The 72,089-nt window shown below is 44.0% G+C and overlaps 2 protein-coding genes and 1 long non-coding RNA gene across 6 annotated transcripts; 2 read left to right on the forward strand and 1 right to left on the reverse strand.

The window, feature by feature from the left end:
• Positions 1 to 23,005: 23,005 nt before the first annotated feature.
• LOC115119251 (uncharacterized) lies at positions 23,006 to 42,935 on the forward strand. Of its 3 annotated transcripts, none has more exons than XM_029648010.2 (10): positions 23,008 to 23,487; positions 23,754 to 24,083; positions 24,201 to 24,479; positions 24,709 to 24,759; positions 25,138 to 25,194; positions 38,028 to 38,126; positions 38,244 to 38,272; positions 38,398 to 38,445; positions 38,582 to 38,653; positions 38,849 to 42,935. In XM_029648010.2, the coding sequence occupies exons 1-10, from the start codon at positions 23,427 to 23,429 to the stop codon at positions 38,960 to 38,962; spliced, it is 1,140 nt and encodes a 379-aa protein (XP_029503870.1). In that variant the 5' UTR covers positions 23,008 to 23,426; the 3' UTR covers positions 38,963 to 42,935. The 3 variants fall into 3 exon arrangements, with proteins under 3 accessions (XP_029503872.1, XP_029503870.1, XP_029503871.1); XM_029648011.2 differs by having other exon boundaries at positions 23,754 to 24,050; XM_029648012.2 differs by lacking the exon at positions 24,709 to 24,759 and having other exon boundaries at positions 23,006 to 23,487.
• Positions 42,936 to 51,742: 8,807 nt separating this feature from the next.
• LOC115119249 (alpha-1,6-mannosyl-glycoprotein 2-beta-N-acetylglucosaminyltransferase-like) lies at positions 51,743 to 56,942 on the reverse strand. Of its 2 annotated transcripts, none has more exons than XM_029648009.2 (3): positions 56,752 to 56,942; positions 53,641 to 53,962; positions 51,743 to 53,272 (listed from the first exon to the last, which is right to left on the reverse strand). In XM_029648009.2, exons 2-3 carry the CDS (start codon positions 53,665 to 53,667, stop codon positions 51,902 to 51,904), a joined length of 1,398 nt encoding a protein of 465 aa, XP_029503869.1. In that variant the 5' UTR covers positions 53,668 to 53,962; positions 56,752 to 56,942; the 3' UTR covers positions 51,743 to 51,901. The 2 variants fall into 2 exon arrangements, with proteins under 2 accessions (XP_029503869.1, XP_029503867.1); XM_029648007.2 differs by having other exon boundaries at positions 53,611 to 53,962.
• Positions 56,943 to 64,888: 7,946 nt separating this feature from the next.
• On the forward strand, positions 64,889 to 65,776 carry LOC115119248 (uncharacterized). The gene is made up of 2 exons (XR_010465470.1): positions 64,889 to 65,228; positions 65,735 to 65,776. It is a non-coding gene; the product is annotated as an uncharacterized LOC115119248 (long non-coding RNA).
• The last annotated feature ends 6,313 nt before the right edge of the window (positions 65,777 to 72,089 follow it).

Below are 72,089 nucleotides of genomic sequence, written 5' to 3' on the forward strand. Positions count from 1 at the left end.
CCCTACAGCTCCTTCGGTTACTGTCCCTACAGCTCCTTCGGTTACTGTCCCTACAGCTCCTTCGGTCACTGTCCCTACAGCTCCTTCGGTTACTCTCCCTACAGCTCCTTCGGTCACTGTCCCTACAACTCCTTCGGTCACTGTCCCTACAGCTCCTTCGGTCACTGTCCCTACAGCTCCTTCGGTTACTGTCCCTACAGCTCCTTCGGTCACCGTCCCTACAGCTCCTTCGGTCACTGTCCCTACAGCTCCTTCAGTTACTGTCCCTACAGCTCCTTCGGTTACTGTCCCTACAGCTCCTTGAGTTTCTGTCCCTACAGCTCATTCAGTTACTGTCCCTACAGCTCCTTCAGTTACTGACCCTACAGCTCCTCAGTTACTGTCCCTACAGCTCCTTCTGTCACTTTCCCTACAGCTCCTTCGGTCACTGTCCCTACAGCTCCTTCGGTCACTGTCCCTACAGCTCCTTCGGTCACTGTCCCTACAACTCCTTCGGTCACTGTCCCTACAGCTCCTTCGGTCACTGTCCCTACAGCTCCTTCGGTTACTTTCCTACAGCTCCTTCGGTTACTGTCCCTACAGCTCCTTCGGTCACTGTCCCTACAGCTCCTTCGGTTACTGTCCCTACAGCTCCTTCGGTCACTGTCCCTACAACTCCTTCGGTCACTGTCCCTACAGCTCCTTTGGTCACTGTCCCTACAGCTCCTTCGGTTATTGTCCCTACAGCTCCTTCAGTTACTGTCCCTACAGCTCCATCTGTCACTGTCCCTACAGCTCCTTCTGTCACTGTCCCTCCAGCTCCTTCAGTTAATGTCCCGACAGCTCCTTCAGTTACTGTCCCTATAGCTCCTTCAGTTACTATCCCTACAGCTCCTTCAGTTACTGTCCCTATAGCTCCTTCAGTTACTATCCCTACAGCTCCTCAGTTACTGTCCCTACAGCTCCTCAGTTACTGTCCCTACAGCTCCTTCAGTTACTGTCCCTACAGCTCCTTCTGTTACTGTCCCTACAGCTCCTTCTGTTACTGTCCCTACAGCTCCTTCTGTTACTGTCCCTACAGCTCCTTCGGTCACTGTCCCTACAGCTCCTTCGGTCACTGTCCCTACAGCTCCTTCGGTCACTGTCCCTACAACTCCTTCGGTCACTGTCCCTACAGCTCCTTCGGTCACTGTCCCTACAGCTCCTTCGGTTACTGTCCCTACAGCTCCTTCGGTTACTGTCCCTACAGCTCCTTCGGTCACTGTCCCTACAGCTCCTTCGGTCACTGTCCCTACAGCTCCTTCGGTTACTGTCCCTACAGCTCCTTCGGTTACTGTCCCTACAGCTCCTTCGGTCACTGTCCCTACAGCTCCTTCGGTTACTGTCCCTACAGCTCCTTCGGTCACTGTCCCTACAACTCCTTCGGTCACTGTCCCTACAGCTCCTTCGGTCACTGTCCCTACAGCTCCTTCGGTTACTGTCCCTACAGCTCCTTCGGTTACTGTCCCTACAGCTCCATCTGTCACTGTCCCTACAGCTCCTTCTGTCACTGTCCCTACAGCTCCTTCGGTTACTGTCCCTACAGTTCCTTCAGTTACTGTCCCGACAGCTCCTTCAGTTACTGTCCCTATAGCTCCTTCAGTTACTATCCCTACAGCTCCTTCAGTTACTGTCCCTATAGCTCCTTCTGTTACTGTCCCTACAGCTCCTTCTGTTACTGTCCCTACAGCTCCTTCTGTTACCGTCCCTACAGCTCCTTCTGTTACCGTCCCTACAGCTCCTTCTGTCACTGTCCCTACAGCTCCTTCAGTTACTGTCCCTACAGCTCCTTCAGTTACTGTCCCTACAGCTCCTTCAGTTACTGTCCCGGCAGCTCCTTCAGTTACTGTCCCTACAGCTCCTTCTGTTACTGTCCCTACAACTCCTTCTGTTACTGTCCCTACAGCTCCTTCAGTTACTGTCCCTACAGCTCCTTCAGTTACTTTCCCTACAGCTCCTTCAGTTACCGTCCCTACAGCTCCTTCTGTTACTGTCCCTACAGCTCTTTCTGTTACTGTCCCTACAGCTCCTTCAGTTACTGTCCCTACAGCTCCTTCAGTTACTGTCCCGACAGCTCCTTCAGTTACTGTCCCTACAGCTCCTTCTGTTACTGTCCCTACAGCTCCTTCTGTTACTGTCCCTACAGCTCCTTCTGTTACTGTCCCTACAGCACCTTCAGGTACTGTCCCTACAGCTCCTTCAGTTACTGTCCCTACAGCTCCTTCTGTCACTGTCCCTACAGCTCCTTCAGTTACTGTCCCTACAGCTCCTTCAGTTACTGTCCCTACAGCTCCTTCAGTTACTGTCCTGGCAGCTCCTTCAGTTACTGTCCCTACAGCTCCTTCTGTTACTGTCCCTACAGCTCCTTCTGTTACTGTCCCTACAGCTCCTTCAGTTACTGTCCCTACAGCTCCTTCAGTTACTTTCCCTACAGCTCCTTCAGTTACTGTCCCTTCAGCTCCTTCTGTTACTGTCCCTACAGCTCCTTCTGTTACTGTCCTTACAGCTCCTTCAGTTACTGTCCCTACAGCTCCTTCAGTTACTGTCCCTACAGCTCCTTCTGTCACTGTCCTTACAGCTCCTTCAGTTACTGTCCCTACAGCGACTGCTGTGAGAATAACTATTGCTCGGAATTTGTCTCCTGCTCTCCTATTGTCTTCGTGGTTTACTGATAGTTCTACGACTGAACCTTTCAGGTACCCCCTACCTGTTTCTCAGTTTATCCCTTGGTCTCTAGCTACCAACATCTCCAATGACCTCCTGTGTTCTGCTACAGTGGGTACCTGCGGATAATACATCCCTGTGCTCAAGTTAGGTACACATCTCTCATCCCAAGGCCGACCTACCCCCCACCCATTTGTAAACACTCTTGTTACAGTGTAGACTTTGGGTCCCAATGGTTGATAAGCAGCCACCTTCTGACACTTTCCGTTTACTGTGGGTCGGCCCTAATCTACTGGGAGGTATGTCAAGTGTTTACTAGCTGTCAGAAATGTGGGAGAGATTAGTGGCGTCGGAAGAGTTTCCAACCGTACAAAACTCTGAGTCACATGTTTCTTAATCACACTCTGCAGGAGATGTGATGCTATTATCACAGCAAACTTCCCTTCTGGCGATGTGGCCTCCTGTATACAGGGATCTGTAGCTAGTCCTTCTGGCGATGTCGCCTCCTCTATACAGGGATCTGTAGCTAGTCCTTCTGGTGATGTGGCCTCCTGTATACAGGGATCAGTTGCTATTCTTTCAAGTGTTATGCCTTCTGTGACAAACTCATTTCTGAAAGTTGACAACACTTTCTCTGCTAATTTCACCATGATCTGGGTATGTGTAACGTTCACTTCCTCTTCATAATAGTCCCTATATTGTACACAACTAGCCGTTGTCGTGGAAATTTCCTGTATTACCAAATCATGAGAGAGCAAACCACACACAAGTCAGAGTTATCATAAAGTCCATCTTTAATTATATGAGCTTCACCACAACCCTGTGACTCTCAGATCAATTCCTTGTCTATAAATTAATTATCTGAGAGTGTCAACATAATGGCAACAGATCCTTTATAGCAAAGACACACCCATCTAAACTCACATGACAAATAACAGATCTTAGGAACATTACACAAAGAACCTTTTACCAGAAAAAACGAGTATCCTACAGCCAGACAGCATTAGCTATAAATTATCCTTCAGTTTGCCCTCTTAGACAAAGTTCCTATCTCGTTCTTGGTACCATTTAGGACCAAAACATTACCTTATCCAATGGCATATATCAATTGTCAATTTCTAGATACTCCCATAAAAAATACAACCCCTCCTGGACAAGCTTACAGAGAGGAGTGACTGGCACACACATTGTAACTGGTTCCCCATTAATCACACCATCCCTTCACATGGTTTAGGAATAGTTACAGACACATTCACAGATAAGACTAACCCGACCTCTCCCCTCTCTGGGCCCAAGTAACTTTCCCACATAAGCATACTAAAAAAAACACTAAAAAAACATCTTATTTATCAATGTTACCTAAAGAGTTCTGACAATGCTACCACACCGTCCTCCCTTTCGTAAGAGCTATTTCCTGTACCAATATACATAGAGGAGTGGTATCGTTCCCCAGAGACTCTAGTACCCACTTCCTTAACTTACTACCCACACAAACTTCCGCCCCAGTCATTAAATTCTGCTCTCCCAATTCCCTGTAACATTAATGCTTTGGTTTTTGGGACCCCATAGAATGCACTGATATCGGTCCTACCAGAATCTGCAACTAAAACTCTGTAGGACTGACCCTTAACCCCTCCATCATACCATCTACATTGATGTATGTCTGTCTCTGTCACTAGTTCAGGCCCTAAATGAGTCTGTAAGTATGCTTTCATCTGCTCATATGCATCGTCTTCCCCCTGTCACTTGACAGAAAGAATAGTCCGGTTCCCATATTCCCCCCTTATGATATTGTCCAGAGTATAATTACCCCAACAAGCTATCTTTCCCCAGGTTCGTGGTCTACTGGTGTCCAAAACATTCCCTGGCCACTTCACTCCCTTAGTTGCTGTAGTAAAGGACATTACTGGTGAATACAACCTCCTTTTATGAGATAGATACTTCCCCCACACTATCCTTTGCTGCTCCATTGTCACCAATGGTTGTGTCCACGCTACCAACCGATCTGGAACCCTGGCACATGACGTCTATCTGTGGCAACAGATAAAATCTAGATTTGTTTTGTAAACTCTCAGTATTATTACATTCCTTCCACACTCCTGTCTGTAATAAAACCACACCTTGTTTAGAACAACCAACGTCCAATGTGCTAGTTCTGTTATCAAGTGGCTCCATCCATATCACTATATCATCATGATCAGTGACCTGTCTAGTAGTCGTAGCGTTAGTATCGGCTTTACCCCAATGCATTCTTGTGTCTTAATATTGGCAACCCATTCTATGTTAATAGTCAATCTATCATCTTTACATGGTTCATTAACCATCAGAGCAACCAACACTAAAATGTTGATGATTCAAATCGCTCCCAGACCCACCCCAACTGCTAGTCTGCAGTGGACTCTTTCTCTCTCTCTCTTTAACTCCGCTTCAGCTATCATGGTGACTTCTAGCTCACCCATTATGCTGCGGGATCTCGCTTCACGTGAGAAGTGTGAACCCACCGAGGAGAGGCTGTGGTCTTCACCGCTGCGGGTGCAGTTAGTAGTGCGGTGTGTGGTCCCGACCAACGCCGCCCCAACACCTGCGCCTGGTGGATTTTGATGTACACTCGATCTCCAGGAGTCAGCCCGTGCTCTTGATTATCCCCTGGTGCCTGCTCCTCATGTGCTGCTTTCACCTGGGAATATACACACTTCAATGCATGGGTCATTTTCTGACAATATGACAACATAGATTCTCCCATTATTGCCAAATCACTCATTTGTGACATGTAAATAATAGCCCCTAGAACCCTCATCGGTCTGCCAGTCACCACTTCGTGTGGCGTGAGTCCAGTAGTGGCGTTAGTTGACACTCTGATTGACATCAGTACACCGGGTAAATTCATAACCCAGTCTTTCCTAAAGTCTTGGCCAATTTGTCATTAATCGAACGATTCTGACGCTCCGATTCTGCCGCTTGCGGTCTATATGGACAATGAAAAGCATGGGAGAATCCCAAAGCCTTACATACCGCTTGTAGCACTTTAGAAGTGAAATGCTTTCCTTGATCAGAATCTAATGTCCGAAATAAGCCCAATCTCGGTATCACCTCCACCAACAAAGTTTGTGCTACAAGGTTTGCTGATTCTGTGGATTCTTGAAAATCTGTCCACCACCACCAATGCATGGGTCTTCTCCCTGCTTCGAGGGAGTGGCCCTATGAAGTCAATCTGCAATGATGTGAATGGTCCTTCCGGCATGGGGTTGCTTTCGGGCAGGAGTAGGCATTGTTGGTGTAATATTATGTTGGGCACATATCACACACCTTTTAACCCAGACCCAAAATGTTCCTTACACCCCCATTTCCCACCATGTCGTCTTGAACTGAGAGTACATGTTCACAGCCGATTGATGACTTGGTCCATGATACATTTTAGAAAGAGTAACATGTATCCCACTTGGCGCCACTGGCCTTCCAGTGGTAGGGTTATACCATAACCCTTCACTGTCTACTTTCTTGTTAGTTTGCTGCTGTAGATCTATTAGACTCACAATCCCAGCCTTTGTATTCACAATATTTACATATGGTTCTCTAACACTTTCTCTCACCAAGACAGCCGCTTTAGCCATTTTGTCTGTTCTACGATTACCTATTTTATCTTTGCGACTAATATGAGCTTCACATTTCACCACTAATTTATTGGGCAACTGACATGGTTCTAATAATGCCTCTACATCTAGTCCATTTTTAATTGGTGTTCCTGTCGCTGTTAACATGCCCCGTTGTGACCACAATGTACCGAAATCATGAACTACTCCAAATGCATACCGACAATCCGTGTGTATTGTTACATTCTCCCCTTCCGACAACCTACACCTCAGCCAGTGCATGTATCTCTGCCCCATGGGCAGACACCGAGTGCATGTATCTCCGCCCCCTGGGCTGACACCGAGGCTGACATTGGGCCAGCCTTGACTACTCCTCTGTCGCCACACACAGCGTAACCTGTAACTCTCTTCCCTGCTGTGGTCATGTAACTAGAGCCATCTGTATACGATACTTGTCCCGATTCTAATGCTGTCTCTTGCAAGTCAGGACTAAGTTTTGGAGTAATCTGATCTGGGTTACATGTATGCGATTCACCTTCCCAGGTAACGGCATTAACGACGCAGGATTCAAAGCACCGATCTTATGAAATTGTAGATTTGACCCATTTATCATTAACTCCCATTTTGTCCATCTCGCACTAGTACCATGTTGTACTTTCATGCTGTTCACTATGGTTGCTACTGAGTGTGGAACATACAAATCTTCTTTTTGACCCATTGTAATGGAAGCCGTGTTATGCAACACCATTTCAGTCGTCTGTACCCCCCTAAGGCACGGTGACATTCCTTTTGCGAGTCTAGCAATTTCCTCCAGTACATTACTGGTCTCTCTCTACCCCCATGATTTTGCGTAACCACCGCGCTACAATGTCCTTCTTGTTCATGAAGAAAACTTTTAAAAGGTCATTTTAGGTTTGGCAATCCCAATGCTGGCGCTTGACACAATTGCTTCTTTAACTCGACAAACGCTTCCTCACACTCTTGATTCCACTCAATCGACTCATGGGGACCCTTCCCCCCTTTCGTCAACTCTGTAAGTGGCTCAGCAATTTCAGAGAATAACGGAATAAAATGTCTAACATAATTGAAAACTCCTAACGTTTTCCTGAGTGTGCAAGGAGTGTTTGGCCGTGCCAAAGAATGCATGGTTTCTACCCGATCCCGGGTAATGTGTTTCGTTCCCTTAGAAATCGACACCCCCAAATAGGTTACCTCTTTCTTTGCAAGTTGTGCTTTCTCGTAAGATACTTTAAGATACTCCAAATAGTCAACCAATGTGGTGAGGTCTCGCTTATGAGTTTCTTCGTCTTTTGACGCTAATAACAAATCATCCACGTATTGTACCAACACAGGACCTTCAAATGTACACCCTTTTAACGATTGTTTCAATGCAGAATGATACCAAGTGGGACTATTTGTAAATCCCATTGGTACTCTAGCCCACGTAAATTGCTCCCCCTGGCAAGGGAACCCGAACCAGTGTCGTGACTCCTCAGCCACCGAAACAGACCAAAATAGTCTGAGGGAATAGATGCCAGTAGGTCTGCCAAACCTGCTAACACTGGTGTGATTTTCACTACATCTTTGTTTATGCCACAGAAATCCAAAGTAATACGCCATTTTAGTCCTTTTTTTTACTGGGTATAAAGGGCTGTTGCATCGAGCCGCCGATCATTATGCCACGTTCAAGTAATATTGGAAGGTCCTCCTCCACCGATTTCTCAGCCTCTGGTTTAATAGGGTATTGCTTCATTGGTGGCGGTGGTTCTCCCTCAACCACAACAGGCTTGCAACCTTTGAATTGCCCACAATCTAATACGTATTTTCCCACAATGGATGGTCCTGAAAAAACAATTGGTCGGCTTCACCGTTCTTACTGCCAATTGTAATTTGTTACCTTTCAGAATCCATTCCACCGGCATCTCTCAGAAATGATCCAACCCCAAAATCGGTTCTATTCCCGTAGCCATGTAAAATGATCCTGGTATTGTCACTGATCCTAGGTTTAATGACATAGGTAATATCTGTATCACCATAGATTGTGCCCCTGTTACCCCGCTGAACGTGAAACTTTTCAGTTGAAAATTCAGCCAATTTTTCATTGTATGGAATTAGTGATATTGGAGCGCCTGTATCTATTAGAAAGTTGTGTGAGACGTGATCTACGTCTCTGTTCACATAAAAACTGTCATCTCTATGAACCACTATTAATCGACCGGAGGCCATGCACTGCTACGCAAAATGTTCCTGTCTTGCTGCTTTTAAGAGGGCTTGCTACTGCTCTTTTGACAAAGATGCAAATGCTTTACAGCCGCATTTCCTCCCAAAGTAGCAGATTCCAGTACCACCCTACAATCCCTGAGAGGCCGTTGGTAAAATTTTATAAATGCAGAGTCAGGCGCAGTTCTGAGTAACTGATTGAATAATCCAAGATTGTCACCACTGAAGTCGTGACAATCACTTTTCCAATGACCCTCAACACCACAACTAAAACAGGCCTCTGTTGATTTTCTTCCATTCCGTTTCCCTCCCTGTCCCTTTGTCTTATTTGGGCCATTGTAACTACTGTTTGTGACTTTCACTGTGGCAGCATTAACTTCTTGGTGACATGGATGAATAAGGAGCCCAGAGTAAACTGCCTGCTACTCTGTCCCAGATGATAATATATGCATATTATTAGTAGTATTGGATAGAAAACACTATGAAGTCTCTAAAACTGTTTGAATGATGTCTGTGAGTATAACAGAACTCACATGGCAGATGACAACCTGAGACAAATCCAACCAGGAAGTGGGAAATCTGAGGCGTGTAGTTTTTTTTAAACTCAGCCCCTATTGTAGATATAGTGGGATATTGGTTATGTTGCACTTCCTAAGGCTTCCACTAGATGTCAACCGTCTTTAGAAACTGGTTTGAGGATAATAGAGCTGTTTGAGTCAGTGGTCAACAACGACAAGACGGCCTACAGGGAGGAGGTCAGGGCCCTCGGAGTGTGGTGTCAGGAAAGTAACCTCACACTCAACGTCAACAAAACTAAGGAGATGATTGTGGACTTCAGGAAACAGCAGAGGGAGCAGCCCCCTATCCACATCGACGGGACAGTAGTGGAGAGGGTAGTAAGTTTTAAGTTCCTCGGTGTACACATCACGGACAAACTGAATTGGTCCACCCACACAGACAGCGTTGTGAAGAAGGTGCAGCAGCGCCTCTTCAACCTCAGGAGGCTAAAGAAATCCCGCTTGTCACCAAAAGCACTCACAAACTTCTACAGATGCACCGCCTGGTACGGCAACTGTTCCGCCCACAACCGTAAGGCTCTCCAGAGGGTAGTGAGGTCTGCACAACGCATCACCGGAGGCAAACTACCTGCCCTCTAGGACACCTACACCACCCGATGTCACAGGAAGGCCATAAAGATCATCAAGGACAACAACCACCCAAGACACTGCCTGTTCACCCCGCTATCATCCAGAAGGCAAGGTCAGTACAGGTACATCAAGGCCGGGACCGAGAGACTGAAAAACAGCTTCTATCTCAAGACCATCAGACTGTTAAACACCCACCACTAACATTGAGTGGCTGCTGCCAATATATTGATGGAAATTGATGTAAAAAAATGTATCACTAGCCACTTTAAACAATGCCACTTAATATAATGTTTACATACCCTACATTACTAATCTCATATGTATATGTATATACTGTACTCTCATCTACTGCATCTTGCCATCTTTATGTAATACATATATCACTAGCCACTTTAAACTATGCCACTTTTATGTTTACATACCCTACATTACTCATCTCATATGTATATACTGTACTCGATACCATCTACTGCATCTTGCCTATGCCGTTCTGTACCATCACTCATTCCTATATCTTTATGTACATATTCTTTATCCCTTTACACTTGTGTGTATAAGGTAGTAATTGTGTAATTGTTAGGTAAGATTACTTGGTTATTACTGCATTGTTGTAACTAGAAGCACAAGAATTTCGCTACACTCGCATTAACATCTGCTAACCATGTGTATGTGACAAATACAATTTGATTTGATTTGGTCTGGCAGAGTGCCTTGCGCTCATGACGCGCGGTCACGAGAGAGTTAGCTCTCGTTCCATTGCTTTTCTACAGACAAAGGAATTATGTTAAAAACATCCTAAAGATTGATTCTGTACTTAGTTTGGCATGTATGTATCTACGCCCTGTAATATAACTTTTTGAACTTTTCGTCCGACGTTCGGCTGGACCTGAACACGCGTTTGGATTTGTTTACCAAACACCAAGAGACGGTATTTGGACATAAATTATGGACATTATCGAACAAATCCAACATTTATGGTGGAACTGGGATTCCTGGGAGTGCATTCTGAAGAAGATCATCAAAGGTAAGTGAATGTTTATAATGCTTTTTCTGACAAATGTTGACTACCCAATATGGCGGATATCTTTTTGGCTGCTTTGTTGTCTGAACGCTGTACTCAGATTATTGTATGGTTTGCTTTTTCCGTAAAGTATTTTTGAAATCTGACACAGCGGTTGCATTAAGGAGAAGAATATCTAAAAAAAAATGTGATTAGTATTTCTGTAACTTGATGTGGCTCTCTGCAAAATCAATGCATGTTTTAGAACTACTGAACGTAACGCGCCAATGTAAAATTGGATTTTTTTGATATAAATATGTACTTTAGCGAACAAAACATACATGTATTGTGTAACATGAAGTCCTATGAGTGTCATCTGATGAAGATCATCAAAGTATAGTGATTAATTTGATCTATATTTGTGCTTTTTGTGACTCCTCTCTTTGGCTGGAAAAATGGCTGGATTTTTCTGTGACTTGGTGGTGACCGACGTAATCGTTTGTGGTGCTTTCGCTGTAAAGCATTTTTGAAATCAGACACTGGCTGGATTAAGGAGAATTTCATCTTTAAAATGGTGTAAGACACTTGTATGCTTGAGGAATTTTAATTATGAGATATTTGTTGTTTTGAATTTGGCACCCTGCACTTTCACTGGCTGTTGGAGAGGTTAGGTGACAGTATAGTAGATGGAGCTGGGGTCAGCAGGGTTTTCTGTCTCTCTCCCTCTGGTAGTAGAGGGCTTAACTGAGGAATATGTCACTGCATCCCCTGGACCCACACAACAAGTAAAGGCTTTAAACCCTGTATAAGAGGGAGAGTCATACCATTACAATATGTTCAGTATAGCTTCACTTAGATCAACTCTCTGAGGAGGATTTTGAGTGAAGTGGTCATGTAACGGTTTTCTTCCTCTTCTGACGAGGAGTAGAAAGGATCGGACCAATGCGTAGCGTGGTAAGTGTTCATGTTATTTTATTGGAACAGAAACACTAAACAAAATACCAAAGAGAGTGAAACGAAAACGAAACAGTCCTTTAAGGTGCAGCAACACAAAACAACTACCCACAACCCATAGTGGGAAAACAGGCTGCCTAAATATGGTTCTCAATTAGAGACAACGATTGACAGCTGCCTCTGATTGGGGACCATACCAGGCCAAACACATAGAAATCTAACACACAGAACAAAACATAGAATGCCCACCCCAAATCACACCCTGACCAAACTAAAATAGAGACATAAAAAAAGAACTAAGGTCGGGACGTGACAGGTCAATGGAGGTACAGGTGACTCTGTCAGCAGGTTGACTCAACAAGGGTCAACATTATTTTTCAACAGGGGTGGAGTGGTTTACTGCATTCAGACTTTGCATAAATGAGTAACAATGGTACTCAATTAACAGAAATATAGTGGAGTCTTAGTTATTTTACAACAACAACATTATTAAACACTGTTTAACCACAGTGCATCAATGACTCATTTTTGTCAGTTGGCACTTGATTCTCTGAAAATAACTGAATAATTGATACAATGGAACAACTGTCCATGTGTATTACTGTGTTAGTATTGCACTCCATTAAACTCAAAGGAAAATGATGAATGTCAGTATGTGCATGTTCTCCTTCTGTCAGTATGTGCATGTTCTCCTTCTGCATACTATAAAAACAACACACATCGGCTCCCACAGCCACTCCTACAGTCACAGGAAGGTTCTGGTTAAGTGGAGAACCTGAAAGGACCAGGAAGAGGATGGGGGTCTGGTTTATTGGAGGAGAACCAGCCAGGACTAGAGAGAGGATGGGGTCTGGTTTAGTGGAGGACCTGACAGGAACAGAGAGAGGATGCAGAGTGTTTACTCACATTGTTTAGCAGAAAAGACAATGTTTCCTAGACAAGCAGAAATTCACATAGGAAGAGAGAAGTGTGCTGTGGACCAAATCAATTTGTATTGGTCATATACACATGTTTAGCAGATGTTACTGAGGTTGTAGTGAAATGCTGTGGTCAATTCTCCACCACAGAAAAGTTAAACACATTGTCATGAATGTACAGTTCCTTCAGAAAGTTTCGTTACATTTGGATTTTTCCACGTTTTGTTGTGTTACAGCCTGAATTCAAATGGATACAATATTTTTTTTTCTCAACCATCTACACACAATACCCCATAATGACAAAGTGATAACGTGTTTTATGATTTTTTTTCAAATTGATTAAAAATACATAAATCTCTCATTTACGTAAGTATTCACACACCTGAGGCAATAGTTTATAGAAACACCGATGGTGGTGATTACAGCATTGAGTGGTCTTGGGTATGTCTGTATCAGCTTTGAGTGGTCTTGGGTATGTCTGTATCAGCTTTGAGTGGTCTTGGGTATGTCTGCATCAGCTTTGAGTGGTCTTGGGTATGTCTGTATCAGCTTTGAGTGGTCTTGGGTATGTCTGTATCAGCTTTGAGTGGTCTTGGGTATGTCTGTATCAGCTTTGAGTGGTCTTGGGTATGCCTGCATATTTTCTCAAAGCTCTGTTAAGTTACATGGGGAGTTGCAGTAAACAGCACAGATTTTCAATGTGATTCAAGTCTGGGTCAGGCCAAATAGTAACATTTTTGTTTCATCAGACCACAGAATATTTTTCCTTATGTTCTGATTCATTCTCGTATCTTTTTTCAAACTCCAGGCTTGCTGTCATGTGCCTTTTTCTAAGGAGTGGCTTCCGACTGGCCACTTACTCCATAATGCACAGACTGGTGAAGTGTTGTAGAGACTGTTGTCTTTCTGGAAGGTTCTCCCATCTCAGTCAAGGAACTCTATATTTCTGTCAGAGTGGTCATTGGGTATTGGTCACCTCCCTGACCAAGGTCCTTCTTGCCCGGTTGCTCAGTTTGGTCTGACGGTTGCTCTAGGCAGAGTCTGGGTAGTTCCATATTTTTTTCAGTTTACCAATTATTGAGACCACTGTGCACTTGGAAACTTTTAACACTCTAGAAATGTTTTTATTCTGTTCTTCAGATGCAGGATATGCCTCATTACAATTATATCTCAGAGATCTACAGACAGTTCCTTAGACTTCATGGTATAGTTCCTGTTCTGATATGAACTGTCAATAGAGGACCTTATATAGACAGGTGTGTTTCTTTCTAAATCATGTCCAAACAATTGAATTGGTCACAGGAGGACTCCAATCAAGCTGTTGCGACATCAAGGATGATCAAAGGAAATTAGATGCACCTGAGCTCAATTTGGAATGTCATATCTAAGGGGTGTGAATACTCATGTGAATGAGACGTTTCTGTTTTTCATTTAACATGCACCAGTTAAAATAAAATAAAAATGGTTTTTCACATCGTCATTATTGTGTGTAGATGGTTGAGAATTAATATTTTTTTTAATCCATTTTGAATTCAGGCTGTAACCAAACAAAATTTGGTAAATAAATAAATCAAATGAACTTTTATTGGTCACATACACATGGTTAGCAGATGTTAATGCGAGTGTAGCGAAATGCTTGTGCTTCTAGTTCCGACCATGCAGTAATATCTAACGAGTAATCTAACAATTTCACAACAACTACCTTATACACACAAGTGTAAAGGAATTATTAAGGATATGTACATATAAATATATGGATGAGCAATGACCGATCTGCATAGGCAAGATGCAGTAGATGGTATAGAGTACAGTATATACATATGAGATGGGTAATGTAGGGTATGTAAACATGATATAAAGTTGCATTGTTTAAGTGACTAGTGATACATTTATTACATCCAATTATTAATTATTAAAGTGGCTAGACATTGGGTCTGTCATCCCCTTCTGGATGATAGCGGGGTGAACAGGCAGTGGCTGAGGTGGTTGTTGTCCTTGATGATCTTTTTGGCCTTCCTGTGACATCGGGTGGTGTAGGTGTCCTGGAGGGCAGGTAGTATTGTGAAGGCACTGCAGAAATACATGCTCTGTGTGTTGACCAAGGTAATACATCTGACTTTGGCCCAATGCTGTACCACTCATATAATCTACCATAGAACTGAAATAGTATATTAAACAATACTAGAATAAGGTGGGGAAGATGGTCCTGCAGTTGAGGCCTTCCTCCCTGGATAGTAATAGAAAACATACAAGATTAGCAGAGGTGAGTCCAGCATGACAGACCAGTACACATCATATTTACTAACTCACTCTGTAAAGTTAAGGAGTGAAAAGCCTGTAAAGTTTTCCTCCACTGTAATCTCTAAAAGACGTGTCTCTCTAGACAATAGTTCCTATAAATATGTATGGGGCTGTTTTGACGTTACCAGTCTTAGGCTGCTGATGAGTACTGATGGTTGTCCTGACAGGAATCAGAATAGTTCCATCAGAACTGTCTGAAAAACATAAATTCAAGTGTCTTGACTTCAGTTTGGCAAAATGTCACAACCCAGTCTGAAGCCATTAGAGGGACCAGCCCTGACCCAACATTTAGGAAACACTATTTTACAGGAACAGTACTCATTTCTATGTATCCAGACAGTACATGGAAGATGTACTATGTCTGCAGTACACACATCATACAGATGGGAGTGTTTTATTTAACCTGGGACCATGAAGGGGAAATTAATGAAGGTCTTCACTGCTCCCTCATTGTCAGTCAACTGACACCTCCACGTCCTGTTGTTGTCCTCCCTCTGTAGTGTCACAGTCAGAGTGATGTCACAGCCAGACGTCTGTGTGATCTGATGTTTGGAGTTTCTCTGCAGCCAGGGCCGGCCCCCTCATTAGGCAGGATTAGGTGTCCACCTATGTTGGCAGAATGACGAGGGAGGATTTTCTGAGCTAAACTGACCCAGACGCACCAACAACAACAACACATAAAACCTCACATAATTCTGCCCCAAAACAACAACATTTTATCTCAACCAGTGACTTATGGGTATTTTAGGTGAGCACTGATGACACACTGTGATAAGCGGTGTCCTCTTTGGTAAAGGCAGGGGCGCAAAATATGTTGCTTGTCCATTCCCAGCATGCCCCTCCAGTGTGTTGTTGGAGAGACAGAACGCTGCGGCACTCGACCAACTTTCAGTCCCAAAAAATGATTGAACATCAATCATGTAGCAGATATAACATATGGTAGAAAGAGAGTAGGTGGCCTTTTCTGTAACTTACAGACTGGAGACTAAATGTATGACAATATAATGAGATGGACACTTTTTACATCATACAAGTTTCTCTGATCAAAAAGCCTAAACTAAATGTCACCCAATCAAGTAAAAAATGAGCTGACTTGTTAACAGATAACATATCCTAACAACAGGACAGGTCAAAGTTAAATGGACAATATGGAATTGACAATCAGGTTACTGACATCTGCTGAACAGAAGTTTCACCTCATGGGCTAAAATGTCATGATCAGTGGTTTCAAGTTTGTATCCGTCAATGTTTGACGAGCTGATTATTGTAAAAAATAAAATATTTCTGCATTTTCCGCTGTGTAAACACATTGCAAACGGCTCAGGATAACTCCTGATAAATTTGGGTAGCTGATATTCAGGGGTTAAATAGACTAAATGATTAGTCACAGGAATCAGGACTAATAAAGCCAATGCAACGGCCTGTTTGTACAAACGGTGTGTCTACCTCATGGAAGAGCATTCATAACATTCCATTGTGGGCGGACACAGTAGAGTACACCCCAGTAAGCACGGACTGGCGCTGATGTTTCTTGGAAGTCTTTTTTTGGTGTTTTACAAATGGTAGGCCTACCAAATACTGACGCTCACCACCTGCCTCAATCTGCATCATCCAGTCACTGCCAGCTCAGACTAACATCTTGGTTAATACCTGGGGAACATGTTCTAGTTCTGTCAAATGTGAGCAGAGAGCACCTTAATGTTACTGGTCTGTCAGGCTTCACTGGTGTTGAAGAGGAGACTGAAAAAGAGAAATATCTTAATGTACTGCTTATATTGCATATTACCGTAAAAACTATACTTTTGTGCAGTGAAATTTAAGCTCTGATTGATGACTTGTTCTTGGGTACTACTAGCTAGGTCAGCTGGTGTGTGAGTCTAATATGAATAATAATGGTATGAAAGTTAGTAATAAATTAGTAAATGACATGCTTGTTCTGTCCCTTTTAGAGAAAGATTGCAGACAGAGTTGACGTATTCTCAGGGACAAGATTCAGAGAGAAAAGAGGGCAGAGAAGGACAAGAAGAGAAGTGGGGCAGCAGTCTCAAATAGTGTTTCATGGACATCTTAGGTTTTTCAGGACCACTGGTCAGGGCGCGTGACACCACTTCGAATGTCCCATTCACAGCTGAAAGAGAGAGCCAGGGAGAGTCAGAGAGAAAAGGAGAGAGACCAACAAGAGGTAGATGAGGAAATGGGAGAAGGAGCCAGATAGGAGGTAGAAGGACCAACTGATGAAGTAGAAGAAGAGTTAGGAGAGAGATTACAATGAAAATTAAGAATGGAGGACACAGGAGGAGGATAGATATGATATGAAGAGAGGAATGGAGACAGGAAGGACCAGGCTCAAGATAACCAGGTATTCACACCTAGAGCTCCATACGGAGCCTCACCTGTTGTCCCACCTGTAGTCCCACCTGTAGTCCCACCCGTAGTCCCACCTAGAGTCACACTGTCACGTTCTGACTTTAGTTCTGTTATTATATCTTTGTTTTAGTATGGTCAGGACGTGAGTTGGGTGGGTTGTCTATGTTCGTTTTTCCATAATTTGGGATTTCTGTGTTCGGCCTAGTATGGTTATCAATCAGAGGCAGCTGTCAATCGTTGTCCCTGATTGAGAATCATACTTAGGTAGCCTGGTTTCACTTTTGAGTTGTGGGTGTTTATATTCTGTCTTTGTGTGTGTCGCCAGACAGGACTGTTTCGGTTTTCGTTCATTCACTTTATTGTTTTGTATGTCAGTGTTCATTTTGAGTTCTTAAAGATTACATCATGAACACTTATCACCCTGCGCATTGGTCCTCCGATCCTTCTCGCTACTCCTCCTCAGAAGAGGAGGACGAGATCCGTTACACACACCTGTAGTCCCACCTGTAGTCCCACCTGTAGTTCCACCTGTAGTCCCACCTGTAGTCCCACCTGTAGTCTAACCAGTAGTCCCACCTGTAGTCCCACCTGTAGTCTAACCAGTAGTCCCACCTGTAGTCCCACCTGTAGTCGTCCCTGTAGTCCCACCTGTAGTCCCATCTGTAGTCTAACCTGTAGTCCCACCTGTAGTCGTACCTGTAGTCCCACCTGTAGTCTAACCAGTAGTCCCACCTGTAGTCCCACCTGTAGTCCTACCTGTAGTCCCACCTGCAGTCCCACCCGTAGTCCCAGCTGTAGTCCCACCTGTAGTCGTACCTGTAGTCCCACCTGTAGTCATACCTGTAGTCCCACCTGTAGTCGTACCTGTAGTCCCACCTGTAGTCCCACCTGTAGTCTAACCAGTAGTCCCACCTGTAGTCCCACCTGTAGTCTTACCTGTAGTCCCACCTGTAGTCTTACCTGTAGTCTAACCAGTAGTCTCACCTGTAGTCCCACCTGTAGTCTTACCTGTAGTCCCACCTGTAGTCTTACCTGTAGTCCCACCTGTAGTCCCACCTGTAGTCTTACCTGTAGTCCCATCAGTCGTCCCACCTGAAGTCCCACCTGTAGTCGTACCCTTAGTCTAACCAGTAGTCCCACCTGTAGTCTAACCAGTCGTCCCACCTTTAGTCATACCTGTTGTCTAACCAGTAGTCTTACCTGTAGTCCCACCAGTAGTCCCACCAGTAGTCCCACCTGTAGTCCCACCTGTAGTCCCACCCAGAGTCACACACAGGGTTTTACTACACACTCGCCCACATAGGGGAAACCAGCCATGATGAGTCTGTTCCAGCCAGACTATTATCTGCCCTGAATGAGGACGCAGGACCACCAGCCGAGTACCGGGATTTCACAAAAACTATTGTCCCCATATTAAACAGGCTGTATCCCCTGCTGAAGAAAAGCTCCACCATCTGCTATTCAAAGTGGAATTCAATTGTACATTTTTTTAAACTCAAGTACTGTATTCATACCCCTTGACCAAGTGTTGAATGTTATTCATGTTTATTTCTTGTTTGTTCCTCTGAAAATGAACTTTACATTTCTTTTTCAAGTGTTTTTTCATAGAAGTGAGAATACTGGAGAAGAGAAGAAGACAAGGAGACGATGCTGAGTCTTCATTCAGGACAGTAGTCTATAGACACACATCAACACTCTGCTCTACTCTAATCTATTATGCTGTACTCTCCTATCTACTCTACTCTCCTATCTCCTCTGTTATCCTGTCCTCTCTTCTCTCCTCTCTCTTCTACTCTGCCCTCTACACTTCTCAACTCTCCCCTCTCATCTACTCTCATCTCCTCTCCTCTCTCTACAATCCTTAACCCTCTCCTCTCCTCTCCTCTCCTCTCTCTCCTCTCCTCTCCTCTCCTCTCCTCTCCTCTCCTCTCCTCTCCTCTCCTCTCCTCTCCTCTACTCTCTCCTCTACTGTCCTCCGCTCTACTCTCCTCTACTCTCCTGTAGTCTCCTCTCCTCTTCTCTCCTGTCTCCCCTCCTCTCCTCTCTCCTCTATTCTCCTTTCTTCTCTCTTCTGCTCTCCATTCCTCTCTCTTCTCTCCTATACTCCCTTCACCTCTCTGCTCTCCTCTCCTATGTCCTCTTCGCTCTCCTCTCCTCTCTCCTCTCCTCTCCTCTCCTCTCCTCTCCTCCTCTCCTCTCCTCTACTCTACTCTACTCTGCTCTCCCCTCTACACTCCTCTTTTCTCCTCTACTCTATTCTCCTCTCTCCTCTGCCCTCTCCTCTCCTCTCTCCTGTACTCAGTTCTACTCTCCTCTCTCTTTTACACTGCTCTCCTCGCTCATCTCCTTTCTCCTATCCTATCTCCTCTCCTCACTCCTCTCCCCTCTCTCCTCTACTCTCCCCTCTCCACGACTCTGCTCTACTCTCTCCAGTACTCTCCTCTCATATAACAAGCTCTCCTCTCTCCTCCTCTTTCCTCTCCACTCCTCTGCTATACACTCCTCTCTCATCAACTCTGCTCTCCTATCCCATCCTCTCCTCTCTCCTCTACTCTGCTTTCTCCTCTACACTCCTCTCCTCTACTATAATCTCCACTCTCCTGTACTCTCTCCTCTAATCTTCGCTCTCCTCTGCTCTCCTCTCTCATCTCTTCTCTACTCTTCTCTCTCCCCTCCTCTACTCTCTCAGCTACCCTCCTCTTCTCTCCAATCCTCTCTCATCCTAGTCTCTATTCTCCTCTCTCCTCTCCTCTCCTCTCTCCTTTACTCTGTTATACTCTCCTCTATCCTATACTCTCCTCTCTCCACTATTCTCCTCTCTCCTCTGCTCCCCTCTCTCCTCTGCTCTCCTCTCTCCTCTACTCTCCTCTCTCCTCTACATTCCTCTCTGCTCTGCCCTCATCTCTCCTCTACTCTCATCTCCTCTACTCTCTTTTACTCTGCTCTCCTCTCTCTCCTCTACTCTCTCCTGTACTCACCTCTCATCTTCTCTACTCTCCTCTCCTCTCTCCTCTCTTATCCTCTCCTCTCTCCTTCTCTCATTATCTATTCCTCTCTCTGCTCAGCAACAGAAAAACAGTGGTCTGAGCTGAAATAACCGCTGAAAGAAGGACCAGTTGCAGACATAGACATACTTATTATTCTGTTTATGTACATCATTAACTGCAGTTACATTCACATTTATAACAATGGAAATATTTACATACACATCAAACTCAACAGCCAAAAGCAGGTTGTAACTAGAAGGAGTACAGCTATTGATGGAAGTGACTTTTCTCAGCAGGTTTGGAGATAATTTAAGATAACCCTAACCCCTTTCCCAAACGTATCCTAATTCTCCTAACCTGCTATGTACGTTCTCCTAACCTGCTACGAGAAATGTATTTCCATCCATAGCTGTATACCATCAAGTAAAAACCCCAAAACAGTGTCTCTATGTCAACTCCCATAGAAACAGTACAGTCCACTGTTCCCATGGTATCTTTGTGTTGTTTTCTACTTCTTTTGAAGGTGTGAAATGATCAGATGTGTTATTTTTAGGGTGAGATAATATTCTGTGGTAAAATGAAAAGACAACCCATCACTATGACTTATTTTACTCTCTCTGCTCAGTCTCAGAAAAACAGAAGTGGTCTGAGCTGAAATAACCACTGAAAGAAGGACCAGTTGCAGATATAGACATTAATATTCATTATTCTGTGTACATCTACATCATTGGTTGTAGTTACATTCACCTCTCTAACATTTGAAATTCACTCATCTGTCCTTTTTTAATACTGATTCTTTACAAACACAGTTATGTGCTGCTTCAATAAGCTGGTAAGAGGAATATACCCTGGTATTACAGGAACATGATTGGATGTCCACTTCAGTCCTTGACAGGTTTAGAACATATTGGTACATATACAGAAACATAATATGTGATGTCATACACAAACAGGTAGAATCTTCCTTAATATACGGACAGTGGGTCATCAAAAGTCACGCAACAAATAGACACACCACCAAATCAATAAATATTCATATTAAATGTCTTGGAGATGGAGATGGAGAAAACCATTTGCATAGTTTGAGAGCTCTTGTCAAGAATGATCTGTGGTGTCTGGTAGTACAGCTTGTTACTCAGATCATACTGTTGCTGTGTAAGGGTTAGAAACTGTTAATGTAATTTAAATATACCAATGTGTTTTCATTAATTGAATTCACATAATCTATTTTATGAGAATTTGTAAGATTCTTGTTTGCATAAAATAGACGGAGACCAGTCTTATCAATAATAGGTAACATGATTTATTCTCGGAGCGCGCTGCCTAGTTACCACCAGCAAAAGATGAAATACAATAACATGACGTCATTTCATTGCTCCTAAAATGAATCCCCTCCTCCCGACCTAGATTCAAATGAGGTTAAAAGTTCATTCTAACTCACTAACACACTCACAGGTCACACAACATAACTGAATTAACTTTTGACCCCTCAACATTATCAATCACCACTTAGCTGACAGTTCTAATTAACAGAAGACCTAGGAATGCACTCACAGCCTTATATAAAACACCCCAGAGCTCAGTTTCGTCGGTTCAACTATAGGTTAACTACCTTGTCTGCTTACTTAATCCACAACCCATTAGTTTCTGTCTAGTTGGAATGGTGTTCATTAACTTTAGTTACTCCTTGTCCATGTCACACAATCCCTTCTTATGAACTCATATTGTTAATCAGATATAATAAAACAGAGTATAAGTTTACTTAGTTACAGTTCCATTTAAAATGATTTGTTCAGTCATTTAATCATAATTTTCCTAACAGAAACTTGTTCAGAGGACTGGTGGTTGTGCAGGAGCACTTTGAAGGCCTTGGGAGGGAGTTGTAGGAAGTGCCAATGATGAGGCAGCAGCATCTCTGAATGACTTCCAATCCTGGAGAGACAAGAGACTTGATTACACTGATATGTCATGTTGACATGTTGACTATGTCACTTGACTATGTCATTTGATTTATTTGGATTAGGTTTGCCTGGTTGTCCTCGTCTCATCGTACTCTAGCGACTCCTGTGGCGAGCCGGGAGCAATGCAGGCTGACACGGTCACCATGTGTACAGTGTTTCCTCCGACACATTGGTGAACATTGTGTCAAGAAGAAGTGTGGCTTGGCAGGGTCGTGTTTCGTAGGACGCATAGAAAGAAGGAAAGAAAGCATCAGAGAATGAATCTACTACTGAAAGCATATGCTATAGCTACAGTAGCTAGCACTGCATTGTATAATATGTGGTGAGTAGGGGACTCAAAGAGAGAGAAGAACAATAGTTGAACAGTTTAGAACAAATTCATTTCTTTAAAATGAAGGAGAAGCAAGAGAGAGAAAGAGCTATATGTAGTTGTATGTTTGAGTAGGCAAGTTTAGCACTTCTTAAACACCTGTCTCAAACAGAGAGGGATGCTATGTTAGCTAGCTGGCTATGGCTGTACAACACTGGAACTCTTCCAAGGCAAGGTAAGCTTTTGATTGTATTAACTTATTGCCACCGGGGCCAGCTTGCTAACTGTACACTCTACTGCATTATTGTAGAGTGTTTATTAACACGTTAGTTCTAGTAGCTATGTTGACTGACCTTAGCCAATATGGTGAAAATGATGTAGGTTGTGTGTAGCGGTTAGCGGTTATGATATGAAGGTTTGGCTTGGAAAGGTTTAGTCACCTAGACACAGACAGCTGAGGTGTTTTGCACTGGATCCCACAAGCAAAGGAAAAAGGTGAGAGGAGGAGAGTGTAGATGCGAGAAGGAATTAACAATATTTATTTTGTTAATTTGCATGTGATCAGGGGTTTATTCATTCTAGTATCATGTAGTAGCCTAAACTTATCAATGTTACACTGAGCTGGGTGACTGGAATATTAATCAATCATCCAATTAAACGGCACCGACCACCACTTGAATATGACCACATTAATGCCAAATCCCTGCATCACTAATACAGGCTCTCATACATGTGTAGAAGGCCTTCAACTGCTGGTGAGCTGGAGGATTCTCACCAAGGTGTCAGAAACTAGATTAAAACCATGACCACTATGAGGAAGTGATGCTATAGTGGTGAATAGAGATGCTGCTGTATGGTGAGAAACTCATAGTGCTGAGACACTCTGACAGAGGAAAGAGACAGAGAAATATACACACACAGAGACAGAGAGAGACAGAGAGAGACAGAGAGAGAGAGAGAGAGAGAGAGAGAGAGAGAGAGAGAGGATCATGGCTGACATCTATCAATCATTTTTGGGATTGCTTGTGACCGTTTTGTACCTACTAACAGGTAAGACAGAGGAGAGAGAGTAAGAATATGTCATTAGAGATCATAAAACACATTAATTTCACACGGCCAAACTAGTTCAGTTTACATTTTACTAATATTATGATGACATTTCTGTTGTGTATCTGTTTACTCTTATCTTCACTATTGTATAATAGACAGTATATTACACTATTATTCACACTGAAGAATATCAATAAGAATACATATGAAATATAATGTCATCTGTATTACCAGTTAATAATTATCTGATGTCATACTCCTTCCAGGTGTCAGTGGAGAAACTCTCTCTATGTTCTCCAGAGTGGGAGATAATGTCAGTCTGCCGTGTAACAATGTGGTTTATCCAGACTGTTCCTCAACCACATGGATCTATAACAGAGCTGGATCTACTCGTACTATTCAAGAGGTCAGATTGGGGAAGATCGAAGTTGACCAGACAGAGAGAGCAGACAGACTGAGATTAGGGATTAACTGTTTTCTACATGTTAGTGATGTCAGAGCTGAGGATGTTGGACTCTACACCTGTCGACAGTTCCTTACAGAGAATGGACCACAACATGAAGGTGATGCTCAGGTTGAATTGTCTGTTCTAACTAGTGAGTATTACTGTTTAAATCAGAGTGTAAATTTCACTGTGTATAAGTGTGGTGTTAATAATCATATGTAATGTGAAAACAACCAACAAATACTGTATACCTTTTTCTCTTTCTCAGTCTCCTCTACCACAGCAGTGACAGATCTGAAGCCTAATGTAAATATGACATTACGGTGTTCTCTGCTCACCGATACGCAACATGGAACCTGCTGGTCAGGATTTAGTCTCAGCTGGGTCCCTAAATCAGGTACTAATGCCCAGGACACACAGGATTCTTCCTGTGACATCACTCTGACTGTGACACTCCAGAAGAAGGACAACAACAGGAAGTGGACGTGCACACTGACTGAAAAGGGAAACATGAAGATCTCCATTGACTTCACCTCCACATTCTCAGGTATGTGTTATTGTTATGTTCCTATAATCTGAATAAGTTCACAAGATCTGTGATGATATTAAAGTTGAATATCAAACCTGATTCTTTATCCTGATATTAGTGATATTAGTGATTGATGATGGATTTGATTTGAATCCTACTGCTGTCTGATGATGATGGTGGTGATGATGATGATGATGATGGGTTATTTAATCAACTAAAAGAGGATGTTCATCTCCTACTGAATTAGATATTGAAGAAAGGACCACTGATAGTGATGATGTCATCTCTACTGTCCCAGGTAAAATATTATCCCATCTGTATGATGTCTGGATACATAGAACTGGGTATTGTGTTCTCCTTGCTGTGTCAGGGTTTGAGACTGGGTCCAGAAAGATTATATGTTTTTCAGACAGTTCTGGTGTAACTTCTCTAATTCCCATCAAGACAACTAGCAGTACTCCACAACAGTATAAGACTGGTCATGTAAAAACAGCCCCAAACATATTTATAGGAAGTACTGCTTGTGCTCTAGAGATTGGAGAAAGATTTAACAGATTGAGTAGAGAGAACTCTACAGGCAACAGAGTGAGTCACTGGATGTGGAACCATTCTGTACTGTGATGTCACCATTATTCACCAATGAAAAGTGGTCACTCTGTTTTCAACTACTATCCAGGAAGTACAGCCTCTACTACAAGACCAGCCTTGTCAACCACCTCCCCATCTTCTGCTGGTATTGTATTTAATACTATTTCCCTTCTCAGTTGTATTGTAGATTGTATGAGTGGTACAGCATGGGGCCAAAGTCAGATGTATTACCTTGGTCAACACAAAGCATTTACAGTATGTGTATATGCAGTCTAACTTGTGTTTTGATCTTCACATTTGCTGTGGTGCATTTCACACTTCTCTGTTCCCATATGAATCCCTGCTTGTCTATGTAACTCTGACATCCCACGCCAGTGCTAAACTTTAATGACATTAAAGTAAACTCCTGGTATCAGTGATGAGTGAACAATGATGTCTGATGATGAAGAGTTATTTAAAAGAGGATGTTTTTCTCCTCCTGAACTAGATATTAAAGGGCACAGAAGATGGTGGTGACGTCACCTTCAACGCCTCAGGAAAAATGTAATCAGAAATAGTACATCTTCCATGTGCCATCTAGATACATAAATGAGTACTGTTCCTGTTTTTTTATGTATTATTTTGACCTTTAGTTAATCAGGTAAGCCAGTTGAGAACAAGTTCTCATTTACAACTGCTACCTGGCCAAGGTAAAGCAAAGCAGTGTGACACAAACAATGGGATAAACAAACAAAGGCAATAACACAATAGAAACATCTATATACAGTGTGTGCAAATGTAGTAAGATTAGGGAGGTAAGGCAATAAATATAACAATATGAGGATGAGGTGGTTGAATGGCCTATTTACAGATGGGCTGTGTACAGGTGCAATGATCTGTGAGTTGCTCTGACAACTGGTGCTTAAAGTTAGTGAGGGAGATATGAGTCTCCAGCTTGAGTGATTTTTGCAATTCGTTCCAGTCATTGGCAGCAGAGAACTGGAAGGAAAGGCAACCAAAGGAATTGGAATTGGGTGTGACCAGTGAAATATACCTGCTGGAGTGCATGCTACGGGTGGGTGCTCCTATGGTGACCAGTGAGCTCCGATAAGGCGGGGCTTTACCAAGCAAAGCCTTATAAATGACCTGGAGCCAGTGGGTTTGGCAATGAATATAAAGCGAGGGCCAGCCAATGAGAGCATACAGGTCGCAGTGGTGGGTAGTATATGGGGCTTTGGTGAGAAAAAAGATGGCACTGTGATAGATTGCGTCCAATATGCTGAGAAGAGTGTTTGAGGCTATTTTGTAAATGACATCACCAAAGTCAAGGATCAGTAGGATAGTCAGTTTTACGAGGGTATGTTTGGCAGCATGAGTGAAGGATGCTGTGTTGCAAAGTAAGAAGCAGATTCTAGATGTAATTTTGGATTGGAGTCTGGAAGGATAGTTTACAGTCTATCCAGACACCGAGGTATTTGTAGTTGTCCACATATTCTAAGTCAGAACCGTCCAGAGCAGTGATGCTGGACGGGTGGGCAGGTGTGGGCAGCGATTGATTGAAGAGCATGCATTTAGTTTTACTTGCATTTAAGAGCAGTTGGAGGCCATGGAAGGAGAGTTGTATGGCATTGAAGCTTGTCTGGAGGTTAGTTAGCACAGTGTCCAAAGAAGGGCCTGAAGTATACAGAATGGTGTCGTCTGCGTAGAGGTGGATCAGAGAATCCCCAGCATCAAGAGCAACATCATTGATGTATACATAGAAAAGAGTCGGCCTGAGAATTGAACCCTGCGGCACCCCCATAGAGACTGCCAGAGGTCCGGACAACAGGCCCGCCTTTTTGACACACTGAACTCTGTCTAAGAAGTAGTTGGTAAACCAGGCGTGGCAGTCATTTGAGAAACCAAGGCTGCTGACTCTGCCGATAAGAATGTGGCGAATAACAGAGTCGAAATCCTTGGCCAGGTTGATGAATACGTTTGCACAGTATTGTCTTTTATCGATGGCGATTATTATATAGTTTAGGAACCTGAGCGTGGCTGAGGTGCACCCATGACCAGCTCGGAAACCAGATTGCATAGCGGAGAAGGTACGGTGTGATTCGAAATGGTCGGTGATCTGTTTGTTAACTTGACTTTCAAAGACCTTAGAAAGGCAGGGTGGGATAGATTTAGGTCTGTAACAGTTTGGGTCTAGAATGTCTCCCCCCCTTTGAAGAGGGGGATGACCGCGGCAGCTTTCCAATCTTTAGGGATTTCAGATGATACGAAAGAGAGGTTGAACAGGCTGGTAATAGGGGTTGCAACAATTACGGTGGTTAACTTTAGAAAGAGAGGGTCCTGATTGTCTAGCCCAGCTGATTTGAAGGGGTCCAGATTTTGCAGCTCTTTCAGAACATCAGCTATCTGGAAATGGGTGAATGAGAAGCAGTGGGGGCTTGGGCAAGTTTCTGCGGGGGGTGCAGAATTGTTGGCCGGGGTAGGGGTAGCCAGGTGGAAAGCATGGCCAGCCGGGGGAAAAATGTTTCTAGATATTCTCGATTATCGTGGATTTATCGGTGGTGACAGTGTTATCAGTGTTTCCTAGCCTCAGTGCAGTCGGCCGCTGGGAGGAGGTGCTCTTATTCTCCATCAAATCAAATCAAATCAAATGTATTCATATAGCCCTTCGTACATCAGCTGATATCTCAAAGTGCTGTACAGAAACCCAGCCTAAAACCCCAAAGAGCAAGCAATGCAGGTGTAGAAGCACGGTGGCTAGGAAAAACTCCCTAGAAAGGCCAAAACCTAGGAAGAAACCTAGAGAGGAACCAGGCTATGTGGGGTGGCCAGTCCTCTTCTGGCTGTGCCGGGTGGAGATTATAACAGAACATGGCCAAGATGTTCAAATGTTCATAAATGACCAGCATGGTCGAATAATAATAAGGCAGAACAGTTGAAACTGGAGCAGCAGCACAGTCAGGTGGAAGTTGAAACTGGACCAGTAGCATGGCCAGGTGGACTGGGGACAGCAAGGAGTCATCATGTCAGGTAGTCCTGGGGCATGGTCCTAGGGCTCAGGTCAGTTGAAACTGGAACAGCAGCATGGCCAGGTGGACTGGGGACAGCAAGGAGTCATCATGTCAGGTAGTCCTGGGGCATGGTCCTAGGGCTCAGGTCCTCCGAGAGAGAGAAAGAAAGAGAGAAGGAGAGAATTAGAGAACGCACACTTAGATTCACACAGGACACCGAATAGGACAGGAGAAGTACTCCAGATATAACAAACTGACCTCAGCCCCCCGACACATAAACTACTGCAGCATAAATACTGGAGGCTGAGACAGGAGGGGTCATGAGACATCCGAGGACACCCCCGGACAGGGCCAAACAGGAAGGATATAACCCCACCCACTTTGCCAAAGCACAGCCCCCACACCACATGGACTTTACTTTGTCCCAAAACTTTTTGGAATTTGTGCTACAGGATGCAAATGTCTGTTTGAAAAAGCTAGCGTTTGCTTTCATAACTGCCTGTGTATATTGGATCCTAACTTCCCTGAAAAGCTGCATTTCACAGGGACTATTCGATGCTAATGCAGTACGCCACAATATGTTTTTGTGCTGGTCAAGGGCAGTCAAGTCTGGAGTGAACCAAGGGCTATATCTGTTCTTAATTCTAGCTTTTTAGAATAGGGCATGCTTATTTAAGATGGTGGGGAAAGCACTTTTAAAGAACAACCAGGAATCCTCTACTGATGAGAGGAGGTCAATATTCTTCCAGGATACCCGGGCCAGGTCGATTAGGAAGACCTGCTCGCTGTAGTGTTTTAGGGAGCGTTTGACAGTGATGAGGGGTGGTCGTTTGACTACGGACCCATTACGGACGCAGGCAATGAGGCAGTGATCGCTGAGATCCTGGTTGAAGACAGCCGAGGTGTATTTGAAGGGCAGGTTGGTCAGGATGATATCTATGAGGGTGCCCGTGTTTACGGATTTAGGGTTGTACCTGGTAGGTTCCTTGATAATTTGTGTGAGATTGAGTGCATCTACCTTAGATTGTAGGACGGCGTGAAAGTGAAAGACCTGTTTCTGGAATCCCCTATGGGAAAAAAATGAATGGTGAATAAACGATTTGAACAATTTCCATGTTTGACTGCTATGTTGTATGGGTCTTATTATGTTCAACTGTGGGCCCAAAGATTATTTTAGTGGTGGGGCTCTATCCACTATGGACACAACTTCCTCTGCGCTTGCGCATAATCATAATTCATATGCATTGCACTATAATATACCATATTACTAAATATGGGTGTATCAGTGATATTACTGTTCTGCTAATGTGCATGGACCTTGTAGAGAAAAGAAACTGATCCAAATGGTTGCCCAGTCAGGCAGGCTCGATGCAGTTATTTCAAAATGAACATACATTGAAAATGCCATGCTATTGAGCGGTTAGCCAAACATTGGCTATTCACTGCAGTTTACAGATTAGTTTTGTACTCACTTGAAAACAATAACATTATCTGTTACATTGTGTTGTTGTAGGACACCTTTATTTTCCCTAAAAAACTAAAATAATAAGGTATCTTTTTGAACGGCATACCCAGGGATTGTGAGGGAGCTCACTCAGCGCAGCTCCCGTAGTGCACATAGTGTAAGTGGTACACTTTCTTTTCTTTCACAGTGTAAATTGACTGGATAAATTCACAGCAGTATGAAGCCTAACATTGAGTTAAAAACTTCGTAGGGATAGCCCCCGTTTTTCAATTTTCGCCTAAATGACATATCCAAATCTAACTGCCTGTAGCTCAGGCACTAAAGCAAAGATATGCATATCCTTGGTACCATTTGAAAGGTAACTGTCACGACTTCTGCCGAAGTTGGCTCCCCTGCCTGTTCCTACTAGCCGCTACCGATCCCTTTTTCGTTTGTCTTTTGGTTTGGTCTTATTAGTTTCACCTGTGTGTATTTTGGTTTAATTAGCTTCCTTATATGTAGTAGTTTGACCCGCCCTTGTTTTGTGCAAGTTTGTCTTTTGTTACGTGTGTACATATTAGGTCGTAGTGTGTTTTATTTTCTATACTGGACACCCTGTGGTTTTGGGTTGTCTGGTATAGTGTCCTACGCCCTGTATTGTATTGGGCATATCAGTTTGGTGTGCAATAGTAAAGCACTTTTTTTACTCTCTCTCTGCGTCTGATTCCTGCACACACACCTAGTCCCGCGTAACACGTTGAAGTTTGTGGAAACGTGAATTGAATGTAGTAGAATATAACACAATGGATCTGGTAAACCTTTTGTTTTCTACCACCATCTTTGAAATGCAACAGAAAGGTTCCAAATCTAGCCATCACTCTGGTTGTAATTCCGATGGCAGCAGTGTATGTGCAAAGTTTCAGACCTAAAACCTCTCTGGGATATTTGGGACGTTAGCGTCCCACCTGGCCAAAAGCCAGGGAAAATGCAGAGCACCGAATTCAAATAAATTACTATAAAAATCAAACTTTCGTGAAATCACACATGCAAGATAACAAATTAAAGCTACACTTGTTGTGAATCCAGCCAACGTGTCAGATTTCAAAAAGGCTTTTCGGCGAAAGCAAACGATGCTATTATCTGAGGATAACACCTCCATAAACAAAGAGAGAAACCATATTTCAACCCTTCAGGCGTGACACAAAACGCAGAAATAAAAAATATAATTCATGCCTTACCTTTTACGAGCTTCTTTTGTTGGCACTCCAATATGTCCCATAAACATCACAAATGGTCCTTTTGTTCGATTAATTCCGTCGATATATATCCAAAATGTCCATTTATTTGGCGCGTTTGATCCAGAAAAACGCCAGTCCCAACTTGTGCAACGTGACTACAAAATATCTCAAAAGTTACCTGTAAACTTTGCCAAAACATTTAAAACTACTTTTGTAATACAACTGTAGGTATTTTTTTACGTAAATTATCGATAAAATTGAAGACGGGTTGATCTGTGTTCAATACAGTAGAAAAACAAACTGTAGGTAGATTTCTGGTCATGTACCTCTATCTAACAGTACACTTCAAGTGACCCTCGTTCAAGATGGCCGTACCTCTTCATTACAAAAAGGAAAAACCTCAACCAATTTCTAAAGACTGTTGACATCCATGGAAGCGATAGGAACTGCAAGAATGTCCCTTGAATCTGGATTCCCAATGAAAACCCATTGAAAAGAGAGTGACCTCAAAAAAAAAATCTGAATGGTTTGTTCTCGGGGTTTCGCCTGCTAAAGCCTGTTGATCCTACCCCCTACTTTTTCGAACATTCTGTTAAAAATCGCGCAACATTTCAGCGCCCTGCTACTCATGCCAGGAATATAGTATGTGCATATGATTAGTATGTGTGGATAGAAAACACTCAGACGTTTCTAAAACTGGTTCAATCACGGCTGTGACTATAACAGAACGTGCGTTTCATCGAAAAGTGCAGGAAAATCTGATCACTGAAAATATTGTTTGACAGTGCATTTTTTATTTGATTGGGCGCCATTTAGGTTAGAATATTTGATAGGAGAAACCTGCTTGACGTAAAAAGTGTCTTTGGGTAGACTATTTGATCAAAGAAACCTGCATGACGTAAAAAGTGTCTTCGGGAAGGCTATTTGATCAAAGAAACCTGCATGACGTAAAAAGTGTCTTCGGGAAGGCTATTTGATCAAAGAAACCTGCATGACGTAAAAAGTGTCTTCGGGTAGGATATTTGATCAAAGAAACCTGCATGGCGTAAAAAGTGTCTTCGGGAAGGCTATTTGATCAAAGAAACCTGCATGACGTAAAAAGTGTCTTCGGGAAGGCTATTTGATCAAAGAAACCTGCATGGCATAAAAAGTGTCTTCGGGTAGGCTATTTGGTCAAAGAAACCTGCTTGACGTAAAAAGTGTCTTCGGGAAGGCTATTTGATCAAAGAAACCTGCATGGCATAAAAAGTGTCTTCGGGTAGGCTATTTGGTCAAAGAAACCTGCTTGACGTAAAAAGTGTCTTCGGGTAGGCTATTTGGTCAAAGAAACCTGCATGACGTAAAAAGTGTCTTCGGGAAGGCTATTTGATCAAAGAAACCTGCATGGCGTAAAAAGTGTCTTCAGGAAGGCTATTTGATCAAAGAAACCTGCATGACGTAAAAAGTGTCTTCGGGTACTGGGAACAGGTGCACTGGGAACAGGTGCATCAAAGCTGGGACCGAGAGACTGAAAAACAGCTTCTATCTCAAGGCCATCAGACTGTTAAACAGCCACCACTAACATTGAGTGGCTGCTGCCAACACACTGTCATTGACACTGACCCAACTCCAGCCACTTTAATAATGGGAATTGATGGGAAATGATGTAAATATATCACTAGCCACTTTAAACAATGCTACCTTATATAATGTTACTTACCCTACATTATTCATCTCATATGCATATGTATATACTGTACTCTAGATCATCGACTGCATTCTTATGTCACTAGCCACTTTAACTATGCCACTTTGTTTACTTTGTCTACATACTCATCTCATATGTATATACTGTACTCGATACCATCTACTGCATGACGTAAAAAGTGTCTTCGGGTAGGCTATTTGATCAAAGAAACCTGCATGACGTAAAAAGTGTCTTCGGGTAGGCTATTTGATCAAAGAAACCTGCATGACCTAAAAAGTGTCCATCTCATTATATTGTCATACATTTCATCTCCAGCCTGTAGGTTACAGAAAAGGCCACACTCTTTCTACCATGTCCTATACTTGCTACGTGAGATGCGTGTCTCCAACAGCACCCTGGAGAGGCGCACTGGGAATAGACAAGCAAAATATTTTGCATCCCTGCTTTTGACAAAGTGGACACTGCTGCTCACAGAGCGGCATCAACGCCCACCTAAAAAGCGCTTATGCTACTGTTTGAGAGAAATTGTCATTGTTTTGGGGTCGAATTATGTGAGGTTTTATGTATTGTTGTTGGAGGTGCATCTTGGTCAGTTTATATCAGAAAATGCTGCCCTCGTCCATCTGCTACCATAGGCGGCCGCGTAGGTTTTCCACCACTCCCGAATTCACCAGAGAAAAATTCTGCCCCCATTAAAGTTCAACGGGAGCACACGGAGCAATGTGCAAGGGATTGTGGGAAGGTGAGTGGTGGGAACCTTACTAGCCGAGTGATAGAAGAAGACAGCTCTGCTCTACTTTATGCAAATTGAACCCCATGACCACTGACGTTAACCAATCAGGTGAGGAGCAGATGTTTGCTTGAAAATCTTCCGTTCAGGAAACATAGTTACAGCCAAAAGAGATGGAGGAAAGCCAATTATCGCTGTGTCTGGTTTTCCAATTCTATATGATTTTGCTTGGCTAGAATACAGATACAAAATCATAGTCAATGGCATGGAGGAGGAGTGCAGAGATTGTTGGTGTTGATGGTGGGTGAAGAGAGATTTGCACAACAATGTTTGGTTGTGCTGCTAGCTAGCTATCAACATCAAGCAACCTAAACCTCATAACTGTGATCATACTGTAGCCACCTTTTGTGAATGTGTTGAGCAAATTGAATTGTGAAATTTGCCCACCAAAAACCAATGTACATGTGTGCACGGGGGCTTTGTCATGCTGAAACAGGAAAGGGCCTTCCCCAAACTGTTGCCACAAAATTGGAAGCACAGAATAATCTAGAATGTCATTGTATGCTGTAGCATTTACATTTCCCTTCACTGGAACTAAGGGGCATAGCCCAAACCATGAAAAGCAGCCCCAGACCATTATTCCTCCTCCACCAAATTTTACAGTTGGCATTATGCATTGGGGCAGGTAGGGTTCTCCTGGCATCCACCAAACCCAGATTTGTCTGTTGGACTGCCAGATGGTGAAGCATGATTCATCACTCCAGAGAACGCATTTCCACTGCTCCAGAGTCCAATTGTGGCAAGCTTTACACCATTCCAATCGAAGCTTGGCAATGTGAGTTGTGATGTTAGGCTTGTGTGCGGCTGCTCGGTCATGGAAACCCATTTCATGAAGCTCCCGATGAATAGTTATTGTGCTGATGTTTCTTCCAGAGGCAGTATGGAACTCGGTAGCGAGTGTTCGATTTTTACCCACTGCGCACTTCAACACTCGGCGGTCCCGTTCTATGAGCTTGTGTGGCCTACCACTTCATGCTGAGCCGTTGTTGCTCCTAGAGGTTTCCACTTCACAATAACAGCACAGTTGACCAGGGCAGCTCTAGCAGGCAATAAATTTGACCAACTGACTTGTTGGAAAAGTGGCATCCTATGACAGTGCCACGTTGAAAGTCCCTGAGCTCTTCAGTAAGGCCATTCTACTGCCAATGTTTTACTTTGGAGATTGCATGGCTGTGTGCTCGATTTTATACACCTGTCAGCAACGGGTCTGTCTGAAATAGCCGAATCCACTTATTTGAAGGGGTGTCCACATACTTTTGTATATATAGTGTAGCTTACCTCTTGTAAAATACATAAATGGGTACTTTGGGTAAAGGAAATGGTGGCTTTGACTTGCAAACATTGTCATGCAAATCTTTACCCACCACCAACAGCAACATCTCTGCAATCCTCCTCCATGCCACTGACCATTTGATTTAGTCTTTGTGTTCTAAAATCATCCTCAGCAAATGAACAAGGTAGAATATCCACACTCCCCAAGCCATATTATTTTCCTTTGACATTTTTAATTAGCCTACAAATTGCCTGCTCCTTATTTTCATGTACAGTACAGTACCTAGAATACAAGGGTTGCATTTGCACTAAACAATTTCATGTCTGAAAAATAGTGTCTAAAATCGGGTTTATGGTTAATCTCATATACATCATCTACTAGTATCATTTTTAATAGAGATCATATAGCTAGATCATCAGTATGCAAATTATGTGTGAGTTTAGCTATTTTCTGATTCAGATGTACAATGACAAGGTGCACATGCCCATTAGGCCAGTTATCATACTGTAGGTCTGTGGCTGCATTGGTGATGCATAACATTATGATAAGCTGCAAAATGGGTTCACATGGCTGATATCCTTAGACAGTGACAGTCAAATACAACTGACTGGTGACCTCACAACTGGACAAAAGGTCATGTCATTTGAGAAAGCTACAAACACAGACAAGCTTTAGAGACTGAATTATGAGAAAGCTACAAACACAGACAAGCTTTAGAGACTGAATTATGAGACTGAATTATGATCTGTGATGAATGAACATTGACACTACTTCATCTTGAATAATGTTTTTAAATTAACAATTAAAACACGTTTAAACTCTTCAATGAATCAACATTGAATTAATCATAATATAATTAAACAATGTACAAATAATCTAACTTGTTTGCAAACGCCTGATGGACTTGAAGAGCTCATCTCTCTCGCCATCTGCTTCCACAACCATCTCCTTGAGCGTCGGAGAGAAGGCAGAACCTAAACCCACACGGCTCGACCGGGCACGTCTCTCTCCTGAGGAGAGGCAGTGGCGAGTCAGCACCAGGAGCTGCCTATACTGAGGCCAGGTTGGTCACTTTGTCTCCACTTGTTCGCTGCGGCCAGCTAAAGGGGGTGGCTTGGACGTTGTGGGGGATATACTGCTGAGTCAAAGCGCCGGTCCATCATTCCCCAGACCCTTGCTAGACAGAACTCTTGTATGGCAAAGCCAGGCCTTTTCTCTTCCTGCCCTCATCGACTCGGGTGCTGATGAGAGTTTCCTGGCCCGAGGTGTTGCCCAGTTGGGTCTGGACACTGTTCCACTCGATTCACCCCTCGATGCCAACGCTTTCAATGGACAGCTCCTCGTCCGTGTCAGTGAGAGGACCGTGCCAGTCATCCTGCTTCTCTCTGGGAATCACCAGGAAAGGATTAGTCTCCACATAATCGACTGCACTCACTCTCTCCTGGTTCTTGGCCATCCTTGGTTAAAGCTGCACATCCCAGAGATCGACTGGACTGCTGGAAGGGTAACCACTAGGCGTACATTTTGTCACTCACTCTAAGTGTCTACATTCTGCCCTTCCCCCTGCCTTGTCTATGCCCCAGTCCATTCCAGAACCCTCGGACCTGTCATCAATTCCTCTAGAGTATCACGATCTAGCTCGTGTTCAGCAAGCTCCACACCCTGTCTCTGCCGCCTCATCGGCCGTACGACTGCGCTATTGACCTCCAGCCTGGAGCTCCTCTCCCCTGTAGCCGGTTGTATAACCACCCTCACCCTGGGCAAGAGGCTATGGAGGTGTACATCCAGGATTCCCTGGCTGCAGGACATTGTGGGCCTTCTTCCTCGCAGGTAGGGGCTGTTTTTTTGGGTCACTGAGGTCGTGCATAGGCTTCCGTGGGCTGAATAGTTTCACTGTTAGGAACAAGTATGCCTTGCCACGCACCAGTTCTGCTTTTTCCCCCCTCCATGGTGCCACGGTGTTCACTAAACTGGACCTCCGGAATGCCTACCACCTTGTCCGCATCAGAGAGGGGGACGAGTGGAAAACGGCGTTCAACACACCACTTGGACACTTTGAGTATTTGTTCATGCCGTTTTGGTCTCACTAACGCTCCTGCTGTTTTCCAGAGCCTGGTTAATGATGTTATGTGGGATGTGACTGGACGCTTCATTTTTGTCTATGTGGATGATATTCAAATTTTTCTAAGGACCCTGAGGCTCACCAGCAACACATTCACCAAGTTCTCCAACAGCTGGGGTTTGCCATTTTTTTTAAACGTTTCATCTGTAACTACAGCCGTTTGGCAGCCCCTCACCACTCTCACCTCCACCTCCACTCAGTTCCACTGGACCCCTGAGGAAGAGGCAGCGTTTCGGGAACTCAAGCCTCACTTCTGGTCCGATCCGAACCCAGCCCAACCCAGAACTCCAGTTCGTCGTCGAGGTGGATGCCTCAACACAATAGGGTAGGTGCTGTTCTGTCTCAACGCCCCCCCTCTGATCAGAAGCTCCACCCATGTGCCTTCTTGTCCTGCAAACTCTCACCTGCAGCAAGACATTTTGACAAAGGTAACCAGGAACTTCTGGCTGTGAAGCTGGGTCTTGAGGAGTGGCGTCACTAGTCGGAGGGCTCAGGTTCTCCCCTTTATTGGGTGGACGGACCACAAAAACCTGTCCTACATCCAGACTGCCAAACGTTTGAGCTCCTGGCAGGCCAGGTGGGCATTGTTCTTTGGAAGATTCAACTTTATACTCACTTATCGCCCCGGATCTAAGAATACCAAGCCTGACGCCCTCTCCCGTCAGTTCAACGCCGACAACACAGGTTCCGAGCCAGAGAACATTATGCCATCCACCTGCATCGTTGCCGCTGTCTCCTGGGAGATCGAGTCCCATTGAGCACATCTGGGACCTGTTGGATCAGAGTGTGAGGGCTAGGGCCTTTCCCCATAGAAATGTCCGGGAACTTGCAGGTGCCTTGCAGGTTCCTTGGTGGAAGAGTGGGGTAACATCTTACAGCAAGAACTGGCAAATCTGGTGCAGTCCATGAAGAGGAGATGCACTGCAGTACTTAATGCAGCTGGTGACCACACCAGATACTGACTTACTTTTGATTTTGATCCCCCATTTGTTCAGGGACACATTATTCCATTTCTGTTAGTCACATGTCTGTGGAACTTGTTCAGTTTATGTCTCAGTTGCTGAGTCTTGTTATGTTCATACAAATATTTACACATGTTAAGTTTGCTGAAAATCAGTGCAGTTGACAGTGAGAGGATGTTTCTTTTTTGCTGAGTTTATATAAAACACAGGAAATCATGTTTTTGACTGCGCTGGGCCGTTAAAACTGCAAAATGTTCTATTCACCACACAGCAGGAAATTGACTTTAAAACGTAAATGTTTCTCTCCACCATCAGGATGGGGGCCACTTATGTGTTTTGCTGTGAGAGTAATACCCTCTCTAGCCTTTTAAGGGCTTTAGCATTTTTGGTTGGGGGGGACCCCAAAAGGTGAGAGCTGGCCCTGCTGTAAGGTCCCCCACTAACCAGACCCTTCTCCCCTCTCTGGTCGTCTCAGGCTCTCAGAACCTCTTCCTCACGGTGACTGTAGGATTGGCTTTGGCAGCAGCGTTGTGTGTCACTGCTGCTGTCATCATAGTACGCAGGAGGAGAGACAGTAAGGACTTACATTTGTCTCTGAGTTTAATGGAGTGCATTAATTACACAGTAATACATGGAGACAGACAGTTGTTTCATTGAAATTCTTCTGATTTCTTGTATTTGTTCTTGTCAGAGAATCAAGTGCCAACTGATAACAGCATTGTGAGTGAACTGTGACTTAATTAACACAGTTAGTCATTTTACTTTAATAATAGTATAATACAACAAGAGTTTGCACTATAATTCTATTGTTTTTAATCTATTACATTTGTTATTAATTGATAAAGGGTCTGAATGCAGTAAACCACTCCACCCCACCAACCAATGAGGACCAGGTTAGTGCATCAACATTCTAATGTGGTTTGAAACATGATTAATATGAAACATAATTTGACCCCGTTGTTATCATGCAATCAGACTAATGTCCAGTTTAAATGATTCACGTTTCAATAACAATTTTGACCCTTGTAGAGTCAACCTGCTGACAGAATCACCTATGCCTCCATTGACCACCTCAATCAAAATCCCCCTCATAGAGTTAACGTAAGTGAAGCAAAACTGAACATATCGTAATGATATCACTCTCCCTCCTATACACTGTTTAAAGCCTATACTTTGTTGTTGTTGTGTGTGTGTGTGTGTGTGTGTGTGTGTGTGTGTGTGTGTGTGTGTGTGTGTGTGTGTGTGTGTGTGTGTGTGTGTGTGTGTGTGTGTGTGTGTGTGTGTGTGTGTGTGTAGGCCAACAGTAAAGATGCAGTGATGTATGCCTCAGTTATGCCCTCTTCTGGCAGAGGGAGAGAGACAGAGAACCCTGCTGACCCCAGCTCCCTCTACTCCACTGTCTCCAAGTAACCTCAGGGAGACAAGACATCAATATATATCAATATATATCAATATATATATATATATATATATATATAAAGACATCAACATGAAGACCACACTCTCTCATTCATACCCTGATTCCAGACCTGATTTGATTCTAGGAACAGAGATTTTGGTGCTATTAAAAGGGACAATCTGCACTAGTTACATCAATTTCTGGACATATTAATTAATGATATGCACCCATTGACTCTAGATAAATAAAACGTAGAAATGCCTCATGAGTTTAGTTAAACTGTCATAACCCATCAGAACCCAAAATATATGCTTGTTTTACTCCAATGTTTGTAAAACAAATGAAATGTAAAAAAACACAATGTATAGCCTCAAAACATGGTTTAAACTATAATGTTGATATCATGGATGGCCAGTCCTTGCATCCATAGCTGTCTATGAATTTAAGAGTGGTTACATTTCTCCTACCCCATCCCTCAGATTTTTAGCAAAACAGTGGAGGGGAGTGTGCTTTGTTACTGTTTCAACTGCTGATTGCTGCTTTAAGATGTGTATATTTTATTGATATAGACCAGTGAGATAAGAGACTGGAAAAGTGGAAGAGTTTGAGAAACAAAAGGGCATGATTCAGATTCACTCATGCTGACTCTGGTAGCCCAGGCTGTAAAGTGCATTCTGGGAAGTATTCAGACTTGTTCCGCATTTTGATAAGTTACAGCCTTATTCTAAAATTGGTTAAATCATTTTTTTCCTCATAAATCTACACACAAAACCCCATAATGACAAAGAAGAAACTGTTTTTTAGACATTTTTGCAAAGTTATATAAACTCGGCAAAAAAAAAAAAGCCCTCTCATTGTCAACTGCGTTTATTTTCAGAAAACTTAACATGTGTAAATATTTGTATGAACATAACAAGATTCAACAACTGAGACATAGACTGAACAAGTTCCACAGACATGTGACTAACAGAACTGGAATCATGTGTCCCTGATCAAAGTGGGGGGGTCAAAATCAAAAGTAACAGTCAGTATCTGGTGTGGCCACCAGCTGCATTAAGTACTGCAGCAGTGCATCTCCTCCTCATGACCTGCACCAGAATTACCAGTTATTGCTGTGAGATGTTACCCCAATCTTCCAGCAAGGCACTTGCAAGTTCCTGGACATCTCTGGGGGGAATGGCCATAGCCCTCAACCTCCGATCCAACAGGTCCCAGACGTGCACAATGGAATTGAGATCCGAGCTCTTCGCTGGCCATGGCAGATCACTGACATTCCTGTCTTTCAGGAAATCACACACAGAACAAGCAGTATGGCTGGTGGCATTGTCATGTTGGAGGGTCATGTTAGGATGAGCCTGCAGGAAGGGTACCACATGAAGGAGGATGTTTTCCCTGTAACACACAGCGCTGAGATTGCCTGCAATGACAACAAGCTCAGTCCGATGATGCTGTGACACACCGCCCCAGACCATGACGGACCCTCCATCTCAAAATCGATCCCACTCCAGAGTACAGGCCTCGGTGTAACGCTCATTCCTTTGACGATAAACACGAATCCGACCATCACACCTGGTGAGACAAAACGGCAACTCGTCAGAGAAGAGCACTTTTTGCCAGTCCTGTCTGGTCCAGCAACGGTGGGTTTGTGCCCATAGGCGACGTTGTTGCCGGTGATTTCTGGTGAGGACCTGCCTTACAACAGGCCTACAAGCCCTCAGTCCAGCCTCTCTCAGCCTATTGTGGACAGTCTGAGCAGTGATGGAGGGATTGTGCATTCCTGGTGTATCTCGGCAGTTGTTGTTGCCATCCTGTACCTGTCCCGCAGTTGTGATGTACGGATGTACCGATCCTGTGCAGGTGTTGTTACACGTGGTCTGCCACTGCGAGAAGCTGTCCGCTCTGTCTCCCTGTAGCGCTGTCTTAGGCGTCTCATAGTACGTACATTGCAAATTATTACCCTGGCCACATCGGCAGTCCTCATGCATCCTTGCAGCTTGCCTAATGCATGTTCATGCAGATGAGCAGGGAGCCTGGGCATCTTTCTTTTGGGTGTTTTTCAGAGTCAGTAGAAAGTTCTCTTTAGTGTCCTACATTTTCATAACTGTGAGCTTAATTGCCTACCGTCTGTAAGCCGTTAGTGTCGACAATTCCACAGGTGCATGTTCATTAATTGTTTATGTTTCATTGAAAAAGCATGGGAAACAGTGTTTAATCCCTTTACAATGATCTGTGAAGTTATTTGGATTTTTACAAATTATCTTTGAAAAACAGGTTCCTGATAAAAGGGACGTTTAATTTTTTTTGCTTAGTTCCTAAAAAAAGTATGGAAATATCACATTTACATAAGTCAATTCATACCCTTTACTCAGTACTTTGTTGAAGCACCTTTGTCAGCAATTACAACCTATAGTCTTCTTGGGTATGGCACTGCAAGCTTGGCACACCTGTTTCTCCCATTCTGCTCTGCAGATCCTCTCAAGCTCTGTCAAGTTGGATGGAGAGCATCGCTTCAATGCTATTTTCAGGCTTCTCCAGAGATGTTCGATCGGGTTCAAGTCTGGGCTCTGGCTGGGTCACTCAAGGACATTCAGAGACTCATCCCGAAGTCACTCCTGCGTTGTCTTGGATGTGTTCTTAAAGTCGTCGTCCTAATGGAAGGTGAACCTTTGCTCCAGTCTGAGGTCCTGAGCAGGTTTTCCATCAAGGATCTCTCTGTACTTTGCTCCATTCATCTTTCCTCGATCCTGACTAGTCTCTCCATCCCTGGGCTGAATAACATCCCCACAGCATGCTGCTGACACCACCGTGCGTTACCGTAGGGATTGTGCAGGTTTCTTCCAGATGTGACACTTGGCATTCATGCCCAATAGTTCAAACTTGGTTTCATCAGACAAGAGAATCTTGTTTCTCATTTTCAGAGTCCTTTAGGTGCCTTTTGGCAAACTCTAAGGAGGCTGTCATGTGCCTTTTACTGAGGAGTGGCTTCCATCTTGCCACTCTACCATTAAGGCCTGATTGGTGGAGTACTGCAGAGATGATTGTCCTTCTGGAAGGTTCTCTAATTTCCACAGATGATCTCTGGAACTCAGTCAGAGTTACTATCTGGTTCTTGGTCATCTCCCTGACCAAGGCCCTTCTCCCTCGATTGCTCAGTTTGGCCAGGCAGCCAGCTCTAGGAAGAGTCTTGGTGGTTTCAAACTTTTCCCATTTAAGAATGATGGTGGCCACTGTTCTTGGGGATCTTCAATGCTGCAGACATTGTTTGGTACCCTTCCCCAGATCTGGGCCTCGACACAATCCTGTCTCGGAGCTCTACGGACAATTCCTTCAACCTCATGGCTTGGTTTTTGCTCTGACCTTACATAGACAGATGTGTGCCTTTCCAAATCGTGTCCAATCAATTGAATTTACCACAGGTGGACTCCAATCAAGTTGTAGAAACATCTCAAGGATGACAATGGAAACAAGATGCACCTGCTAAATTTCGAGTCTCATAGCAAAGGGTCTGAATTCTTACGTGAATAAGGTATTTGTTACATTTTTTTATAAATGTGCAACAAAATCTAAATACCTGTTTTTACTTTGTCATTGTGGGGTATTGTGTGAAGATTGATGAGGAAAATGTTTTATTGAATCCATTTTAGAATAAGCCTGTAACGTCACAAAATAAGAAAATTGAACGGGTCTGAATACTTTCACTGTATACAAGTGAGCCACTGGACCACACAGGCCACTAAAATATGTTTTTAAATACTAGATGGATGAGGTAGAACACTGGTGTTAAGTTTTATTTTAGGATGATAGTAGCATCTTTGCCAAACATTTAGCTTTGCAGATAAACTCATGGCAATTTTTTTCCTGCATTTCTCTTGTTTCAAATTATATTGACTACATTTACATTTACATTTAAGTCATTTAGCAGACGCTCTTATCCAGAGCGACTTACAAATTGGATATACTTAATAAAATGGAAATCAATCTTTACTGAATGTTTCATTTCATTTTTGTTCTACTAAGAAAACATCTGCCATAATGAAGCAGAATATTTATTCTGAAAATAAGTGTTAGTAAAGTGTCCTGAGGACTTTGGGAAACCTTGTAGTATTACAAGAAGCAGAGCCCTGCCTAACCTTAGTACAGGGGTACCTAATGTAAAAAAAGGTAGGGGCATGGATCAGAAAACCAGTCAGTATCTGGTGTGAACACCAGTTGCCTCATGCACATCTGCTTCTCATAGAGTTGATCAGGCTGTTGTGATTGTGGCCTGTGGAATGTTGTCCCACTACTCTTCAATTACTGTGAGAAGTTGCTGGATATTGGCGGGAACTGGAATACGTTGTTGAACATGTCGATCCAGAGCATCCCAAACATGCTCAATGGGTTACATGTCTGGTGAGTATGCAGGCCACAGAAGAATTGGGACATTATCAGCTTCCAGGAATTGTTTACAGAGCCTTGCACCATGGGGCCATGCATTATCATGCTGAAACATGAGGTGATGGCGGCGGATGAATGGCGGCGGATGAATGGCACGACTGTGGGCCTCAGGATCTCGTCACGGTGTCTCTGTGCATTCAAATTGCCATCGATAAAATGAAATTGTGTTCATTGTCCATACCTTATGCTTTCCCATACCATAACCCCACCTCCACCATGGGGCACTCACAACATTGATATCAGCAAACCATCCACCCGCCCACACAACGCCACATGCACTGTCTGCCAACTGCCCAGTACAGTTGAAACCTGGATTAATTTGTGAAGAGCACACTTCCCAAGTGTGCCAGTGGCCATCGAAGGGGAGCATTTGCTGGTGAGGACAACGAGCACGCAGATGAGCTTCCCTGAGACAGTTTGTGACAGTTTGTGCAGAAATTCTTCAGTTGTGCAAACCCACAGTTTCATCAGCTGTCCGGGTGGCTGGTCTCAGACGATCCTGCAGGTGTAGAAGCCGGATATGGAGGTCCTGGGCTGGTGTGATTACACTTGGTGAGGCCGGTTGGACGTACCACCAAATTCTCTAAACAAAGTTGGAGGCAGTTTATGTTAGAAAAATTAACATTCAATTATCAGGTAACAGCTCTGGTGGACATTCCTGCAGTCAGATTGACAACTGCACACTCCCTCAAAAATTCAGTCATCTGTGGCATTGTGTTGTGTCACAAAACTGCACATTTTAGAGTGGCCTTTTATTGTCCCCAGCATAAGGTGCACCTGTGCAATGATCATGCAGTTTGATCAGCTTCTTTATATTCCACACCTGTCAGGTGGATGGATTATCTTGGCAAATGAGAGATGCTCACTAACAGGAATGTCAACAAATTTATGCACAACATTTGAGAGAAATAAGCTTTTTGTGCATATGGAACATTTCTGGGATATTTTTGGGTCCAACACTTTACATTTTCCATTTATATTTTTGTTCAGTGTACATCACAATTTGGCACAGTGCATTATTTATGACAGTTTTATAACTTTAACATCAAACCTTGTGCTTCGAGGGGTGAGCTTCATGTTTAAAGCTTGCTCTGCCACCCTCTATGATGTCACACCAATTAAGTCATGTAATTTTGATCATGTGGTTTCTCTGCAAGGGTTTAGTAACAACAGTTTTCTCTTGTCAGACCAAATATAAACGCGTCAGGATTAAGCTGTCCCAGTTTATATGGTGTCGCACTCTTTCCAAATTCACCCAATAGATCCTTTTTCATTTTCACTTGGACAGCAGATGAAGTTACTGCACATATTTCGAAATGTGAAATAAATAAAAAACATCTATACAATTTTATATAGCTTATGGGCTACTGAATTATAAACATTTGTCTTGACTTAATTGTGAACATTCTGAATACAAATACCCATACAGTATATTCCAGTCAAAACAAGACTTCTCAAAAACCCCTAATAAGGATAGGCGCTAAAGACAGTTGCATGATTTATCAAATAAAGGTTATTTTATTATGCATACGTCAACAATTTCATGTCCACAGAATAAACTTTTGGTCTTCAGTTGCGAAAAGGAGAGAGAGAGAGACGAAAGAGAGAGAGGAGAGAGTGAAAAAAAGAGCGAGAGAGAGCAAAAAAGAGAGAGAGCAAAAAAGAGAGCGAAAGAGAGAGAGAGAGCGAAAGAGAGAGAGAGAGCCAAAGAGAGAGCGAAAGAGAGAGAGCCAAAGAGAGAGAGAGCGAAAAAGAGAGAGCGAAAAAGAGAGAGAAGAGAGAGCGAAAAAAGAGAGAGAGCGAAAGAGAAAGAGAGAGCGAAAGAGAAGAGAGAGCCAAAGAGAGAGAGAGCAAAAAAGAGAGCGAAAGAGAGAGCAAAAGAGAAGAGAGCGAAAAAGAGAGAGAAGAAGAGAGCGAAAAAGAGAGAGAGAAGAGAGCGAAAAAGAGAGAGAAGAGAGCGAAAAAGAGAGAGAGAAGAGAGCAAAAAAGAGAGAGAAGAGAGCGAAAAAGAGAGAGAAGAGAGCAAAAAAGAGAGAGCGAAAGAGAGAGCGCGAAAGAGCGAAAGAGAGAGCGAAAGGCTTTTATTGATAATTACATGAAGTTGATGCAAAGAGTCAATATTTGCATTGCTGACTCTTCTTTTTCAAGACCTCTGCAATCCGCCCTGGCATGCTGTCAATTAACTTCTGGGCCACATTTTACATTTACATTTAAGTCATTTAGCAGACGCTCTTATCCAGAGCGACTTACAAATTGGTGCTTTCACCTTATGACATCCAGTGGAACAGCCACTTTACAATAGTGCATCTAGGTCTTTTAAGGGGAGGGAGGGGGGGTGAGAAGGATTACTTTATCCTATCCTAGGTATTCCTTAAAGAGGTGGGGTTTCAGGTGTCTCCGGAAGGTGGTGATTGACTCCGCTGTCCTGGCGTCGTGAGGGAGTTTGTTCCACCATTGGGGGGCCAGAGCAGCGAACAGTTTTGACTGGGCTGAGCGGGAACTGTACTTCCTCAGTGGTAGGGAGGCGAGCAGGCCAGAGCTGGATGAACGCAGTGCCCTTGTTTGGGTGTAGGGCCTGATCAGAGCCTGGAGGTACTGAGGTGCCGTTCCCCTCACAGCTCCGTAGGCAAGCACCATGGTCTTGTAGCGGATGCGAGCTTCAACTGGAAGCCAGTGGAGAGAGCGGAGGAGCGGGGTGACGTGAGAGAACTTGGGAAGGTTGAACACCAGACGGGCTGCGGCGTTCTGGATGAGTTGTAGGGGTTTAATGGCACAGGCAGGGAGCCCAGCCAACAGCGAGTTGCAGTAATCCAGACGGGAGATGACAAGTGCCTGGATTAGGACCTGCGCCGCTTCCTGTGTGAGGCAGGGTCGTACTCTGCGGATGTTGTAGAGCATGAACCTACAGGAACGGGCCACCGCCTTGATGTTATTTGAGAACGACAGGGTGTTGTCCAGGATCACGCCAAGGTTCTTAGCGCTCTGGGACGAGGACACAATGGAGTTGTCAACCGTGATGGCGAGATCATGGAACGGGCAGTCCTTCCCCGGGAGGAAGAGCAGCTCCGTCTTGCCGAGGTTCAGCTTGAGGTGATGATCCGTCATCCACACTGATATGTCTGCCAGACATGCAGAGATGCGATTCGCCACCTGGTCGTCAGAAGGGGGAAAGGAGAAGATTAATTGTGTGTCGTCTGCATAGCAATGATAGGAGAGACCATGTGAGGTTATGACAGAGCCAAGTGACTTGGTGTATAGCGAGAATAGGAGAGGGCCTAGAACAGAGCCCTGGGGGACACCAGTGGTGAGAGCACGTGGTGAGGAGACGAATTCTCGCCACGCCACCTGGTAGGAGCGACCTGTCAGGTAGGACGCAATCCAAGCGTGGGCCGCGCCGGAGATGCCCAACTCGGAGAGGGTGGAGAGGAGGATCTGATGGTTCACAGTATCGAAGGCAGCCGATAGGTCTAGAAGGATGAGAGCAGAGGAGAGAGAGTTAGCTTTAGCAGTGCGGAGCGCCTCCGTGATACAGAGAAGAGCAGTCTCAGTTGAATGACTAGTCTTGAAACCTGACTGATTTGGATCAAGAAGGTCATTCTGAGAGAGATAGCGGGAGAGCTGGCCAAGGACGGCACGTTCAAGAGTTTTGGAGAGAAAAGAAAGAAGGGATACTGGTCTGTAGTTGTTGACATCGGAGGGATCGAGTGTAGGTTTTTTCAGAAGGGGTGCAACTCTCGCTCTCTTGAAGACGGGAGGGACGTAGCCAGCGGTCAGGGATGAGTTGATGAGCGAGGTGAGGTAAGGGAGAAGGTCACCGGAGATGGTCTGGAGAAGAGAGGAGGGGATAGGGTCAAGCGGGCAGGTTGTTGGGCGGCCGGCCGTCACAAGACGCGAGATGTCATCTGGAGAGAGAGGGGAGAAAGAGGTCAGAGCACAGGGTAGGGCAGTGTGAGCAGAACCAGTGGTGTCGTTTGACTTAGCAAACGAGGATCGGATGTCGTCGACCTTCTTTTCAAAATGGTTGACGAAGTCATCTGCAGAGAGGGAGGAGGGGGGGGGAGGGGGAGGAGGATTCAAGAGGGAGGAGAAGGTGGCAAAGAGCTTCCTGGGGTTAGAGGCAGATGCTTGGAATTTAGAGTGGTAGAAAGTGGCTTTAGCAGCAGAGACAGAGGAGGAAAATGTAGAGAGGAGGGAGTGAAAGGATGCCAGGTCCGCAGGGAGGCGAGTTTTCCTCCATTTCCGCTCGGCTGCCCGGAGCCCTGTTCTGTGAGCTCGCAATGAGTCGTCGAGCCACGGAGCGGGAGGGGAGGACCGAGCCGGCCTGGAGGATAGGGGACATAGAGAGTCAAAGGATCCTGACTGATGGCAGCCCATTCTTGCATAATCAATGCTTGGAGTTTGTCAGAATTTGTGGGGTTTTGTTTGTCCACCCGCCTCTTGAGGATTGACCACAAGTTGTCAATGGGATTAAGGTCTGGGGAGTTTCCTGGCCATGGACCCAAAATATTGATGTTTTGTCCCCGAGCCACTTAGTTATCACTTTTGCCTTATGGCAATGTGCTCCATCATGCTGGAAAAGGCATTGTTCGTCACCAAACTGTTCCTGGATGGTTGGGAGTTGCTCTCAGAGGATGTGTTGGTGCCATTCTTTTTTCATGGCTGTGTTCTTAGGCAAAATTGTGAGTGAGCCCACTCCCTTGGCTGAGAAGCAACCCCACACATGAATGGTCTCAGGATGCTTTACTGTTGGCATGACACAGGACTGATGGTAGCGCTCACCTTGTCTTCTTCAGATAAGCTTTTTTTCAGGATGTCCCAAACAATCTGAAAGGGGATTCATCCGAGAAAAATACTTTACCCCAGTCCTCAGCAGTCCAATCCCTGTACCTTTTGCAGAATATAAGTCTGTCCCTGATGTTTTTCCTGGAGAGAAGTGGCTTCTTTGCTGCCCTTCTTGACACCAGGCCATCCTCCAAAAGTCTTCGCCTCACTGTGCGTGCAAATGCACTCACACCTGCCTGCTGCCATTCCTGAGCAAGCTCTGTACTGCTGGTGCCCCGATCCCCAGCTGAATCAACTTTAGGAGACGGTCCTGGCGCTTGCTGGACTTTCTTGGGTACCCTGAAGCCTTCTTCACAACAATTGAACCGCTCTCCTTGAAGTTCTTGATGATCCGATAAATGGTTGATTTAGGTGCAATTTTACTGGCAGCAATATCCTTGCATGTGAAGCCCTTTTTGTGTGAAGCAATGATGACTGCACGTGTTTCCATGCAGGTAACCATGATTGAACGAGGAAGAACAATGTTTCCAAGCACCACCCTCCATTTGAAGCTTCCAGTCTGTTATTCGAACTCAATCAGCATGACAGAGTGATCTCCAGCCTTGTCCTCGTCAACACTCACACCTGTGTTAACGAGAGAATCACTGACATGATGTCAGCTGGTCCTTTTGTGGCAGGGTTGAAACGCAGTGAAAATGTTTTTGGGGGGATTCAGTTCATTTGCATGGCAAAGAGGGACTTTGCAATTAATTGCAATTAATCTGATCACTCTTCATAACATTCTGGAGTATATGCAAATGGCCATCATACAAACTGAGGCAGCAGACTTTGTGAAAATTAATATTTGTGTCATTCTCAAAACTTTTCACCACAACTGTGGTGGATTTACACTTATGGAGATGAGAAACGGAGTCGGCCTTCACTCTGCAGTCATCCCAGATAGATCTTATATACAGTGATCAGGCAAGCTTTAAACAATTGCTTTAGGCGGGGGTAAGGGAATGGAAATCAATGCCGCCTCAGAGAAGCCACCAAGCTAGCTAGAGGAAACTGTCAATAGAGAGCTGCATCCTAAGCACTTCAAATGTAAATGTTTCTGCTACAGCACCAACACCAGGAATTTATAATTCATCTCAATGTTGTCTGGGATTCCTCCAGATATTAAACCATGAATTTAAATAATTACTTTGATAATATGTATAGTACCAGTCAAAAGATTGGACACACCTAATCATTCAAGGAATGTCTTTATTTTTTTATATTTTCTACACTGCATGTAGAATAATAGTGAAGACATCAAAACTATGAAATAACCCATATGGAATCATGTAGTAACCAAAAACCTGTAAAACAAATCAAAACATATTTTAAATTTGTGATTCTTCCAAGTAGCCACCCTTGATGACAGCTTGGCACACTCTTGGCATTCTCTCAACCGGGTTCATGAGATAGTCACCTGGAATGCATTTCAATTAACAGGTGTGCCTTGTTAAAAGTTCATTTGTGGAATTTCTTTCCTTTTTAATGTGTTTGAGCCAATCAGTTGTGTTGTGACAGGTTAGGGGGGTATACAGAAGATCACACTATTTGGTAAAGGAACATGTTCATATTATGGCAAGAACAGATCAAATAAGCAACAGTGATACGACAGTCCATCATTACTTTAAGACATGAAGGTCAGTCAATACGGAAAATATCAAGAACTTTGAAAGTTTCCTCAAGTGCAGTCGCAAAAACCATCAAGCGCTATGATGAAATTGGCTCTCATGAGGACAACCACAGGAAAGGAAGTTACCTCTGCTGCAGAGAATGAGTTCATTAGTTACCAACTTCAGAAATTGCCGTCCAAATAAATGCTTCACAGAGTTCAAGTAACAGACACATCTCAACATCAACTGTTCAGAGGAGACTGCGTGCATCAGGCCTTCATGGTCAAATTGCTGCAAAGAAACCACTACTAAAAGACACCAACAAGAAGAAGAGACTTGCTTGGGCCAAGAAACAAAAGCAATGGACATTAGACCGGTGGAAATCTGTCCTTTGGTCTGATGGATTTTGAGATTTTGGGTTTCAACCACCGTGTCTTAGTGAGACGCAGAGCAGGTGAACGGATGATCTCCGCATGTGTGGTTCTATGGAGGAGGAGGTATGATGGTGCTCTGTGATTTAAAAAAAAAATCAATGCACACTTAACCAGCATGGCTACCACATCATTCTGCAGCGATACACCATCCCATCTGGTTTACACTATCATTTGTTTTTCAACAGGACAATGACCCAACACACCTCCAGGCTGTGTAAGGGCTATTTGACCAAGATGAAGAGTGATGTAGACCTGGCCTCCACAATCACTCGACCTCAACCCAATTGAGATGGTTTGGGATGAGTTGGACCGCAGAGTGAAGGAAAAGCAGCCAACAAGGGCTCAGCATATGTGGGAACTCCTTCAAGACTGTTGGAAAATCATTCCAGGTGAAGCTGGTTGAGAGAATGCCAAGATTGTGCAAAGCTCCTTGCTTGCACATTCTTTTTCAGTTCTGCCCACAAATTTTCTATGGGATTGAGGTCAGGGCTTTGTGATGGCCACTCCAATTCCTTTACTTTGTTGTCCTTAAGCCATTTTGCCACAACTTTGGAAGTATGCTTGGGGTCATTGTCCATTTGGAAGACCCATTTGCGACCAACCTTCAACTTCCTGACTGATGTCCTGAGATGTTGTTTCAATGTCTGTATCCACATAATTTTCCTATCTCATGATGCCATCTATTTTGTGAAGTGCACCAGTCCCTCCAGCAGCAAAGCATCCCCAGACCATGATGCTGCCACCCCCATACTTCACAGTTGGGGTATTGTTCTTCAGCTTGCAAGCCTCCCCCTTTTCCTCCAAACATAACGATGGTCATTATGGCCAAACAGTTCTATTTTTGTTTCATCAGACAAGAGGACATTTCTCCCAAAAGTACAATCTTTGTCCCCACGTGCAGTTGCAAATCGTAGTCTGGCTTTTTATGGCGGTTTTGGAGCAGTCGCTTCTTCCGGCCTTTCAGGTTATGTAGATATAGGACTCATTTAACTGTGGATATAAATACTTTTGTACCTATTTCCTACAGCATCTGATTTTATTTTCCCATGATGTCAAGCAAAGAAGCACTGAGTTTGAAGGTAAGGCCTTGAAATACATCCACAGGTACACCTCCAGTTGACTCAAATTATGTCAATTAGCCTATCAGAAGCTTCTAAAGCCATGATATCATTTTCTGGAATTTTCCAAGCTGTTCAAAGGCACAGTCAATTTAGTGCATGTAAACTTCTGACTCACTGGAATTATGATACAGTGAATTAAGTGAAATAATCTGTCTGTAAACAATTGTTGGAAAAATTACTTGTCATGCACAAAGTAGATGTCCTAACCGACTTGCCAAAACTATAGTTTGTTAACAAGACATTTGTGGAGTAGTTGAAAAACGAGTTTTAATGACTTCAACCTAAAAGTACTTCCGACTTCAACTATCTATTTATATATAAATAAAAATCATTGTCTTGGATATATAAAGAGACATGTGACAAAGAAGCCCAAACCCAACAAACCGTTTATTTGGAAGAGTCAGATAAAACAGGCAATATGAAGAAATATTCCATGAAGATTATTTTCAAAAGGCTTTCTTTTTCTTAAATTCAGAGGATGCAAAAAAGAGAATAGTAACGATATAGGCCTAACAATTATAATAAGGTCACTGTAATCGAGGGTAGCTCTTGCAGAGTTCATGGTCCCTAATGTCCCCCCAACCGCCGTTCTTCACGTGGGGCGCCACCCCCCCTGCCCCGTTAGCCGGAAGTCTCTTAGTAATCAGCAGGTTCTTGGGGAACAGCTGATTGCTGCTGCTCTGTAGAATGGTATCTATCTTGGTCTTTTGGCTGGACGGCATGCACACAGACTTCTTGTGGTGCATCCCGCAGTCCCCGGCATGGAAGACGCGGGGTGCCTCGCTCACCATGACCTTCCAGTAGGAGGGCAGGCAGGTTACGGTCAGGTGCTGCAGGGACCAGTCCCAGTTGTAGTCGTCATAGGTGCAGAAGGCGTCGGTGCATTGAATGAGTTTCTGGTAGGTCTCCCTGCTCAGAGCCATGCCCATGTTGTGCTCGGTGGACTTCCAGGCTTTCACCTCCACCTTGTTGGCTTTACTGGGGTAGCTGATGTGGCCGTAGCTCCCCAGAGATAGGATGTCACAGTCAGGGCAATTCTCCCTCTTCAGGATCGACATCAGCTTGAGGAAGTGGAGGAAGTCAGGGGAGAGGAAGTGGTCCTCCTCGATGAGAAGCACCAGACCCCGGTGGTCCTTCAGGGCCCGGACCCTGTCCCACACAAAGTGCAGCTTCCACCACCAGTGGTGCTTGGTCTGGGAGAACTTGGCCTCGCGGTAGTGGCCAAACGAGTCGGGGTACTCTGCGTTGATGCAGCCCAGCTTTAAGGCGTCTATCTTGGAAATGTCTCTGGGGCAGTCCCTGGGGTCGTGGCCCGGGAACTCCTGGGGGTACAGTTGGATGCTGAAGGGAAAGAAGATCTGGAGAACCTGGCAGAAGTCCACTGAGGCCACCACCTGGTTGATCTCGGGGGACCAGAAGTCGTGGCTGAAGATGAGCAGGATGCTCTCCACGCCCCTGGCCTTTCTGAGACTCTCCACCAGCAGCCTCAGGTAGTCAGGTCTGTTGTGCACCTGGACCACCACCACCAGATCGTCCTTCTTCCTCGCTGCCCTGAACTGCTCCTCATGTCTCACTGTCTGGTCAAAGTTGAGCTGGAACACAATGCCACGGTAGACCTGGGTGGTGTTGTCCACCTCTGGTTTTACCACCTCCTCTTCCTCCAGGTGCTTTTCAGGCTGGTTCTTCGGGTGTGTCTCGTTGACAGGTGCGATGGGTGGTAGGTTAGGTATCCGGCTGACTGCAGGTGTGGCCTGCGGCTGTGGCTGCACCTGGCTACTGCTGCTTCTCCTAGCCCCCTCAGCCTCTTTCAGGACCACCACCCCACTGCTCCTCTTCTGCTTCCCACTGGTCCAGAAGGCTAGGCCACACACCACCACCACCAGCGTCAGTATCACCACCTGGAGATAAAATACAAATCATATCATGTGCCCAGTTTTGGACTCAATCCTGCCTGCTATTGCAGTAATTTTACTAATGTTGTCATTGGCATTGTAATTGATATTATCTTTTTTGAAATACAGATACGATACAGTAAGATTATGTAACAGAGTTCATATGAGTTTACAGGAGTTAATAGGTTATTCAATCATTCAATTGATCCAGTGGGTCCGGCTTCTTCAACTGAACTAAATATGTCACAATATATGACATTTTATTGTATATGACTGTTCTCAAATACATTTGATTTGTTTGTGCCATTTAAAACATGCCCAGTACAGAAACATGCAGCACATACACATGACTTGGGACTCGTCGTGTATTGTACCTTCCTCTTGTAGACTCGGAATCTCATGACAGGCAGTCACCCCCCTTGGGAAGGGAGAGGAGTTGATTGTAGAGAAACTGAAAAAAGGCAGGTTTGCAATTTCTAATGGCACTGCTGTGCTTGGAGGAGGCAGGCAGGAAGGGAGGCAGGCAGGGAGTCTTGATAGAAAACAGTTTAAAATTCTGTTGGTTGCTAACACTTGTTGCTAGCACACATTTTCAGAATGTAGACATGCGTCTTTGTGGAATATAAGTGATGCCATGTGAGATTCCCATAAGGCATGTTGGTCTCAGAGGCTGCAGTGTAGAGTTGTGCATGGAACCTGGAAAACAAAATGAGAAATAAGAGACATTTTTTCCATTTCTTATTGTCTTTACTAAACATGGCTAATTTATTAAATGCAACCCACCTACATACCATAAATAATAAAACAATGGCTGATATCGGGGTCTATATACAATTTTCCAGTAAAATAAAACATAACTTATTTTTTAATAAGAGCGGATACGGTGCTTTGAATTTTTCCACATTTTGTTACGTTACAGCCTTATTCTAAAATGTATTAAATAGTTTTTTCCTCCCTCAATCTGTAAACACCCCATAATGACAAAGCAAAAACAGGTTAGACATTTCTGCAAATGTATAAAAAAAAAGTACAAATGGAATTATCACATTTACAGTATTCAGACCCTTTACTCAGTACTTTGTTGAAGCACCATAGGCAGAAATTACAGCCTCGAGTCTTCTTGGGTATGACGCTGCATGCTTGGGCACACCTGTATTTGGGGAGTTTCTCCCATTCTTCTCTGCAGATCCTCTCAAGCTCTGTCAGGTTGGATGGGGAGCGTCACCACACCACTATTTTCAGGTCTCTCCAGAGATGTTCGATTGGGTTCAAGTCCAGGCTCTGGCTGGGCCACTCAAGGACATTCAGAGACTTGTCCCGAAGCCACTACTGCATTGTCTAGGCTGTGTGCTTAGGGTCAATGTCCTGTTGGAAGGTGAACCTTCACCACAGTCAGAGCGCTCTGGAGCACGTTTTCATCAAGGATCTTTCTGTACATTGCCGTGTTCCATTTTTCCATCGATCCTGACTAGCGGCAAAAAACATCCTCACAGCATGACGCTGCCACCACGTTCCACCATAGGGATGGTGCCAGGTTTCCTCCAGACGTGACAGTTGGAATTCTGGCCAAAGAGTTCAATCTTGGTTTCATCAGACAAGAGAATCTTGTTTCTCATGGTCTGAGAGTCTTTAGGTGCCTTTTGGCAAACTCCAAGCAGGGTGTCATGTGCCTTTTACTGAGAAGTGGTTTCCGTCTGGCCAGTACCACAAAGGTCTGATTGGTGGAGTGCTGCAGAGATGGTTGTCCTTCTGGAAGGCTCTCCCATCTCCACAGAGGAACTCCGCAGCCCTTTCAAAGTGACCAGCGCGTTCTTGGTCACCTCCCTGACCAAGGCCCTTCTCCCCCGATTGTTGAGTTTGGCCGGGCTGCCAGCTCTAGGAAGAGTCTTGATTGTTCCAAACTTCCATTTAAGAATGATGGAGGCAACGGTGTTCTTTGGGACCTTCAATCCTGCAGGAATTTTTTGGTACCCTTCCCCAGATCTGTGCCTCGACACAATCCTGTCTCTGTGCTCTACGGACAATTAATTTGACCCCATGGCTTGGTTTTTGCTCTGACATGCACTGTCAACTGTGGGACCTTGTATAGACAGGATTGTGCCCTTCCAAATCATGCCCAATCAATCGAATTTACCACAGGTGGACTCCAATCAAGTTGGAGAAACATCTCAAGATTGATCAATGGAAACCGGATGCACCGGAGCTCAATTTCAAGTATCATAGCAAAGGGTCTAAATACTTATGTAAATAAGGTAATTATGTTTGTTTTTTTCATATATATATATATATATGCTAATATTTCAAAAAACCTGTTTTTGCTTTGACATTATAGGGTATTGTGTGTAGATTGATGAGGAAAATGTTTTATTTAATTTATTTTAAAATAAGGCTGCAATGTAACAAAATGTGGAAAAGGGGAAGGGGTCTGAATACTTTCTGAATGCACTGTAAGTGACAACCCATGTAACAAATGCACCACTGCCAATGCCCCATACATTGACAATAACGTTCCCGATAACCAGTAGACTAAATGTCAAACTGTAAGAGACATGATCATCATGTAGGCCTAATACTTTGTGAAGATAAAGTATCTGCAGCCAGTCATCACGATTTAGATTCTTCATTTAGACACACCAGCCCTCCTATACCAGCCTGTGCTCCACTTTAACAGTCTATGATTAGTTCCCTGTTCTCTTCTCGTCTTTGCAGCGTTTCTTGCTTGAACTAGCTCATCTGTGTCTACTGCCCAGAGGCACTATCACAATCAATACCACATATCAAGACATCCACAAAATGGAAAGCTAAATAACCTTTGCACTGGATCAGACTCCCTTGCCTAAAACACAACAATGATGTTCAAATAGATTGTAGACATCAGCCTACGGTGTCCTTATGTCCTTAACAGTGTACATTATACGCCTGTGCTAACTTTCACTACATGACACGATACACGCACAGTTAACAAGATGTAGAGCTAAGCTAGCCACCGCCTATCATTTCAATCTAGACCGTTTTCTATGTTTCTGAACAGTAATGTAATAAACATTTCGGTATAACATGTACTCCTTCCCATGTCACATGTTGGTCAAGAAGGAAATGGGGATTCTTTAGCCAAATCTAGTTCATGTAAGTGAAGGTAGCTTCCTCCTCCCTACACCATCAATCGTCTTGTTAGCGCCTGGAGCGGTGGACACCGACATCAAACCACCAACCCCATTTCGCTCGAGATTCGTGCCGTGTAGGTGTAACGTTACATCATTCACAAATAGTTAGCTAGCTATATTTAGACGCTTAAACGTTGTGTACCGGGTGATGTTATGGTAGCTAATAGCTAGCTAGCAAGCTACATTTGTCTCGTAGAAGTTAGCTGGAGCGAGCGTATTATATTTAAAAGCAAGCACTTCGTAGTCGCGCCTCAGTCATTGGCCAAAACAGACTGTCGCAACCACTCTCACAGTGCGAAGAAAATGCGTTTGTATAGTTACCTAAAATATTAGTCGTGCTGTGCAGCTTTCTCTGCCGAAATTAACAGTGCGGTGAATCGAGGTATTCATTCTCCTCCATTCCTTCTCTCCTGCTCCCAATTTCGGGGCAAAATAACACATTAGCCAGCCAGCTAGCTAGCTAGCTAGCTTACGTTGGCAAGAAGTACCAAATACGGAACCACTGCCTAGCTTTGACTCCCACAATGCATTACTCCATAGGGTCTCTCAAGACATAAAACATTAATTGATATATTAGGCTAGTGTGCTACAATGTTGCATTCAACTGAACTATTGAATTGTAGCTTATAACAATGTAACAATATGGAGATTTTACATGTAGTCGGTATACTATTTATTTAGAATTAGTAGTTTGTTTGTAGATAAACAAAGGCTTCTTCTGATCTGTTTTCTTACAAAAAAAATGATATAGGCCACTATGATAATAATCTAAACCAGTTCGATATTATTGTCAGTATATTACATTATTCTTGATTATATTCTATACAAAAGAGAGGCAAAACGAGTATCACTACTAGCCTAACTTCAGGCCATTATTGTTAAATATTCAAGAAACCATGAAAAATAAATGATGGTCCAATTGGCATTACTTTACATTTCAAAGTTGGAAAGTATCCAAAGAATTTTTACTGGAACACTTCTGTGCTGGTAGTTGTTGTACACCTTACGTTCTGTTGTATTTGTTTTTCTTATTAAATACTAATTGCAGTATGAAACAAATTGAACCTTGCTGATTTTATTATGTACTTTTCTATTGATTCACCTACTATTGGTATAATTACCTTTTTTTCAATCACTTTGGTGCAATTTTCACAAGTAAGTTGTACATTTTCACAACTCTAAGCACAAAAATCTATACAGTTCATCAAAATAGCTCATGTTTCAAAACTCTAAGCACATTTTCAATTTTCAACACACAATTCAATTGTTGATAACACCAAATCACTCAATTTGGATACATATTCAATCTAATTATCTGCTTTCAAATGCAATATTCACTTTACTTTGATATGATTTTCTTGTCATTTGTAAACAATACAATTAACTATATCAGTTAATCAAATTGCTCAAACCGGATAACTAACTACTGAACCAGGAAGTTTGGGGTGGGGCAGGTTGGGGACAGGGGGAGCAGGTACCTGACTATTGGTGGCTATTCAGCAAGTTGATGGTCTTGGGGTAGAAGCTATAGGCCAGTGTTACAGTTGAGCATACCACCCTCTTTAGCGCATTACGGTCTGCGGCGGTGGAGTACCAGGCTGTGATGTAGCTCGGCAGAATGCTCTCGATGGTGCTCCTGTAGAATACTGCGAGGGCCCTCGGGGGCAAGCTGAATTTCTTCAGCATCCTGAGGTTGAAGAGTCGCTGTCTTTACTTATTCACCACGGTGTCCATGTGGTTTGACCATTTTATCTCCTTGGAGATGTGTACTCCGAGGAACTTGAAAAGAATGGGGTCGTGCCCAGCCTGGTTCCTCCGGAAGTACACAATCAGCTCCTTGCTTTTTCTGATGTTGAGGGTGAGGTTGTTTACCTGGCACCCCACCGTCAGAGTTCCCACCTCCTCGTCGTTGTTGGTAATCAGGCCTGTTACTGTCGTGTCCTCAGCAAACTTGACGATGAAGTTGGGACTGTGTGAGGCCACGTAGTCATGGGGGTGGCCCGTCAGCAAGTCCAGGACCCAGTTGCATAGGGAGGAGTTCACTCCCAGGGCCGTGAGCTTAGAGTGCAGTGTGGAATGCAATGGTGATTGTGTCGTCCGTGGATTTGTCTGGGTGGGAAGCGAAATGAAGAGGATTGAGTGTGTCGGGGACAGAGGAAGTGAGTGGTCTTTGACTAGCCTCTAAACCCACTGAATTGTGTAGTGTACAATACACTGCTGAAATGACTAGGTTATACACTCCCCAATCAGTTTATAAGGTACACCACCCCGTTCACAAAAATAGATCGCTCTTACAGACAGTGAGCCACGTGGCCGTGGCTTGCTATATAAAGCAGGCAGGCATCGAGGCATTCAGTTACTGTTCGTTTGACCATTAGAATTTGCAAAACAAGTGACCTAAGCGACTTTTAGCATGGTATGATCATTGGTGCCAGGTGCGCCGGATCCAGTATCTCAGAAACGGCCGCCCTCCTGGAATTTTCACTCACGACAGTGTCGCCATCGTTTGCAGAGAATGGTGGGACAAACAAAAAACATCCATTCAGCGGCAGTCCTGTGGGCGAAAACAGCTTGTTGATGAGAGAGGTCGAAGGAGAAAGGCAAGAATCGTGCAAGCTAACAGGTGGCCACAAACAGACAAATAATGGTGCAGTACAATAGTGGTGTGCAGAACGGCATCTCGGAACACACAACTCGTTGATCCTTGTCACAGATGGGCAAATTGCAGCAGACGACCACACCAGTTTCCACTCCTATTGGCTAAAGACAAGAAGAAGCAGCTCCAGTGGGCACGCGATTACCAACACTGGAGAGTTGAGGAGTGGAAAACATTGCATGACAGTGAGTTAAGTTTACTTGAGTGGCCTGCGCAGTCCCCAAACCTCAATCTAATAGAGCATCTTTAGGATGCAATGGTACAGGCTGTTCACAGCATGAATGTACTGCTGTCCAGGGGTGGCAGGGTAGCCTAGTGGTTAGAGCATTGGACTAGTAACCGGAAGGTTGCAAGATCAAATCCCCGAGCTGACAAGGTACAAATCTGTCGTTCTGCCCCTGAACAGGCAGTTAACCCACTGTTCCTAGGCCGTCATTGAAAATAAGAATGTGTTCTTAACTGACTTGCCTGGTTAAATAAAGGTAAAAAAATAAATAATAATAATCTGCAGAATGAACTGCAATCCTTATATGAACTGTAACTCAGTACTATCATTGAAATTGTTGCGTTTATATTTTTGTTCAGTATACATCGGAAAAATGTGCCAAAGCGATTTAATTTTTTTTTTAATTAAGAATGTTAATATTGTTCATATCACATTTAAGGCATTTTTTTCATGCATGTTATTTAATGTATGATTGCACCAGGACCCTGCATCAAAACCAGACCATTGGGGGCACTTGGGTATAAGGTCCATTTGAGAGCATTTCGCTACACTGGCATTAACATCTGCTAACCATGTGTATGTGACAAATACACTTACTGCTACGCCAAGATGGCGTAGCAGTAAGTCGTCCTGTCGTCCCGTCCCTGTATATATCGCTTCTTTTTTGTTTTTTTTTTACATATTTTTCTTCGCATACCTCTTTAAAAACATTTTGCTAAACCTAAGCTTCCAAATACTCTCCTGCAACCCGCCTCACCCAATGTAGCTATCTTTCCTAAAGTATTTATTTTTACTTCAGAACCGGAACCCCTCAACTGAAGCTAGCCAGCTAATCCACCAGCTATGCTAGCGGTCTTCAGCTAACCGGTCATCAGCTAACCTTTAGCCCGGAAAGCTCTCGCCAGTTCGACCCTAACCAGAGCACAACGGACCTATTTATTTTTCAGCCCCGGATTCCCACCGCAAACGGAACATTTTTCAGCTGGATCTTCACAACTAGCTATCTAGCTAAACTGCAACCCCGGATGATTACCCCTGGCTAGCGTTTCCACCCACTTAGCCTGAAGCTAGCCCGGCCAGAGCACCTGTAGCATACTCCTGGGCTACAATACCCGGGCCCACGACCGGTCTGTCGATGTCACCGCATGAAGAGGAATAAACAGACTCACCCCATCGCGACATCCCCCAAAGGCTAACTCTCTAGCCCTCGCTATCTCCCTGCTTGCTAATTCGGCCTGCTAACTGCTAGCTTGTCTAGCTCCGGTCCGCTAACTGCTACCTTGTCTAGCCCGGGCCTACGAACTGTTAGCTTGTTAGCACAGGCCTGCTAACCGTCTGAATCACCGCGTCCCAAACACTCTCTGGACCCATTTACTTTCTATCTCTTTTTGATTTTTAATTTGTTTATACCTTCCGGAAACCTGCCTCACCCAATGTGATACGGAATCGCTATTATTTTACATTTTTTAGAACACACTCAAGAACCTCCAGACGCTAACCAGCTAATTAGCTACAAGCTATTTAGTCATTGTTAGTTTTTTTAACCTGGATAACACTCGCCAGTCCAGCTTCCCTGCCCATCCACCGCTGCCCCCTGGACACTGATCTCTTGGCTACATAGCTGACGCACGCTGGACTGTCCATTAATCACGGTACTCCATTCTGCTTGTTTGTTTTATCTGTCGGCCCCGTTGCCTAGTCAACGCCATTTTACCTGCTGTTTGCTGTGCTAGCTGATTAGCCTTGCCTACTGTTTTAGCTAGCTTTCCCAATTCAACACCAGTGATTACTGTATGCCTCGCTGTATGTCTCTCTCAAATGTCAATATGCCTTGTATACTGTTGTTCAGGTTAGTTATCATTGTTTTAGTTCACAATGGAGCCCCTAGTTCCACTCTTCATACCCCTGTTACCTCCTTTGTCCCACCTCCCACACATGCGGTGACCTCACCCATTACAACCAGCACGTCCAGAGATACAACCTCTCTCATCATCACCCAGTGCCTGGGCTTACCTCCACTGTACCCGCACCCCACCATACCCCTGTCTGCGCATTATGCCCTGAATATATTCTACCATGCCCAGAAACCTGCTCCTCTTATTCTCTGCCCCCAACGCTCTAGGCGACCAGTTTTGATAGCCTTTAGCCGCATCCTCATACTACTCGTTCTCTGTTCCGCGGGTGATGTGGAGGTAAACCCAGGCCCTGCATGTCCCCAGGCACCCTCATTTGTTGACTTCTGTGATCGAAAAAGCCTTGGTTTTATGCATGTCAACATCAGAAGCCTCCTCCCTAAGTTTGTTTTACTCACTGCTTTAGCACACTCTGCTAACCCTGATGTCCTTGCCGTGTCTGAATCCTGGCTCAGGAAGGCCACCAAAAATTCAGAGATTTCCATACCCAACTATAACATCTTCTGTCAAGATAGAACTGCCAAAGGGGGAGGAGTTGCAGTCTACTGCAGAGAATGCCTGCAAAGTAATGTCATACTTTCCAGGTCCATACCCAAACAGTTCGAACTACTAATTTTGAAAATTACTCTCTCCAGAAATAAGTCTCTCACTGTTGCCGCCTGCTACCGACCACCCTCAGCTCCCAGCTGTGCCCTGGACACCATTTGTGAATTGATCGCCCCCCATCTAGCTTCAGAGTTTGTTCTGTTAGGTGACCTAAACTGGGATATGCTTAAAAACCCCGGCAGTCCTACAATCTAAGCTAGATGCCCTCAATCTCACTCAAATCATCAAGGACCCCACCAGGTACAACCCTAACTCTGTAAACAAGGGCACCCTCATAGACGTCATCCTGACCAACTGGCCCTCCAAATACACCTCCGCTGTCTTCAACCAGGATCTCAGCGATCACTGCCTCATTGCCTGTATCTGCCACGGAGCCGCAGTCAAACGACCACCCCTCATCACTGTCAAACGCTCCCTAAAACACTTCTGTGAGCAGGCCTTTCTAATCGACCTGGCCCGGGTATCCTGGAAGGACATTGACCTCATCCCGTCAGTTGAGGATGCTTGGTCATTCTTTAAAAGTCACTTCCTCACCATTTTAGATAAGCATGCTCCGTTCAAAAAATGCAGAACCAAGAACAGATACAGCCCTTGGTTCACTCCAGACCTGACTGCCCTCGACCAGCACAAAAACATCCTGTGGCGGACTGCAATAGCATCGAATAGTCCCCGTGATATGCAACTGTTCAGGGAAGTCAGGAACCAATACACGCAGTCAGTCAGGAAAGCTAAGGCCAGCTTCTTCAGGCAGAAGTTTGCTTCCTGTAGCTCCAACTCCAAAAAGTTCTGGGACACTGTGAAGTCCATGGAGAACAAGAGCACCTCCTCCCAGCTGCCCACTGCACTGAGGCTAGGTAACACGGTCTCCACCGATAAATCCATGATTATCGAAAACTTCAATAAGCATTTCTCAACGGCTGGCCATGCCTTCCGCCTGGCTACTCCAACCTCGGCCAACAGCTCCGCCCCCCGCAGCTCCTCGCCCAAGCCTCTCCAGGTTCTCCTTTACCCAAATCCAGATAGCAGATGTTCTGAAAGAGCTGCAAAACCTGGACCCGTACAAATGAGCTGGGCTTGACAATCTGGACCCTCTATTTCTGAAACTATCCGCCCCCATTGTCGCAACCCCTATTACCAGCCTGTTCAACCTCTCGTTCATATCGTCTGAGATCCCCAAGGATTGGAAAGCTGCCGCAGTCATCCCCCTCTTCAAAGGGGGAGACACCCTGGACCCAAACTGTTATAGACCTATATCCATCCTGCCCTGCCTATCTAAGGTCTTCGAAAGCCAAGTCAACAAACAGGTCACTGACCATCTCGAATCCCACCGTACCTTCTCCGCTGTGCAATCTGGTTTCCGAGCCGGTCACGGGTGCACCTCAGCCACACTCAAGGTACTAAATGATATCATAACCGCCATCGATAAAAGACAGTACTGTGCAGCCGTCTTCATCGACCTTGCCAAGGCTTTCGACTTTGTCAATCACCATATTCTTATCGGCAGACTCAGTAGCCTCGGTTTTTCGGATGACTTCCTTGCCTGGTTCACCAATTACTTTGCAGACAGAGTTCAGTGTGTCAAATCGGAGGGCATGCTGTCCGGTCCTCTGGCAGTCTCTATGGGGGTGCCACAGGGTTCAATTCTCGGGCCGACTATTTTCTCTGTATATATCAATGATGTTGCTCTTGCTGCGGGCGATTCCCTGATCCACCTCTACGCAGACGACACCATTCTATATACTTTCGGCCCGTCATTGGACACTGTGCTATCTAACCTCCAAACGAGTTTCAATGCCATACAGCACTCCTTCCGTGGCCTCCAACTGCTCTTAAACGCTAGTAAAACCAAATGCATGCTTTTCAACCGATCGCTGCCTGCACCCGCATGCCCGACTAGCATCACCACCCTGGATGGTTCCGACCTTGAATATGTGGACATCTATAAGTACCTAGGTGTCTGGCTAGACTGCAAACTCTCCTTCCAGACTCATATCAAACATCTCCAATCGAAAATCAAATCAAGAGTCGGCTTTCTATTCCGCAACAAAGCCTCCTTCACTCACGCCGCCAAGCTTACCCTAGTAAAACTGACTATCCTACCGATCCTCGACTTCGGCGATGTCATCTACAAAATGGCTTCCAACACTCTACTCAGCAAACTGGATGCAGTCTATCACAGTGCCATCCGTTTTGTCACTAAAGCACCTTATACCACCCACCACTGCGACTTGTATGCTCTAGTCGGCTGGCCCTCGCTACATATTCGTCGCCAGACCCACTGGCTCCAGGTCATCTACAAGTCCATGCTAGGTAAAGCTCCGCCTTATCTCAGTTCACTGGTCACGATGGCAACACCCATCCGTAGCACACGCTCCAGCAGGTGTATCTCACTGATCATCCCTAAAGCCAACACCTCATTTGGCCGCCTTTCGTTCCAGTACTCTGCTGCCTGTGACTGGAACAAACTGCAAAAATCGCTGAAGTTGGAGACTTTTATCTCCCTCACCAACTTCAAACATCAGCTATCTGAGCAGCTAACCGATCGCTGCAGCTGTACATAGTCTATTGGTAAATAGCCCACCCATTTTCACCTACCTCATTCCCATACTGTTGTTATACTGTTTTTATTTATTTACTTTTCTGCTCTTTTGCACACCAATATCTCTACCTGTACATGACCATCTGATCATTTATCACTCCAGTATTAATCTGCAAAATTGTAATTATTCGCCTACCTCCTCATGCCTTTTGCACACATTGTATATAGACTGACCCTTTTTTTCTACTGTGTTATTGACTTGTTAATTGTTTACTCCATGTGTAACTCTGTGTTGTCTGTTCACACTGCTATGCTTTATCTTGGCCAGGTCGCAGTTGCAAATGAGAACTTGTTCTCAACTAGCCTACCTGGTTAAATAAAGGTGAAATAAAATAAAACAAATTTTTGATTTGATATGAAGAAAGATGGGCAGACTAGTTATGGGTATCTAATATTGCATACATTGCATGTCTCGTTTTGAATGAATGATTTCTGCTTGTGCAAATGCTTTGTTGAGCTCTTCAACCAAATAACTATCCTGATATGGGGGGGTGGAACTGAAAACCTGTACCTTCAGAATCTATGTAAATCCGCAGCCGCACAATGGTCCAGATGAAGCGTTTGATGTGTTGCTACTGCATGTTGTTGGCGTCTTCTAGTGGTGTACTACAAGAATGCACGCGACGCGATGTTTCCCACTATGCTTTGCGGGCGGAAGAAGCCCAGAAGAATAGTTTTATTTACGCATGCGCATCCGTCTTCCTTCCTTTTCGACATTCTACTCGAACGAGACAAGATGGGACATCAGAGCCTCTACTGGAGTCACCCAAGAAAATTCGGTCAGGGATCCCGATCCTGGTCAGTCTTGTTTAATATATTGTTTAGTATTTGTTATTATTCAGTTTCGAGTACATTTCAGAGTTCGGAAGTTTTTCACGGACCCAAATTTTGAGTGTACATTTCGAACCACATGGAGTCTTCGCTCGACCTAATATGGCGGCTGATGTAGATTAACCCCCGACCCTCACATTGTTCTCGCATGTTAAACTCAGCAGTTAGCATTTTCTAGTAATATGTTTCTAATAAACATGTATTTCCAGCCATCAATATACCACTCAATCTGAATGTTGCCGCCTTATCCATTGCTACAATTTAGCAATGGATAAAGCGGCCTAAATAATTAGCTACTACCTAGTAGCTACAGTACAGGAGCTCGTTAAATTGGCTTGAAGCTAACATTGGCTATGTGGAAAATTGATGTCGGCTAACCAGCTATCTGGGTACATTTGAATGCGCTTGAACTTGCTGGACATGTTTTATTAAATCTTCGCCGTGTTTCTCTAATACGTGCATTTGTTTTTCAGCCGGGTATGCTCGAACAGACACGGTCTGATCCGTAAATACGGGCTCAACATGTGCCGCCAGTGCTTCAGGCAGTACGCGAATGACATCGGCTTTGTCAAGGCAAGTATTTGTTTCCGCTATACTCTTGCAAATGTAACTTAGTCACCGTTGGCTATTAGTTGACATTACCGATGGTATAAGCTAATATAAGGGGTGAAAATAATATAACTGATTCTTCATCTGGACGGGTTTTGGGCTACAATTCTTGACAGAAATTGATTCCTTATTCTGTAATATATTATATTAACCCTGATGCTTTATGTACACAGCTGGACTAACTGCATTGGATGCTGAAGGTTCCCCACTGGATGCGAAACCAACATGGGATGTTGCATTATTCCAAATAAATGTTTTAGTCCAACATAGTTGTCTTGTTTTTTTTTGTTGGTCTACATTGTCTAACTTGTTCCACTGAGTTGTCTGCAGATTTTCACTCCATCCTTGTATTTGATTGAATTACGGTCACTAATTAGTAAGGACCTCACCTGGTTGTCTAGGACTTATTGGAAAGGGAAAAACTAAACCCACCGATACTCAGCTCTCTAGTGAGTTAGCTGGTGACTCAGGATAAACTGGTTGAATTACAATGTCACATGGGTTTACTTATAAAAGTGTGGCCTATGTACATGACAAGAGTGAAATCTAGTGTAATTTTTTGATATGGCCACCTGTGTTAAGTTTATTCCAAGGTTGAAACTAATTCAAACAATGTTTTGTTGGAAATTTTAGTAATTCCTTGTTGGCATTGTGGTAGAGCTTTGAACCTCTTTCTGGATAACATTGAGGGATGCTGCAAGTAATCACTACCATTGAGGTATAAATAACTAATTTGAGTTCTTATGTAAATGTACATGGCTGTTAACACAGGCAGCCCAATTCTGACCCCATCCCAACTAATTGGTATTCAGCAATTGCATATCTTTTCTGATCTGATCAAAATAACAATTAAAGGAGAATTTGTCGTCCTGTGTAAACGAGGCATACTTTACCAATGTTTTACATGCTTCGGCCAATCATGGTTTAGGAAGAGCACCGTTAGTGCAGACAATCCTTTCAACGTGCAATTGATCCAGATTAGTAGCAAATTACATGCATGATGCTCACTCAATGTGTCCTATCCCCTGAAGTTTACTATAAAAGGGAATGAGCAAGTGCACACTGGAAATAATTGGGACGTGGGAAGGTTATTTCCAACCAGGTGGGCACAGATGTCTCTAGTTTGAGATAAACAATGAGATTCAAAGTAACTAGGTTTTTTGCAGAATAGGTGTAACAAGATGTGAAATTAACTAATCTGATCACCTTTGTGCATTTGACATGTTTATAATACTGCCTCTTAATGTACAGTCACTTCTAAAGTAATTATATTTGAGGTGTCTGAGACAGGCCTATACTGAACAAGAATATGAAAGCTACAATTTCTAACATTTCACTGATTTCATATAGGGAAATCAGTCCATTGAAATAAATTAACCCCAAATCTATGAATCTCACACGACTAGGCTATAGACCCACCCAATCAGACTTGAGAGTTTTCCCTGACAAAATGGCGTTACTATAAATGTCAGTACTCATTGGAGGCAGTTTATGGTAGAGGCAGGAACATTAAATTCTCTGGCAACAGTTTTGGTGAACATTCCTGCAGTCAGCACGTCCATTGCACACTTTATTTAACCAGGTAGGCTAGTTGAGAACAAGTTCTCATTTGCAACTGCGACCTGGCCAAGTTAAAGCATAGCAGTGTGAACAGAACACAGAGTTACACATGGAGTAAACAATTAACAAGTCAATAACAGAAAAAAAGGGGGAGTCTATATACATTGTGTGCAAGAGGTAGGCGAATAATTACAATTTTGCAGATTAACATGAGTGATAAATGATCAGATGGTCATGGACAGGTAGAGATATTGGTGTGCAGAAAAGTAAATAAATAAAAACAGTATGGGGATGAGGTAGGTAAAAATGGGTGGGCTATTTACCGATAGACTATGTACAGCTGCAGCGATCGGTTAGCTGCTCAGATAGCAGATGTTTGAAGTTGGTGAGGGAGATAAAAGTCTCCAACTTCAGCGATTTTTGCAGTACGTTCCAATCACAGGCAGCAGAGAACTGGAACGAAAGGCGGCCAAATGGGGTGTTGGCTTTAGGGATGATCAGTGAGATACACCTGCTGGAGCGCGTGCTACGGATGGGTGTTGCCATCGTGACCAGTGAATTGAGATAAGGCGGAGCTTTACCTAGCATGGACTTGTAGATGACCTGGAGCCAGTGGGTCTGGCGACGAATATGTAGCGAGGGCTAGACGACTAGAGCATACAAGTCGCAGTGGTGGGTGGTATAAGGTTCTTTAGTGACAAAACGGATGGCACTGTGATAAACTGCATCCAGTTTGCTGAGTAGAGTGTTGGAAGCAATTTTGTAGATGACATTGCCGAAGTCGAGGATCGGTAGGATAGTCAGTTTTACTAGGGTAAGTTTGGCGGCGTGAGTGAAGGAGGCTTTGTTGCGGAATAGAAAGCCAACTCTTGATTTGATTTTCGATTGGAGATGTTTGATATGAGTCTGGAAGGAGACTTTACAGTCTAGCCAGACACCTAGGTACTTATAGATGTCCACATATTTAAGGTCGGAACCATCCAGGGTGGTGATGTTGGTTGGCGTGCGGGTGAAGGCAGCGAACGGTTGAAAAGCATGCATTTGGTTTTACTAGCGTTTAAGAGCAGTTGGAGGCCACGGAAGGAGTGTTGTATGGCATTGAAGCTCGTTTGGAGGTTAGATAGCACAGTGTCCAAGGACGGGCCGGAAGTATATAGAATGGTGTCGTCTGCGTAGAGGTGGATCAGGGAATCGCCCGCAGCAAGAGCAACATCATTGATATATACAGAGAAAAGAGTCGGCCCGAGGATTGAACCCTGTGGCACCCCCATAGAGACTGCCAGAGGACCGGACAGCATGCCCTCCGATTTGACACACTGAACTCTGTCTGCAAAGTAATTGGTGAACCAGGCAAGGCAGTCATCCGAAAAACCGAGGCTACTGAGTCTGCCCATAAGAATATGGTGATTGACAGAGTCGAAAGCCTTGGCAAGGTCGATGAAGACGGCTGCACAGTACTGTCTTTTATCGATGGCGGTTATGATATCGTTTAGTACCTTGAGCGTGGCTGAGGTGCACCCGTGACAGGCTCGGAAACCAGATTGCACAGCGGAGAAGGTACGGTGGGATTCGAGATGGTCAGTGACCTGTTTGTTGACTTGGCTTTCGAAGACCTTAGATAGGCAGGGCAGGATGGATATAGGTCTGTAACAGTTTGGGTCCAGGGTGTCTCCCCCTTTGAAGAGGGGGATGACTGCGGCAGCTTTCCAATCCTTGGGGATCTCAGACGATATGAAAGAGAGGTTGAACAGGCTGGTAATAGGGGTTGCGACAATGGCGGCGGATAGTTTCAGAAATAGAAGGTCCAGATTGTCAAGCCCAGCTGATTTGTACGGGTCCAGGTTTTGCAGCTCTTTCAGAACATCTGCTATCTGGATTTGGGTAAAGGAGAACCTGGAGAGGCTTGGGCGAGTAGCTGGGGGGCGGAGCTGTTGGCCGAGGTTGGAGTAGCCAGGCGGAAGGCATGGCCAGCCGTTGAGAAATGCTTGTTGAAGTTTTCGATAATCATGGATTTATCGGTGGTGACCGTGTTACCTAGCCTCAGTGCAGTGGGCAGGTGGGAGGAGGTGCTCTTGTTCTCCATGGACTTCACAGTGTCCCAGAACTTTTGGAGTTGGAGCTACAGGATGCAAATTTCTGCCTGAAGAAGCTGGCCTTAGCTTTCCTGACTGACTGCGTGTATTGGTTCCTGACTTCCCTGAACAGTTGCATATCGCGGGGACTATTCGATGCTATTGCAGTCCGCCACAGGATGTTTTTGTGCTGGTCGAGGGCAGTCAGGTCTGGAGTGAACCAAGGGCTATATCTGTTCTTAGTTCTGCATTTTTTGAACGGAGCATGCTTATCTAAAATGGTGAGGAAGTTACTTTTAAAGAATGACCAGGCATCCTCAACTGACGGGATGAGGTCAATGTCCTTCCAGGATACCCGGGCCAGGTCGATTAGAAAGGCCTGCTCACAGAAGTGTTTTAGGGAGCGTTTGACAGTGATGAGGGGTGGTCGTTTGACTGCGGCTCCGTAGCGGATACAGGCAATGAGGCAGTGATCGCTGAGATCCTGGTTGAAGACAGCGGAGGTGTATTTGGAGGGCCAGTTGGTCAGGATGACATCTATGAGGGTGCCTTGTTTACAGATTTAGGGTTGTACCTGGTGGGTTCCTTGGTGATTTGTGTGAGATTGAGGGCTTCCTCAAAACTTGTGGCATTGTGTTGTGACTGCACATTTTAAGTGGCCTTTTATTGTCCCCAGTGCAAGGTGCACCTGTGTAATGATCATGCTGTTTAATCAGCTTTGTGATATGCAATAAGTTTCAGGTGGATGGATTATCTTGGCAAAGGAGGAATTCTCATTAACGGATGTAATCAAATTTGTGCATTTCAATAGGAATAAGCTTTTTTGCCTATGGAAAATGTGTTTCGCCTCATGAAACATGGGACCAACACTTTACATAATGTGTTTATAGTTTTGTTCAGCGTACTAGTCGACGTCTACAAATCAGTCTTTGTGTTGGTGATTTTTCTTTTGCCACTAGATGGCACAGACACTGTATTTTTAAATGTATCCTAACAATGTATTGTGGTGGAGGTGCTCAGGGGCCGACTCTCAGTTCAAAGGACCTTATTGGCATGGGAAACATGATTGCATTTCCAAAGCAAGGGAAATAGATTATTAACAAGAGTGAAATAAACATAAAATGAACAGTAAACATAACACTCAAAAGTTTCAAAGTAATAGTGACATTTCAAATGACATTATGGCTATGTACAGTGTTGTAATTGTGCAAATAGTTGAAGTACAAAAGGGAAAATAAAGATCAATATGCAACCTGGTCTCAGAGCATTTCTTATTATTTTGTATGTAAATCTGACGCACTCCATTTAGTATGATATGCTACCTTTCATATGGTATGTATTAAATTGTGGATGTCTGTCACCCATTTATTATGATATGTTCCAAATTACAATTCATACTATGTTATGAATTTGCAAAACATACAATTTGGAATATGATATTATACTAATTCTAGCTAGGTTTCTAAAGTTAGCTAGCTGGCTAACCTTAGTTAGGCTAGTGGTTAAGTTTAGGAGATGGGTTAGCTAAAAGAGTTAGGGTTAGCTAATATGGTAAGTAGTTGAAAAGTTATCCTTAATGAGATTCTAACTCTCAACCTTTGGGTTGCTAGATGTTTGTGTTATACGTCCACCCCTACCAACAACCCTACTTTAGTTTTTGCCTGAAGTAACCATCTGTTTAATGTAACCATACCAAACATAACGTATACTCATTTGATTATTTTGGTTTACATTTGCTACCTTATGTCTAGTCTATGAGACCAGGCTGAAATATGGGTTGTATTTACAATGGTGTTTGTTCTTCACTGGTTGCTCTTTCTTGTGGCAACAGGTCACAACTCTTGCTGCTGTTATGGCACACTGGTATTTCACCTAATAGATTTGGGAGTTTATCAAAATTCGATTTGTTTTCAAATTAGTTTGTGGTCTTTGTAATCTGAGGGAAATATGTCTAATATGGTCATAAATTTGCCTTAAGGTTAAGAAGTGCAGTTGTTTCCACCTCATTTTGTGGGCAGTGTGTGCACATAGCCTGTCTTCTCTTGAGAGCCAGGTCTGCCTATGGCATCTCTACATAGTCAAAAGTTTCCTTAATTTTGGGTCAGTCGCAGTGGTCAGGTATTCCGCTACCATGTACTCTCTGTTAGAGTACACGGTACTCTCTGTTTTTGGTTAGTTCTTTCCAGTGTTTCAAGTAATTATATTTTTGTTTTGTCATAATTTGGTTGCCGTCCTAGGGCTCTGTTGGGTTGTTTGTGTTTCTGAACAGAGCGCCAGGACCAGCTTAATCTTCTCTAGGTTAAGCTCTGTAGGTGATGGAATGTTATGGAAGGTTTGTGAATCGCCTCCTTTCAGGTGGTTGTAAAAATTTAACGTCTCCTTTCTGGATTTTGTTAATTAGCGGGTATTGTCCTAGCTACATGCATTATTTGGTGTTTTACGTTGTATGCGGAGGATATTTTTTTGCAGAATTATGCATGCTAATTGATGTATTGAAGCCATTGCGATGCAATTTTTGTACTCTATTTTGGAAGCTTAAAAACAGATTTATTTAAAGTGTACATTCGTTTTTTGACAAGTATTCTAT

The sequence above is a fragment of the Oncorhynchus nerka genome, linkage group LG13 (genome assembly GCF_034236695.1).
Source record: "Oncorhynchus nerka isolate Pitt River linkage group LG13, Oner_Uvic_2.0, whole genome shotgun sequence".
NCBI classification, from domain to species: Eukaryota; Metazoa; Chordata; class Actinopteri; order Salmoniformes; family Salmonidae; genus Oncorhynchus; species Oncorhynchus nerka.

What these genes read in the sequence shown, in the direction of transcription:
- LOC115119251 (XM_029648010.2), top strand. Translation starts at nt 23,427, where the DNA reads ATGGCTGACATCTATCAATCATTTTTGGGATTGCTTGTGACCGTTTTG. An exon ending in TGTCATCTCTACTGTCCCAG is followed by an intron (nt 24,760 to 25,137) that starts GTAAAATATTAT and finishes ACTACTATCCAG; the next exon opens with GAAGTACAGCCTCTACTACA. An exon ending in CACCAACCAATGAGGACCAG is followed by an intron (nt 38,446 to 38,581) that starts GTTAGTGCATCA and finishes TGACCCTTGTAG; the next exon opens with AGTCAACCTGCTGACAGAAT.
- LOC115119249 (XM_029648007.2), bottom strand. Translation starts at nt 53,667, where the DNA reads ATGAGATTCCGAGTCTACAAGAGGAAGGTACAATACACGACGAGTCCC. An exon ending in CGACGAGTCCCAAGTCATGT is followed by an intron (nt 53,273 to 53,610) that starts GTATGTGCTGCA and finishes TTTTATCTCCAG; the next exon opens with GTGGTGATACTGACGCTGGT.